The following is a 72,089-nucleotide window of genomic DNA, read 5'->3' as shown; positions in this document are numbered from 1 at the left end:
CCAAATCAAGAATTTAATTAAGTTAATTGAAATCACAAAGTAGCAGAATGAGTAATCAGACCCAGGAAGTGTGCTTACAGAACATTTATGTACAACCACCCTGATAACTAATGGATATCAGCAAAGGACTGTATCATTTGAGTAAATGTTAAATAGAAAAAAAAAAATCAGAGCAGAACTGAGGAGACATTCATATTGAACATGGTATGGTATGGTATGGTAGAGATATAGTTCTGTTTGAAAATCCCTAATTTTTACTTTTTATTAATTTAATTTAATTTTCTTCTGGTTTTATTGATATATATTCAGCAGAGCACTGTGTAAGTTTAAGGTATACAGCATAATGATTTGACTTACATGCATCATGAAATGATTACCACAATAAGTTTAGTGAACATGTATCATGTGATACAGATATAAAGTAAAATAAAAAGAAAAATTATTTTTCCCTGTGATAAGAACTCTTATGATTTTACCCTCTTAACAATTTTTATACATAATATAGAGCAGTGTTAATTATATTAATCATGTTTTGCATTACATCTCTAGTACAAAACAGAAAGAGAATCATAGATGCAGAGAGCAGGTGGTTGTCAGAGTGTAGTGTTGGGGGAAAAGTGAAATAGGTGAGGGAGACTAAGAGGTACAAACTTCTAGCTACAAAATAATTGTCATAGGGATGTAATGCACAGAGTGGAGAATATAGTCAATAATAATATAATATCTTTGTTTGGTTACAAATGGTAACTCGAGTTATTGTGGTGATCAGTTTGTAATGTATAGAAATATCAAATCACTATGCTGTGCACCAGGAGTTATCATAGTGTTGTAGGTCAATTATACTTCAAAAAACCACAAACAAACAAATAAACTCATAGAAAAAGAGATCAGATTTGTGGTTACCAAAAGTGGAGTACGGGAGGGGCAATTATATGAAGGTGGTCAAAAAATGTAAACCTCCAGTTATGATAAAAATTCTGAATTTTTAATACCTCCACAACAGGGTTTGTTGATCTCCATGATGTAAACTGAAAACTATTTGACATTATCATTCCGAGGTCTTGGATTTAGAAAAGTTATGAAGAGTCACGATAGTAACTTGTGACGATTGCTCTTTTCTCAGCTTTGACATTTTAAAAAATTTATGGGGAGGAATGGGAATTTCTTATCCCAGTAAGTCCCACAAAGTTTTTATCTTTCCACCAGTGCTTCCTCTCCCCCAAAATACACCATCTGATCTTGTGGACGCATTTGCTCGTGCACTCATGTGTTAGCCAGAAACACACTGTTCCATCAGAGCCTGGCCATTCTGTAGGTTCTAGAAGTAAAATCAAAGTGTTCCAGCTTAAAAGTCAGTAGAGGCTCTTATGCACACTTCAGATCAATTATTCCCATGATCTTCTTTAGGCTGCTCTCTAGGCTGGTCTCTTCATCATTTTGCAGCATTTACCTTTCAAGCTTCATTGTTGGCAATTTCTCTGGCTCTATTCAAAACTGTAAATCCTCTATGATTTACATGATTCCTTCACCTCTAAAATATCATTACTGAGATCTATATGGATTCTGTAACTTTGGCCTGTGGTGATACATGAGAAGAAGACTCACTTCCAAGCTTTGTAAATTACATTATATAAGAGCTTCATGTTGCCAACATTAATACATAGTACCTCAGTGTGATGGTGTGGTAGGGACCATTTTTTCCCAAAGCTCAAAAATAAACAAAAATTCATCCTTAGTGTTTGCAGTTCAAGTAGCCCATTCACTACCATCTGGACAGCACTCTATAATATTCTCTGAGGCAAAATATTCTTATAAAATATTTGAGCAAAATAGTACAACTCAGCTTTTCTATTATGTAAAGCCTGTCTTAGTAGTAATGTGTTTCTCCAAAAAAAAGTGAGTATAACTAGGTAAAAGTATTTTTGGTTTCTTCCTTTCTCATTTCATATTTATCTCTCTTTCCATTTTTACCTTGGGAAAATATTAATGGCACCTCAAGGTACAACTGTCATGTTATAACCATACAGTGATAATATATACACATTACTATTACTCTCAATGTTCAATTCCCTCTTGTCATGGGTACATGCAAAACTATACTTTTTGTCCCATGTGATTGAATATGGATTGGAATGACAGGTGTCACTTCCAGGTTGAGGAAGTGAAAAACCTCCGTGCTACTTTTTTGTCTCTTTCTTCATTTGTTCCCTCATGGTTGGGGACCATGGAAGCACCGAGCTGACATGGCTGAACCAACAGGTCAATGGCTTGGATTGTTTTGTCATTACCTGGAGGAGACCTGCCAAGGAAGATTCACTTGCATACACAGTGGGCTTTGCATGAGCAAAATACACTTTGATTGCGTTGAACCCCTGTGGTACAGGCATTTGTCAATATCACACCACCTTCTACTTTAGTATAAGTAATAAAAGTGGTAAGCATAAGGATGGAAGTTTATGCACTAAAGACAGTATAGTAAAACTATTAAAATAGCTCTGATTCCAAAAGCATTATTGAACTTCAGTAGCAACCCTGGATGTGGACTACCTTCTTCCAGATGTCTTATTGAGTGCAAAAAAAAAACACAAACAAACAAACAAACAAACAAAAAAACCCAAATAACAAACAAACAAAAAAACAATTAAATGACTTCGTTGTTTTTGTTTCAATTTGTTTTGTTTTTATTTTGTAACTGAAAGCATTTCAAACTAATTTTATACATATAATATGTTACTAAATAAGACAATAAACATATAAATATTTATCTCACTATTTACTTGCTCCTGGACTTCTGATGGCTGTCTTCACACCAGTGATGACCCAGACAAGTAACTTGAGTCTAAATTGCCATTACAGGATACTTTGGACTAGATGACCCTGACCAGGTCACTGAAATTCAAGAAGTTCCTCCTTACTTCACATTGTAGTCTTTCTTGTTTTAAAATTGACTTGCTTTACTTTTTTCACTATGTTGAAAGCACGGAGAGCAAAATCGCACAATATCTGAAAACTCTGCACCTATTTGAATAATACTATTCTGCAATGTGGTAAACATTATCCATATTCTACTCTCTTTTATGCCAGACTGATGTGTGCTTTGTTATTTTCACTAGATAAATGTAATGGCTATCAAAGAACAAAGTTGCAAAACAAAATAAACTGTTCCATTCTTTGTCTCAGATCCAACAGCTTTTCAAATTTAGTTTCAATTTGTTAGAACCGATTGGAATTATGTATTGGAATTTCTTAGCACTCTTGTATAAGCCCAATGAACAGGTGTAATTGTGTTTGGTAGATCAATTCATCCACTGCACCCTGAAAATATGCCAGGATTATCAAATAACAGCAAATAACCTGGTTGTTTAATTATATCAAGTAAATTCATGCATTTTGATAGAAGTAATAAATTCAAAATGAAATAATAAATCTTACAAGTTGGACAATCTATCCAATTAGTTAGATTTTCTTTTCCTAAATTCACATTTCAAATTAAGGGGCATAAATTCACCACCTATACAACCTACTGATAGAATCTTATCAACATAATGCATGTTAGCATCCACATTATTAAAATTCGACCAAAGTCTAAAATGGAGAGGACAGGCATGAATAATCATTTAACATTAATTCTAATGACAAAAGTTTCCACTGCAATAGGGAAATTTTCCTATTATTTTATTTTCACTTCTACAGAGAAGAAGTACTTTGAACTATTCTAATCAATCATGTGTGCTTCAGTGCAATACTTCAAAATGTCCTCATTATTGAGATGCAAGAGTGTACATTTATCTTTCTCCTATCACATTTTATACTAAAAAACACTACACAAAATACAAAACATACTATCCAATTCAACAGATATATATTGAAAACAAATTAGTGACTACTAGTACTGGCATTTTTAGTGCTCCCCAGGTAATCTTGATATTGTTATCACATATTCAGGTCCATTGAACTTTTCAATTTAATTAAATCAATTAAATCTCTTTTACGAGAATATATTCTACTTCTTCACTACTGCTAGTCTGAACTTTACAAGAACAGTAATGTTTTCTTTATAGACATGATGTCTTATCAAGTTCCTTTTATTCAGTAAGAGTCTCAAAAATATTCATTGAAATAATAATGAATTGATGTCTTTTTATGTTAATATCAAAAAGATGAGGAGGAAATTTAAAAGAGGAACATGGGAAGTGACTAATGATCCCAACTGCATGGGATACTTCTTTACACTGAGGGAGTAAATATCAAAAGATACAAGTAAGGAAATATTTTTAACATGATTCTTTAAGAATGCTATGGGTTTGGCATTAATTCCTACCATTGCCTATTGTGTTGAGCAAACTCTCTAGCCAGGAATTTTTAAATATTCCTCCATGCAAACAACAGGCTTTAAAACATGAGTTAATATTCATTCATTTTCACTAAGTAGAGATGAAAGCGTCATCAGACAACGGGATCATATGTTCATTTTGTTTATTAGGGTTAATTTTTGGTGGCATAAATAAAATTAAAGGAAAAAAACCGAAGTCCATCAATAGATGAATGGATAAGGAAAATGTGATATACATATAATCAAATATTATTCAGCCACAAAAAAGAAGGAAACCCTGCCATTGAAACAACATGGGTAGAACTTGAAAGCATTATGCTAAGTGAAATGTCAGACAGAGAAAGAAAGATCCTCTGACTTCTGATTAAATATTATTTTTCTTAGTAAGCCTTTCCTGACTTAATATAGTTAGTGAGATTTTCATATTAGATTCTCAAAGAGCATTTTACACTTTCACTCAGCAAAAATCATCACATAATTATAACTGCAATTCATTCTTTCATTCACTCACAAAATATTTTTGAGTGCTCATTATGTACTGGGAACTATTCTAGAAGAAGACAGCAAAATTATAAATATATATATATAACTATATATATTATATGTATATAATAAATGTATTGAGATTAAGAAAAGTAAAGCGTGTTTATATCAGTAATGCTGAGTTGGATAAAGTGACTTGGACCACAGGTTGTGGAGTTAAATAAAGTGGCAAGGGGTTTTAAAGTTCGGCTTCACTGAACAAGTGAGAGTTTAGCTTAAAGGAGGTGAAAATATCACATACATATCTATAAAAAGAGCCATCAGATAAAGAAGAAAATTTGAAAACTTGCTATAAGGTGTGGACATGATTACTATGTTTAAAGGACAGTAAGGAAGTCTTCAGGGCTGTAATGGAGTAAACCATACACAGGATACATAACTATGATTTACAATAGGAATAAAAGTTGTAATACTGGACAAGATCAAATAAGGTCTTAAAGTACTTCTATTTTTACTGAGTGAAAAGAGGTGTCATTGGTGGAGTTTAAAAAGAATATCTATGTAACCTTGTGTTTAAATGTTTCTCTTTTGTAGTTATTGGAATAGACCATCAGAAGTCAAGGATAAGAACAGGGCAATGTGTTTTGAGGCTATTGTACTAATCCAGATGAGAGACAATGATGGCCAGGACCATGGTGGCTACAGTGGAGATGGGGGGAAAATGAACAGATACTGTAGCTGTATTAGAGGCACAATCAGCTAGATTTTTTGACAGTTCAGATTTGGGTGCATATAAAGGAGGATAGTTAAAAAATATCCCAGGTTTTAATCATCTGAGCAACTGGATGGATGGAATTCCCAATAAAATTGGAGAAGACTGTGGGTGCCTGGCAGGAGTAAGTTCAGGACCTCATTGAAAACCATATTGCTAAATGACATCTACAGTGGGAAATGGATGTGTGGTTTTCAAAAAAGCACACAAATGCAGTATATGTGGCTAAAATACAGATGCAATTGCACCCTCGGGTAATGCTATCAACCATGTCCCCCAACAACAACAGCAAAGCTATTTTATGGTTCAACCATTTTATTCTCACTAACCATGCAAAAGGTGCCATAGAGAATGGTAGGAGTTGAACATGTTTGATCAAGAAAGGAATTGATAAAATATATAAGGAAGGGAATGGTATTTTCCATTATGTGATTTGCCATTATACACATTTTAAAGAGTGGTCTAGGCATATTCCATGGTGATACATTTTTAACTGTAGAATTTATGATGTCAGAATAGATATGCTATAGGAACATATATCCTCCACCTATAATTGAGATCATCAGCACCTTCTGAAACAAGAGTAGTGGAAGAAAAGTTTTATTACATACCAAGAACAGTGCAAATTTTTTCTGTTTGTTTTTATTTTTGTTGCTTTGGATTTGTTTTTATTTTTGTTGTTTTTAAGATTTGTTTTTAGATGGTCTCTTTATCTCTTTTTAGCCTCCCATTTGGAAAATACTGATTTTCTTCAATTTCCAGACTGGGAAGCTGTGTGATAGGGAAATTAAGAAAATCACTAGTTCACACAACTACAAATTGATAGAGCTGTAATTTGTATGTAAATTTGAATCTGTGCTCTTGGCCACCAGGAAATAAGACATTGACTGGAGACCTCCAAAATATAATGCCAGCTTTGCAACTTCCGAGTTTGGTAAGCTATCTGGTTGTAATCATATCCAATTCACTTCTGTTGAGAAACAGCTCTCTTAGCTGAAATATCTTTTCTCCCTCTTAAAACAACCTAAATTATGGCCAATTACAATACTCAATCCATGAATAAAGACTTTCTGTCCTTTCTAGCTTTCGTATTTTTCCTCTCTGACCTCTAATACTTACCATGTGAAGTAAACCGTTTAGCTGTACATTACTGACTGTTCTAATATATTACTAGTTTTAGATTATTTCTTTCACACATTGGCACTAATTCAGAGCTTAATAAATTGACTATTGATTGAATATCTCTGGAGTAAGCTAAAGTTGAGAAAAATGAGTATTTAAAATGTTAAATAAACTAGAGAATTTTCTGAATTGAAAATTCCCCTTTACCTACCACTTGTCCAAAGGTAAGCTTTCTCATAATTTTAATCAGAAAGGATTATAATGGTGGAAGGCTTGGGCTTAATATTCCATGATAGGAAGCAATCACATGCAACAGGTATGAGATTATTTTGTGGGTCTTTTTCTAACTTGAGTTTACATTATCCCATACCTAGAAATTATAGGACACCAGGAACCTCAATATTTTTCAACTTTCTTTTAAATTTAGTTTTTCAGATGAAATCATTCACTGTAATTTTAATCTTTCAAAATTAAACAGATAGACTGAATAATCTTCAACAGGAAGAAAATATGGATTAATTAATTAAGAATGAAACTGAATATTAACCCCAAATTTATTATTCCATTGACAGACTCATGCATGAAGACTTACCCCCAACCATGAGAATAGGAAAATACAATTTTTCTTTTTAACTATAACTCTAGAGCTTCAGTCTCTATCTTCTACTCACATCCTCTCCTATGGATACATGGTGGTCTCTAAGTATGTAGCATCATTGAGGTCTGAATCTTGCACAGTGATTTTCTTATTTTATTGGAGTGTTCTCTCAAGTGTCAAAAATCTACCACTTTAATAATTTTTATGAAATATATCATATTTTGTGTATAAAATGAAATGCACATAATTAAGTAGGTCCTTTCAGTTTCAAGGGAAATGCTATGATTTTATGTACAGATTTCATTTGATGAATATGAATTGATGATTATTCAAAATAGAATTTATGGTGAGCAAACCTAGTGGTTTCTTTGTGTCATGAAACCCCTTTATGATATTCTTTGGTTTGATGTTCGGAGTAAAAAATAATAATGATAATACAAGAGTTTTAATGGACAGTAGTCTCATTATTTAAGAAAAAAACACTTTGAAGATTTTCAGTCATCCTGTTGTTTAGCTCAACATGTGAAATTCCAAGATCATGGAACATAGGAGAGAACGATCTAATGTTAGAGTGGAAGAATAATTTATAAAGAATGAAGGGCCAGTAGAGCCAAAGGGCTCTTTGAGGTCATTGTGAGCCTAAGGGGTTGGGAAATCTGACAAAAGCTGTAGGAAGACATCATATTTAAACATTCTGAGTTTTCAGTTATGTGGAGAGTCGGTCCTGTGCTTAGGGCTTTCTACATTCAAGTTTAGCCACTGAACTGTTTACCATTATGTAAGGGCTCCAGAAATAGTTATTTAAACTGTGGTCTTGCCCAAACCACAAAGTGGCAGCTCTAATTTACAACAGCAACTTACAAATGCCTGCATCACATGCTACCATTCTGAAGATCTTCCAGATATAAGCAGGAATGCCATTTCTAGAGGAAGAGAGGAGCTAAATTATTAGGCAAATTGATCAGAATTAATATTAGCCCGATTAAGTCTGAACTTAATCTACTTTTGACATTCTCATTTTGGTTCTTTTCAAAATCCAATTAACTTATACAGCTGATTAACATTTGGTAGTTCTGATTTTACAGCCTGTAAATTTCTCTCACCATTGCCTTTTCTTTCATTTTCATGACTTTAATCCAAATATTAAAAAGAGGTCTGATGAAGTATGTCCATATTAGCCAGTTTAGAGCCTGAAAATTTCATGTATAGCTATCATGTTTTCAGAAGCCAATATCATGCTTAAAAACAGACAAGCAGAAGGAGCCATGAAAGCAAACAGGGGTGCCAAGCCTGATGACATAAATTATATAAAAACAGTATGTGTACAATATCTAAATGCTTCCTTTTTATTTTCTCATGATAAGCAAATAAACAACCAACACTACTGTATAATTATGCTTCTCCCAGGAGAGAACCAAGAAAGTACACCATGTATTAGGAAATTGACCTTATTTTTTGAAAACCTTTACAAGATTAAATCTTCTTTTTATCTGACACGTCCAAAGTAATGCCAAGCTCATAGTACGTACAGTAAATGATGATGCCATGTACTTCCTATGAAGCTACTATGGGAATATGAGATGCCCTTTTAAAAATTACATTAAATGGTTTCCAGTTTAGGGTTAAATCCATGGCCTGAAATTTCTTTTTCTACTAGTTTGACAGACTGAGGACCCTGAACAAACTTCTAAGTGGAAACTAGACAAGTAAGGAAACTGCAGAGCTCCCAAACTTAGTGAAACTAGTAATTTTCAGAGGTAAGTGAAGGACAGTCACCTCTAAGCCTGTGAGTTTCTCTGTATCTCCTGAGTTTATGTTTTCTCAACTGCATGAGACATGAGGAACAAGAGACACCTCCCTGAGTTTGTCAAAGCGGGATCACAAAGGAAGACTCCAGAAAAAAACCCTAGGAAACTAAAGAATGCATCCCTTTTCCAAGAAAGCATACTTCTCTTGACTCTTGCAGGCAGTGGAAGGAAAAAATAATTTCTGCTGAGAATTTCTACTCACCAGACTGCCATCATGTGTGTTTTCAGTCCAAATCCTTGCTGCTTTGTTGCCTAAGAAACCTTGGTTATTTCAGGACTTTTCACTGACACAAAGTACAAATTAGTACAATTCAAGAAGAAAAATAGCAGTTTATTCATAGTCATAGAGCTATAAGAGAACTGTGGTGAACCTGTAATTCCCTTTGTTTATGCTGCTCTGTGTGTATCAGCCCACATAACCCCTGGACCTTTGATTGACCAGGTCACACTTGATTGGACCAAGGCTAGATATCTGGGTTGGAACTGAGTCAAAACTTATTTCTTTCCTGGGAATTTGTACTTAGAATACAAAGGTTCTTGGTGGTCTCTATAGATATTTCAACTGGAAGATTATACAGAACTAGAACCAGAGATACTTGATAGAAGCACAGCAGAAATGTGGAGGAATGCACAAGGAGAGAAAGCATATGTGAGGAAAAAGAAGACGAGAGGAGCTATAGGTGAGTTTTCATTTCCTACTTTTAGTCCCTCATGAGAAACTTGCATCCTTCAAACAAATTCCTCTTTACTAATTAAAGCAAGTTTGAATGGGTTTCTAATCCCTGAAGCTAAATGAACCCAATTGTAATAAGACCTTGATGTTAATTAGGCTCAGGCCTCTTATTTTATAGATGGAGAAACTGAGACCTAAGAGAGTAAAGGAAATCTTCCAGGGTAACACAATGACTTATCCTTAACTGAGTTTCAGGACCCCTAGTTCCCCAGATATTTTATCTACTGACTCTTTGCTTTTGTTATTTAACAGTTAAAGACAAGTTGCTGTTCCATTCTTATTCTATCACTGGTAAAGATATTGAGTCCACTTCCTAATCAATATTGAATAAGCTAACTACTCATTTACGCAATCATCAGAAGCTGCCTAAAGAATGCATTTTTCATAACAGAATGTGAAGAAAGCAAGAGATAGAATATTGAGCACTTAGAAAGCACTATTAATAACACAGTGACTAAGAATGAATATGTCCCTCGTCAATGAACAATAACTCTCTGTTATAGCCAATATATGGTTATGTGGATGTACCTCACTGAATTCACTCATTTCATTTATCTTCACAATGAATTGAGCAGTGGGTTGTAGCAACTGGCAAGAAATACAGTCTATCAGCTGTAGCCCATTTGTTTTCCAAGACAGGATATGGACAAAGAATTGTTGACCTCACTGGACCCAATTTCATAGAAAATGCAGTGATTCCTACTTCACACAAAGAAGTACCTACCTCAGGCTTCTCAATTGGATGCTCTTATATATTTCATCAATTCAATGACCTTGAATGAACTGACTGTTACATAATGTATTTCTTTTCTGAATTGACAAAGTATTTACTACAGTGATCAAATAATTATTAATATTTTTATCATTAGATGGATATAAATAAATCTAGAGAATTATATCTACCCTCCCATGATGAGAGTTTGTTTTCTTCGGTAGATTTTTAGAATTGAGATCTTAGAGAGTACAAACAAAACCAAGAATCTACAAGACTTCAATAGCAAATGAAATTATTTGATGCTTATCATGATTACCATTACTATTAATAATAAGAATCACTGGCAGGAAGAATCAGATGATTCATTCACCTAGAAAACATTGTCTCAACTTTCACCCCACCCAAGAACTAGCAGACAGAACTTTATGTGCTTTTTCAGTCCATAAACATTAATTGAGAACATATTCCATATCAGACAACGTTTGAGAGGTTGGGAAATATCCGTAAGCAAAGCAGATCCTTGTTCTCATGGAGCTTAAACTAAGAAGTTTATGTCTTCCATTTGATTAATGCCTGCCTTGGTTTCCCATCCTACCCAGGTGAAGTCCAAACTCCTTACCATGGTCTGTAAGGTCTGAGGTGATATGACCCTTGCCTGCATCTACTATTTATTCACCCAAATCAGTGACACCGCCCTTGGTCTTCCTGAGATGAACTGAGCCTTCCTCCTTTCCTTTATACTTAACTTTCCTGTGCCAGGAACTCCTTGCTCACATCTTTGAAGGGCTGGCTCCTAATGCTTTTACAGCTTAAATATCACTGCTTCAAAGATCACTTTTCTAATCACACCATTAGAAACAAAAACAAAAAAAACCACCCATCCTCAAGTCTTTCTATCACGAGATTTTTTTCCCTTAATACAGCTAAAATTACCTTGTTTGTTAAATTATTTGGTTGTTTATCCTATCTCGTCTCCCTTCATAGATTTAAGTTCTGTAAGAGCAAGTGTATATACTTTCTTTCTTCTTCACTGTCTTACTTCCAGCCCTTAAAATAGAGGTTGGAATTTATTAAGCTGTCATAAAACATACTGTAGAATATAAATAAATAATACTGAATTCATATATATATATTTTTTCTTAGTTTAAAATATCAAACTAATTTTTTGCAATAATTTAATTACTCATCTAACATTAATGCATTGCTAATAGTAATACCAGATGGGAACAAACTTAATTTCTCTAATTGACAGACTAATAAAATGGTGAAAAATGAGGGAAAAGGCTCATTCTGAGTGGCTTGAAGTCATCTAATCTTTTCCTTTTTTTGCTTATAAATTGCATGATTATTAGAATTATGCCAACACATACAATAGACATTTTTGCATGTGGATATTTTCAGATATATTTAACTCAGGATTATAAATCACTTAGGGAAATTATTTATGTAAATTTAGAATTCATTAGCATGTATTACATTATTTTCCTTACAATTCAAGCAAATGGAAGAAGTCAAATGGATCAAGTTGGTAAGAAAACAAAAAAAGACAGAGGAAAGAAAAGCAATTTGCTAATAATCTCTTTACTGTGTTGATAAATAACGAGAAATGGATAAGTTCCAGGTACAGAAATCTTGCTACCTTCATTGTAATTCAAATTGAGTACAGGAAACCAGTCTTTCCTTGTTAGCAATAAATAGCTGATTTTATGCCTCAGCTTATAGGCATCTTTCCGATGACCCTGGGCAAAATGACTTTGATCAACATAAAAACAAGTTTCATTAACTACTCTAAAAATACTACTGCCATTTAATTATTCTAATTATTGGAAATATCAAGTAACCTGTTGATAGAAATGAGGTGCAAGTTGGATAGTAAAGAGTCAAATTAGTTTCAAATCCTGATTCTGCCACTTAGTGGCTTTAAGATATTGTCCAGTTTATCTAGACTCTTGGAAGGTTGGTTTTCTCATACATAAAATGGAATAAAGAATTCCATATGACATGGTTGTAATGAAATTCAAGATAATGTCTATATTTTTCATCTTTTCCATATATATGCCCAGGAGTGGGATTGCTGGATCATATGGTAGCTCTATTTTTCATTTTTAAGGAACCTCCATACTGTTCTCCATAGTGGCTGCACCAATTTACATTCCCACCAACAATGTAGGAGGGTTCCCTTTTCTTCACACCCTCTCCATCATTTATTGTTTGAAGATATTTTGATGATGACCACTCTGACCAATGTGAGGTAATACCTCATTATGGTTTTGAGGTATTAAAACCACAATGTGTATTTGCATTTCTCTAATAATTAGCAATGTTGAGCATCTTTTCATGTGCCTGTTGGCCATCTGTATGTTTTCTTTGGAGAAATGTCTATTTAGGTCTTCTGTCCATTTTTTGATTGAGTTGTTTGTTTTTCTGGTATTGAGTCATATGAGCTATTTGTATATTTTGGATATTAACCTGTTGTTGGTTGCATTGCTTGCAAACATTTTCTCTCATTTCGTAGGTTGCCTTTTTGTTTTGTTGATGGTTTCCTTTGTTGTGTTAAACAACTAAACATAGAGCTACTATATGATCCAGCAATCCTATTTCTGGGCATATATCCAGGAAAGATGCAAATTCTAATTCAAAAAGATTCATGCACCCCAATGTTAATAGCAGCACTATTTACAATAGCCAAAACATGGAAACAACTTAAGTTCCCATAAACAGATGACTGGCTTAAGAAGATGTGGTAATATAATGGAATATTACTCAGCCATAAAAGAGAAAGAAATACTGCCATTTGCAGCAACATGGATGGACTTAGATAATATCATATTAAGTGAAAAAAGTCAGGCAGAAAAGACAAATATTACATGATATCACTAATATGTGAAATCTAAAAAATAATACAAAAGTATCTATATAAAAAATAGAAACAGGCTCACATCAGAAACAAACTTGGGCTTCCCTGGTGGCACAGAGGTTGACAGTCTGCTTGTTGATGCAGGGGACACGGGTTCATGCACCGGTTTGGGAATATCTCACATGCCATGGAGTGGCTAGTCCTGTGAGCCATGGTCACTGAGCCTGCATGTCCGGAGCCTGTGCTCTGCAATGGGAGAGGCCACAACAGTGAGAGGCCTGCATACTGCAAAATAAACAAAAAAACCCAAAAAACAAAAAAACCTTAATTGTTACCACAGGGGAAAGCGATGTGGGGAGAGAAAAATAAGGAGTATGGGATTAACAGATTCAAACTGCTATACATAAAATACATACGCAACAAGGATTTACCATATAAATATATTCAATAACTTGTAATAACATATAATGGAAAATAATATGAAAAATATGTATATATCTGAATCACTTTGCTGTTCACCTGAAACTAACACAACATTGTAAATCAACTATATTTCAATTTAAAAAAAGGGTAATGCGCATAGTATGTTTTATACATTATGAGCACTGAATGTATATTATTTTTATTCCTTGTCCAAATCTCTCAGCATGTGAGGGACAAAGTAGACCTTTAAATTTTATATAATCCAACTTCCTTACCTGCACTGAAATGTTTGTCCTAAAATGCATTTTTAATCTATTAATTCTGCTGGCCAAAGATCTACATTTTCTCCTTTGTATATAGGATGAGCTCACATTCTTTACAATATTTGAGCTTTTCATGTTGTGACCTCATCATTTATTTTCAGCCTCACACATCACTGTCAAGTTTAAAGGTGAACGATTTCCGTTTTTCAAACATGACTGTCATTGGCACATCTGCTATTTTCTTTCAGGACTTGTTCATCTTCTACCCATTAGTTCCCAATAATGGATCAGAGATCCAAATTCTAAAGTTAGTGTTCAAATCTCTTTGGCCTAGAGACTTGGGACCATTCAAAACCACTGTTTGATGCCACAGTCTTCTTGTAATATCTCTGTGGGATAACAGAGGGATTTTTCTCTTGTAACTGTTATTTGCCTCCTTTACACACTTACAAATTTCCTCTGAATGGTGGGTTTGTTCTCAATTTCTTTTCTCTGGTCAATAACTTTAAAAAATAATTTTCTTTAAGGTGGAGTAGAAAAGCATAAGAATTGGAATTGCAGTTAACAAATCTGAATTTGGATATAATAAAGTCTGCAATTTATACTGTATGTTGACTTGGGGAGGCTAGCATTTTTATATGTTTCATAATTTACAAACTAAAATTAGTCTAACAAATAAACTGGAGTGTGTAAGTACATAGAAAGCACCTGTCAGTATATTTTCCAGTTAAACCAATATGTCATTCCTCTAATTTTATATATTGAAGCTAAAATTTATTCTACTGTCTAATCTTTCTTATATTTTTATAGCTGGCTTAAGTCTATATTACAAATATGTGTATATCAGATCATCCTTTCTTCTTTTATTAACTTCATGTTAATATGATACTGTCCTCTCTAAGTTATTATCAGATTAAAAAATATTTTATGCGGTAGTATCATTGATTAAAAATGTTGTGTTAGTTTCAGGCGTAGAGCAAAGTGATTCAGTTATACATATACATATATCCATTCTTTTTCAAATTCTTTCTTATTTAGGTTATTACAGAATATTGAGCAGAGTTCCCTGTGCTATATAGTAGGTCCTTGGAGGTTATCTACTTTAAATATATCAATGTATACGTGTCAGTCTCCAACTACCAATCTATCCATCCCCCCACCATTCCCCCCAGTAAACATAAGTTCATTCTCTAAGTTTGTGAGACTGTTTTTATTTTCCACTCCACGGCATGTGGGATCTTCCCTGACCAGGGCACGAACCTGCATCCCCTGCTTCGTCAGGTGGGCTCTCAACCACTGCGCCACCAGGGAAGCCCGAGGCTGGTTTTTTTTTTGTAAATAAGTTCATTTCTTTCATTTTTTTTTTTGTAGCTTCTGCATATAAGTGATATCACAAAATACTTGTCTTTCTCTGTGTGACTTACTTCACTTAGTATGATAACCTCCAGGTTCATCCATGTTGCTGCAAATGGAGGCATTTGGATGCATTTGCTGTAAATGGATGCATTATTTCATTCTTTTTAAATGACTGAGTAATATTCCATTGTATATATTTTCCACATCTTCTTTATCCATTCATCTATAGATGGACATTTAGGTTGCTCCCATGTCTGGGCTATTGTAAACAGCATTGCACTGGTAATTGGGGTGCATGCATCCTTTTGAACCATGTTCTTCTCCATATATTGCCTAGGACTGGGATCACTGGATCATATAGTAATTCTATTTTTAATATTCTGAGGAGCCTCCATACTGTTTTCCATAGTGGCCGCACCAATGTACATTCCAATTAACAGTGCAAGAGGGTTCCCTTCTCTCCACAACCTCTCTGGCATTTATTGTTTGTAGACATTTTGATGATGGCCACTCTGACTGGTGTGAGGTGATATCTCATTGTAGTTTTGATTTGCATTTCTCTAATAATTAGCAATGTTGGGAATGTTTTCCTGTGCCTCTTGGCCATCTATATATCTCCTTTGGAGAGATGTCTATTTAAGCCTTCTGACCATTTTTTGATTGACTTGTTTTTGTTTTTTTGGTTTTTTTTTTTTTTGATATTGAGCTGAATGAGCTGTTTGTAAACAATTCCTATTAAATTACCAATGGCACTTTTCACAGAACAAGAAAAAAATTTTAAAATTTTCATGGAGACATAAAAGAACCCGAATAACCAAAGCAAACTTGAGAGAGAAAAACAGAGCTGGAGGAGCAGCCTCCCTGACTTCAGATTATACTACAAAGCTACAGTTATCAAAACAATATCTTACTGGCACAAAACAGAGAAATAGATCCATGGAACAGGATAAAAAGCCCAAAAATAAACCCATATACTTATGGTCAATTAATCTATGACAAAGGATGAAAGACTATACAATGGAGAAAAGACAGTCTATTCAATAAGTGCAATAAGTGGTGCTAGGAAAACTGGACAGCTACATGTAAAAGGGTGAGATTAGAACATTTCCTCACACCATATACAAAAATAAACTGAAAATAGATTATAGACCTAAATGTAAGACCAGAAATTTTAAAACTCCTGGAAAAGAACATAAACATAACACTCTCTAACATAAATCATAGCAATATTTTTTTTCTGGATCTGTCTCTTAAGGCAAAAGAAATAAAAATAAACTAGTGGGACCTAATTAAGCTTAAAAACTTTTGCACAGCAAAGGAAACCATTGGCAAAACAAAAAGACAGCCTATGGAATTGGAGAAAATATTTGTAAATGATATGAATGACAAATGATTTATATCTGAATTATATAAACAGCTCATACAATTCCATATCAAGAAAAAAAAAAAAAAAAAAAAAAACAAAAAACAGGCCCAAAATGGGCAGAAAATCTAAATAGCCATTTTTCCAAAGAAGATATACAGATGGCTAACAGGCACATGAAAAATGCTCAACATCACTAATTATTACAGAAAAGCAAATCAAAACAATAATGAGATGTCACCTCAAACCTGACACTATGACTGTCATCAAAAATCTACAAATAATAAATGTTGGTGAGGATGTGGAAGAAAGGGAATCCTAGAACACTAATAATGGGAGTGTAAACTTGGTGCAGCCACTATGAAAAACAGTATGGAGGTTCCTCAAAAACTAAAAAGAGAGCTACCATATGATCTACCAACTCCACTCCTGGGTATATACCCCATAAAAACGAAACCATGAAAATTGAAAACTTATCATCAGAAGATAAATTTCCTCTATATTCTCATATAGAATGTTCTCAACAATTGCATATGTTGTCTTTAATTTACTTCGTATTCTCTCACTGTAGAATACATTGAAAAGGAGGTTGAAATATACCAAATAAAAAATATCAAAAATCACATAAAATCTCACCTGAATTCTATTTAGCTTTTAAAGAGAGAAAGAAGTGGAAAGTAATTTAATATTTTGTATCATTGAAAAAAAATGAAAAGCCTTCTAATATATTCTATAAGAACAGTAGAAACTTAAATCTAACACTTGATTAAAATAATAATACCAAAATAAATATTTCTCCTATTCAAAAATGAGGCCAAGTACCTAAGCAGACAAATTAAAAGAATTAAGCTCTAAAAAGGCATCTAACCTAATTTGAAATGTCCCTTTCAGGATAAATTCCACCATGGTCTTTCCTTCACTAACAGAGAAAGGAGTTGGGGAGGATAGAACTTTGGAAATATCCTTGTGGAAAGAAAGCTAAAACATTCTCTTAGTAAGTAAATTGGAATCTAGTCTGTATAAAAGGCCTTAAAGTCATTTTGTTTAATCGTACTTTTTCACAACTTGTTCTAATAAAGTGTGTTCTGATAAAATATATTACATTATATGTCAACAAATAGATATTCATTTTTGTACAATGAGACTCTATCAGATATCCAAATAACTGGAGTCTCCTTACAAACAAGCAAACGAACAAATAAAACATATACTTTTTCCTCTGTAAATTATCATCATTATTATCATCATCATCATCATCATTTTAAATGTAGAGTAATCATTGCTCTAATTTTCAATCTGATATTTCTTTTTTAAACATACAAAAGCAGTTGTATGCCTTTCTCCTTTGATCGTCATGCAAATGGTTCCCATTAAGAGACCCTCAAATTGTGAATTGTGGACAGATTCTGGGCGTAAGGAGATGGAATCAAAACAGTGTCAAAAAGAGACACTTTGAAAAGGTACCAAGGAAATAATCTAATGTAAATTTTTCCTATTTGACATATTACTCTAACCAAGCTTTGAACATCAACAATCAATGCTTATCATTTCAATGGGTTTCTATGGTTTCTCAACATATAGAATTAATTGCTACCATTACAACAACTTTGCAGATTTTACTCTTTTCAGCATTATGAATCATATAGTGAGTTTCTGGTCCTTTTTTTTAGAACCAGAAAGTGGGCAAATTTGTGAATGCTATTACATACTTATGTTTTTTGTGTGTGTATTATCCAGTCTCAATTCTGAGAAAGTGTACCATTCTGAAAATATTCTCTACTGCCATTAGTGTTTTCAACATTTTATGTATCTAAATAATATGCCAGTTTCCTCTCTTTTTTAGTAATAATTCTGTAGGTGACATTTCACACATAAAGTTTAATGCTTTGTGTGGTCAAAATTCCTCTCCAGATGCCACTACTCAATGCAAACAGAAAGCAACACTTTACATAGGTTAAGGCTCTCGGTCCTCCTTCCTATCAATAAGTGTAAAGAGGAAAAAGTTGACAAGTGTTATTACAGTGGAATGTTGCATTAAGTATGAAAATAAATGTTTATATGGTCATAGAATTCAGCAGATGCCTAACCACATAAGAGAGAATAGGAGAAAAAAAATCTACTGAGGCAAATAATACCATAAGAACCTTTTTTTTTTTCTACAGCTTATCTCTTAACACTGCAGCATATTTTAAAAGATATGAAAGGCTGCATTTTAGGATTGAAATTGAGAGTGCAGAAAACCAATACATCTATAATGTATGTTTATTTTTTCCCTACCTGTGTAGCCACAGATTGTAGCCAGCTGGAGAACAAATATGAATGGACTTACGTACACCTTCTTGACTTGAGATGGAATAATGCAGAACTGAGTTACTGAACAGTAATAAAAGAGCAGATTAGAACAAACTAGAGTCTAGAGTACTGGGTGTTTTGATATTATTCTAGTTGATTCAGCATTGTATGCATTAATGCATTTCCCATTGGGTGCAAAGGGAAATACATAATGAACCAAAGCACATTTTTACTTTATGACTGAACTTCACATTAACAGTATTTTTTAAATATCTTAGTGCATTTAATTCTGTTAGCTATCTTGATTATCCTCTGGGCATTCAAGAGTGGCAATGGCATTGTGTCATAAGGTAGAACATAGGAAATAGAGATGACTGAGACATGAGGCCCATAAACAGAGAGATGAAGAGGCTGTGGTTGCTGGAGATAAAAAGAAATTCAGGAGTCAAGAAACTAGAATGTCAGGAGGGAAACTGGAAAGGACAGAAACTAGAAATGAAATATATGTCATATAGATCAGTTCATCACCACTATTTTTGAAGATTGTCACAATTTCAAGATGAATGGGTCTGTAATGTCAATATCCCAGTGTCAAGGGCCCAAACCATGAAAAATTCAGGCAGAGACATCATCCTAAGAATTGAGATTTGTTGTGTCTTACTCACTTACTTCTTACTTGTTACAAGGGGAGAAAGTTTATATATATATATATATATATATATATATATATATATATAGCTTTTTATTTATTTTTTTAACATCTTTATTGGAGTATAATTGCTTTACAATGGTGTGTTCGTTTCTGCTTTATAACAAAGTGAATTAGTTATACATATACATATATCCCCATATCTCCTCCCTCTTGCATCTTCCTCCCACCCTCCTTATCCCACCCTCCTTCTCCTACCATTCTAGGTGGTCACAAAGCACTGAGGTGATCTCCTGCGCTATGTGGCTGCTTTCCACTAGTTATCTATTTTACATTTGGTAGTATATATAAGTCCATGTCACTCTGTCACTTTGTCCCAGCTTACCTTTCCCCCTCCCTGTGTCCTCAAGTCCATTCTAAATGTCTGTGTCTTTATTCCTTGTGCTATAGAGTAGGTCCTTATTAGTTATTTATTTTATATATAGTAGTATATATATATTATATATAGTAGTATGTATATGTCAATTCCAATCTCCAAATTTATCACCCCCTCCTTTCCAACCCTGGTAACCATAAGTTTGTTTTTTATATCTGTGACTCTATTTCTGTTTTGTAAATAAGTTTATTTGTAGCATTTTTTAAGATTCCACATATAAGCTATATCATATGATATTTGTCTTTCACTGACTGACTTACTTCACTCACCATATTTACTATTTAAGAAACCACATTATACATCGTGATTCTCCCAGGAAGTTTTGATTACATCTTAATTTAAATTCAGATAGATGATTTAAAAGTTTGGGGAGTAGATGGGGAAAGGATCATGGAAGAACTTCAGCTGGGTTTTGGAAATGGCTAGGTTACAAATTGGCAAAGAAAAGAATACATAAATGTGTCTTTCCCCAGCCTACTAACTGGTAAGACTTATATTAGGAGAAAATGGAAAAATAGGTTTAACAGGTAGAGTAGCTCTCATAAACCTACATATGATTTTTCACTTTCTGGCAGTTTATTTGAAGGCTCCATTCTCAGAAGTTGCCTTTATTTGATCTGTCTCAGATCTTAGTCTGTACAAACAGCATTCTTCACAGGCCATTTGTTGAAAATAATCAGTGGCAACTGTTAAACAGCTCAGCTGCTTGAGGCAGCACAATTAATTATAGCTAACAAAAGTCTGAACAAAACCTAAAGAAAACAAAAAGTGAAGAATAAGTTGTCCATAAGGGACTTTAAAAAGTGTTGACATATTCCTAGGAACCTAGAAAGCCATGATGTACAGTGTTGTGTTTCATATTCAGGGTTGTGTGCCAATCCAGAAAGACAAGAAAAAGCCCTGAGCTATCATTTGGGCCAATATAGTAGGGTTCTGTGCAAGCCAAGTAAAACTACAGTAGAGTTGAAAACTCCCTGTTACAGTATCAATACTTTATGTCCACAAATCATACACAGAGCCCTTTGAGAAAGGCTGAGAGACTAATTGTTCCAAGACATTTAATTTTTTGATTCAATCATTAGCTGAACACTACACTAAACAAGTAAACTTCAGTGATTACAAATGACAAAGAATACAACCTTTATAGAATTAGTTCAAGAAAGGCACTAAACAAAGAAAAAACAGGAAACAATAATAATAACGAATTCTGGAGGAGCATCTGATTTCCAAAATCATCACATTATGTTATTGCAATGCCTGGTTTCAACAACAAAAAATATGAGACATTCAAAGTAATAGGACAGTATGACCCATACACAGAACACAAACAAAGCAGTCAGTAGAAACTGTTCCTGAGGAATGTCAAATATTGGACTTACTAAACAAAGACTAAATCAGGTATTATACACATATGTTCCAAAATTTTACATTAGTGTCTAGACACTAATGTATTCTAGATGGGAAGCTGTAACAGGAAAAGGACATTAGATGAAAACAAAGTAAAATTATATAAACTATGGATATCCTTTAATAATGTTATTAATATTTATTCATTAATTGTAGCAAATATACTAACTTAAGATGTTAATGATAGGGGTAACTGGGTGTGGGGTATGTAAGAACTCTCCTCTCAAATTTTTAGTAAATGTAAAACTTTTCTAAGGAATAAAAAAATCTACTTAAAAGGAAAAAAAGTGAAAAAAAAACAATAGAAGGAATGAAGTACTGATACATGCTACAACCCAGAAGAAACTTGAAAAAGCACTGAACAAGTCAGTCACAAAAAGCCATTTATGATATGATTCCATTTATATGAAATGTCAAGTATAGGCACATCCATGCAGACAAAAAATAGATTAGTAATTGCCAAAGTTTGGGGATGGGGAGAATGCAGACTGCTGATGTGTGGGGCATTGCTAATGGCATGGGGTTTATTTGTGGGAGATTTAAACATTCTGAGATTAGATAATAATGATCAATGCACAACTTTATAAATATTTTTAAAACCACTGGATTTTACACTTTAAAAAGATGAACCTTATATGTGAATTATACCTTGTGAAAGCTGTTATTTAAAAAATCACTGCAAAGGTTTGTGTCTCTAAAATCGGTTTGATGCTGTGTCCAGATTGCACTCTTGGTACTGCCAAAAATCTAATGACCAATTAAATTACTTGAAAACTACAAGCCAGGAAAATATTTTTTCTATCATTAACTCTTATAAGAAAATTAAATATATGAAAGCATGTGTATGTATATGAAGTTGTGTAACTATATGCTATATTTTATTAACAAGAAAACTGAGACCTGAAGAAGTAAAATAACTTGTCTAAGATCTTGAAACTTATAATTAAGACCATCAAATCCAGACCACTTGCCTTTTGAGTAATCCCCAATTTCTCCTTGACCATGGTATTCATCTCTCCTGATTTTGCTTCTTGTCCTTTTACATGAAGGAATCCTTTGACAAAACTGTCCCCTTGCTTGTGTGTGCCCTGTACTATGTGGTACAGAGTTGATACTCACTGGTTTGCCTTCTTTAAGGAACTAAGCTGCCTATATATGTTTGGTCAAATTCTCTGCTGATTTCACTTTAAAAGTCAAAGAAAGATTTCTGTAAAGTGAGTGTCTCCTATGGACATTAATTATATTATTAATTATCAATATATTATTTATGCTATAATAATGAATTAATGTCAAATAAAATACTGATAATAAAAATAGGAATCTTACTGACTATATGTGAAATGAAAATGAGAACTGATATTTACTTATCAAGTTGGATTTGGCAAAGATATAGAGGTTCAGTGACTAAATGTACCTACTTCACAACTTTGCATAGTAATTACATATCCTGATGTGTTTTAATAGAGATAAATAATGCAAATCATTCCACATTCTAAATTTTTCATTAAAAATGTTTTCTTGTTCATTTCTTAAAAAATTAATAATGATAACAATTACTTCAGTAATATGACCTTAAAATTTGATTGCATACTGATAGATTAACCTATAGATACTATAATACTGTATCTGTGTGTATGTGTATGAAATGAGAAAACAACTTTCTAATAATTCCAAAAATAAATAAATTATCAAAATGTACAGATATTTTACTAGGAACTGAGTAATATATATTCAGTTAAATGATTAAGAAATTTAAAATTAATGAAAAAATATTCAACAAAAAGGAATCAAATTGTCTTAATGTATCTGAACCATTAAAATAGATTACACTGTATAAACCAGGTTAAAATTTAAATCCAGCATAAAACAACAAAAAATGAAGTCTTAAAAGGAGATACAGTAAAATCAATGTTGTTCCTTTGGAGTGGAAGTATTCTCTTGGACTGACCAGTAAAGCCAGGTATCAGGACAAAAAATTTCAAGTAAAGCTCTAATAAGTTTCCAGAGTTTAATTACTGATGAATTACTAGAATATGCTACTCTTAATTCTGAGATCTTCCCAACCAATTTGGGAAGTAGATTAATGGAGAAAAATATCTCTATGTCAATGACTATTCAAAACATATATGTGTAACTTAGGCCACCAGGACAAAAAAAAAAAAAAAAAAAAGTGTACCTAAGTTATTTTCACCTGGAAACAATTACAGCAGAGCAGGTTTGTCAGCCTAATGGAGGCTTGGTTCTTATTCACCATTCAGGCTAGTAGGACCCCATTGCCTTTTAGCCGTGTATCAGTATAAGCAAAATTATTTTAATTAAAAGTAAAATAATAAGTAAGTGGATCAATTTGAGGAGATAGTTTTTAAAAGTATAGTTGAGTTTTCTGAATCCACAGATGGAGAGTCAGTGTATATCAGACTTATGAACATGAGAGGTCACAGAATTTAATTATCTTCTGGGTGTATCCTATCATACAACATACAACATGGGTAAAGATCTAACTCTAAATTTTTATTTCTGTCTTAGAAAATGTTTTTCATGGTGTCCATCTCTAACTAAACTTGTATTGGATTGACCAAAAAATTCGCTCGGGATTTTCCATAACATCTTAAGGAAAAATCCAAGAGAACTTTTTGGCCAATCCATAAATTGCTTTTGTAGCTAGATAAAATTATTAGGTTAACTAGAAGTCTCTGATCATTATTTATCCTTTATTTATTAAACAAGAAAATACAGTAGTGAAAGTTTGAATGGATGGCTATTATGAGTAAACATTGGGAAGTTGTTATGGGTACAACCATTGTGTTTAAGTCCTGTCTTTACAAATTAGCAGCTATTGGACTGTGGGCTAGTCAACTTTTGTATGATTCACTGTCCTCCCCTGGAAAATGGGGATGATGGTGGTAATGATGAAGCACATAACAATTATAATAACTGTTATTAAGCTTGTTATGAAGATCAAATAATACTTCAAGCTGCTTATCAAAGTGACAAACTGAACAGGATAAATTTATCCCCTTCACCACACTTATAGAAAATATTATTAATTTAATAAGGTATGCATTGTTGCAGTCTGCACTAGTTAACTGATAAGAATTAGCCCACAGAATGAAACACGCTAACAATTCCTTTACTAGGATGTGTGGATACTTGAAAATGTCTATACACATCTTGCAAACTTTATGTTTATGTGTAAAACTGAAATGATTTCTGATGGTATGATAGGAAACTATGCACTTTATTTCTAGGCAGTGATAAAAAAAAAATTGGTTGCAAATGCTAAGAGGCATAGAGTGACAGGGACATCTTTATGAGTCCCTCTATAGCAACTCAGACTTCACGAAGGACATTTGTTTGAGGGTTATACTCACATCTCAAAGCCTTTGAGGCTGACTCACAGTTCTATTTGCCACGAGAGACCGTAGATTCATTTAATCCAGGCCCATAACCAATCTTTATAAGATGATTGGCTTTTGACCTCTGGCCACTATTTCAATGATATTTTGTTCAATTCTCTAGGGAAAAGAAATCTGCCTTTACATGTTCGCTTCTCAGAATCATAACGTGGCTTCAAAAGAAGAAAGAATTAGAGTCTCAAAGACCTCAGACAAACCAGAAATAACAAAATAAACTTCTATATGGCATATTTTCAAAGATTTCAGGTGGACCACCATCTTCTGAATAATTCCTGGCATTTTGTTTTAGAAAAGAAAAAAGTTGGGGTCAGGGAAAAAAGGCCACAGAAGAATTTGATTATATTACAACCTGACAAATATATTTGGAGAATTTGTAATGTATGAAAATAAAAAAGTTGAATTGTTCCAGTCAAGAAACTTACAACCTTGACCACTTAACCTCAAGACCACATATAGTGGAGAGTCCTAAGTCATTGCCACAAAATACATGTTTCCTGATAAACATGAGTCTAAGATTCTCTTTAGTTCTAACATTTGATATTTCTGAATTTTTGATTTGTAAAGAATCTTAGAGATCATCTAGCTCCATTTTAAGACGTATTTTAATGAGAATGATTGAGATTATCAGTGGTTTTTGAACCAACTGATCATCATATACTCTTGGGAGCTTTTTAAATAAACAAATTACACAAACATCACTCTTCTTTTCATACAGTCAGCCTGGTTTTAGGAAGCAGAAACTGAATGTTTTTAAACATATCAAGGGAGCCTAAAACTCACCAAAATGTGAGAGAAACAACAAAAAAAGACAGAAAAAAAAAAAAAAGCTCCCTCCATTGTCAGTACTAAAAGATACTAAAGTATAAATGACTGTTTGACTCTTTAAGAGAAAGTTATACAGAAACCAACTATATATAAAAAAAATTAAAATTAAAAAAAAGAATATCTGTTGGCAGAAGGAGAAAGGAAAGGAGAAAATAAAATATGTAGAAAAATCAGATGGACTACATGCTTTTTTTACTTTTCACTCAATTGTTGCCGTGGTATAGTGCAGTATAGCTTAAAACTCCCAATTATCATCTTTATAAATTATGGGAAAATTTTGGCTCCACTGATTCTTTGTTTATAATTAAACAAATGATCTTTAACAATTAATCTCTTGAGTTTATCTCTAAGATGGGAGCAATAATAGACTCATATGTAAGTGTTTTGTAAAATGTTAAACAGGAAATGGATATTTCTAAATAATTGGGAGAAAAAGACCTGGAATAAAGTACTTAGGCTAAGTAATATTTTAGATTTAATCTAATTTTATTTTTGTTACTACAAATGAGTTTTCCATATGGAAAAGCTGAAGCTTAGAGAAGTTCAATGAGTCATCAGGGTCAATAAACTAAGAAATGGTAGTTAGAATTTGAACCCGGGTTTTTGTATTTCCCTAATGCAGGCTTTTACAATCTGTTGTGCTTTATAATTTAGCAGTGTTTTCAAGAATATACAAGAAATAGATTTTCCCCCCAACTTCATAAAATTTGCATTCACTACTGTGGGTCAACAAATAGAATATCAATAAGCCCCCAAACCACTCTGAGAGTCTTCACAGAATATATTTATCTGGCTAAAATACTAACTCTGTCCACAGAAAGCTTATTAAAACACTGGGACAAGGGAAAATCATGCCCTTGATGTATTTATGATATTGATTTCATGTTGTTTAATGTAACAATAGTGACTGAACCTCTATTCATGGTTTAGATTTTCAAGTTTTGTGAAACTAACAACTGACCGGTTTTGTTTTGTTTTTTTTCTTTTGAGTATTTAAATGTGTGTACTTTAAATACTTTGTCTTTGGTGCACATTAGTCTCTAAGAGGTGGCATTAATTACAACCCCTATATTATATAAGGTCATGACCATCAAACTTTTTCCTTTATTTACCTATTATTGGGCCCTCCTTTCAGCTTTCATGAATCCCTCTGAATATCATGCATATTACCTGTGTAAAATATGGTGTGTATTCTTACTTGATGTTCACATTATATATTACATGGGCTTTCAGGATCTTTCTCTGACTCTTCTCTACAAGGCATATGATTAATAGGTAGACATAAATTTCTGGCTCTTTGTTTTTTGTTAAGTTTTCTGTACATTAACTTTTGCCCTCAAGACAAAAAAATGTATACTGGCATATCTTTATACTCTAAATTTGAAAAAATTTCTTTCACAATTGTATATAACTTGTTTGCTAGTTGTAGGTTTGAGCAAAAATGGTGTCTGATTGAGTCTACAGGTTTAAATTAGGAGATGATTCTAAAGTTCTACAAATAGAGAGGAAAAGTAGCATTTCATTGCCATTTCTGGAACAAAGTATTCCTTTCATCTTTCTCTAATGGAAATACTTTATACTCATTTATTTTTAATCTGATTGACCTGTAAATTTATGGAAAACATAAAATATCTAACTGATACTAGATGCCAACTGATTTTTATTACTTTATTTTATATACATATTATATAAATATATATATATATTTAGAAACCTTATTGTTAGATGCATAAAATTTTATATTTATGTCTGTATGATGGTTTATTCCTTTTATTTTCATGATGTGTCCTTTGTGTCTTAAATTATATATTGCTTTCTTAATATTTTTAACTATAACATTTTTCATGCATTTCAAATTTCCTGTTATTTTGGTTTTGGTATAGCTCTTTTAAGACCAAAAAAGTGTACTTAATTTAAATCCAATTTAAATTTTTGCTGTGAGCTTAGTAAATTTAATTGTTTAAAGTATTTTAATACTAATACATTTTTAAGTTATAACTGTGATTTTATTTTGTGTTTTTTGTTAACCAAGTGCTTTTCCTTCCTATTATTTCATATATATTGTAAAGTTGACAGATAGTTTTCAACATTTCTGTTTTTCAGCTTTATTCAGATATAATTGACATATAAAATTGTATAAGTTTAAGGTATTCAATGTGAGGAAATATTATTAAACCATAAAAAAGAAGGAAATCTTGACATCTGTTAAATATTTCTTTTCTCCTCTTTATTGGTTTGAACGCTATAAATTATTTTATATACTTTTTGTTACATTGAATTGATTTAAAAACATATAACTATAACTCTTTGTAATCTAGTATAAAATTCTTAGTAAGTTTTAATTATCAATTCCACAGTGCTCTCAGCCCTTCTTCCTTGTAATTTTTGTCTAGAATATTAAATCAACTATTTATAAAACACTACTTATTTGTAGTTATATATGTATATATGTATGTCAAAAACGATATTGAAGGCATTTGATTCTAATCACACAGTTTCCCAGTCCCTGTGCTCACCACTCATTCATCCATCCTCATTTACTCCTCTTTCTGCTAAAGTATTTACTTCAGTACCTCTTTCAGGAGAGAGTGGACCTCAACAGAAATTCTGTCATCTAATATATCTTACCCATACTATTTTACTCATTTAGATTATGAGTATACATAATATTTATATTATATACACAGGCTTCCCTAGTTGTGTATTTCACTTATTCTAAGATACACTGTTCACATTTTCACATTTTAACATTTCTTAAATTGAGATGCATTTTACATTTGATGCAGTCTTATCATTGAATCATAATTTAATAAGTGATATTTTAGTGGTAAGTTAAAATAATTGTGTTTCTGGTTTAAGTTCCACAAAATATGGTGTTAACATTTACTGGGGCCTTTCTTTATACCAGGCATTATTTTAAAGCTTTAAATAAAGTCTCTTTGAATTAGCCCCAAATTCTAATAACTGATGAGTGAGCAATGTTGGGATTCAATACTGGTCTGATTCCCAGGACCATTATTTTAACAACCATAAAACAACAGGAGTTTGTGAGCCTCTTTCCAAATCTTATATAATAAAATACCTTATTCCTTAATTTTCCAAACTCCCTGATGATTAGCATCACCTGGAATAAATAATACAAATGCCAACTCTTGCCTTTGATGATTAATCAATCAGAATATCCAGAAGAAGGGCTATGTTTGCTGTGCTTTATCATATGTTTACAGGTGATTTATATATTCAGGCAAGTTAAGAAAACCCTGCCTTGGCCTAGTTCTGGGCTACTTCTTTTTTAGTGTCTAAAGCTCCTCACCAACAAGCAAAGTCTCAAAATGCAAGTTACACTGGACAGTTGCTGTTTACCCTGGGAAGAAATAAAAGTTTTTAATATTAGTCAGTTGTCTCCCTGAGATCTAAGCCAGACCCTACTTTGGGAGCTTGACCTTTACCATCAGGAAGGAACATTTCCATTTCAACATCTTTGGGGACATCAGAACATCTCAAACTTATTCTTCACTTGGATCCCTGGTGAGGACTACTGACTTACTAAAAAGGATCAAAGAATGCTGCCTCTAATCCACTTGAGTTTTTAGTCTTTGTATTTGGAGGTGATCTGTTTGTAAAAGTGTCATACAATTCTAAAAACTATCTGATAAATATTGATCTTCAAATATTCTCTCAGTCCCTCTCCCCCCCACTCCCGTCTCTCTCCTTCTCCATTCTGTCCCTCTGTGTGTGTGTGTGTGTGTGTGTGTGTGTGTGTGTGTGTGTTTCTGTGTTATGATCCTGGGGCTAAGGGAGACAAAACAGATTTTATATTTTGTGAGTTATTTTCAGACCAATCAATAATACTGATGGAAAGACTCTCAGGTCATTGCATTTTATTCTGTACAATGGAATATTTCTCATTTTAGTGTATTTCTTAAATAAATACATGATAGCTTCCCCATTCAATTCCATGCAGTATATTGGGCAAAATTAATGTGAAAGTCTCTATCAGGTGGAACTCAGCTGAACTCTTAGGTTCAAATCAAATCAATTTGAAAGAAATCAAGTTTAGAGTTTGATCTGACCTTGATGTCAAGCAAGATTCTCTCAATTTGGCTGGGAAATTGTGCTTTCCAGAGCCAAATTCATTTTCAAGCTTTATTTCATTTCCCTCTTTCAACTGTATTTCCCTGAAGTCAAAATGAATCAAACCTAGAAGTGTCTTTATTACTTTAATTGGGTAATTTCAAATGACAGATTGTATTTCAAAATTCTAGTTCTAATCTCTTATATTGGAAACGTTAGAGAACTTCTTGGAGAAAGTGGTCTTATAGAAAAGATTATTATTCCTTGAGAATAGTGAAAAAGGTTTTGGAGAGGGTGCTACAGATTTGACAGGATTAGAAGTAAATACAAATACAACAAAATAACTCACCTAATAATTAAGTGTCAAGGTCACAAATGTACCCTGGCACTTCAAGAACTCTGATAACCTATATGTAAAATTAACTCAGTAGTCAACATAATCTCCTCTTTAATAGACTTTAGAAAGAAAAGATTAGAAAAATGGGCCTTCAAGTATAAAGGTAAATTAAAATATGTACCTTTCATTCCTAATAATGACCATAATTTTTATATCAAACTGGGTTAATTACACTAAGTCTGTGAGGAAATTTGAAGTCATGATTTCCAGTTATTTATCAGGGTAGCTGGTGACCTGGATCTGAATTATGATAATGAAGAAAGATTCAATTTTGTTATATCTCTAGTATGCTTACTTTGTTTCTCTCACTTTAAAATCTCAAATTATATTTTTATATATCTCTAGTAAAAGCATTAATATTCAATTTTCTTATAAGTTTTCTAACTCTTAAACATATGCAAAGTTACTTGGGCCACATATTGGCTGAACTTTTCATGTACATTAAAAATAAACTTTGTACATGTCATTATGTTTGTGTTGTTTTCCTCTTGATTCAATATTATTATTTACCTACATTATTATCATTTACCTACATTTCACTTATAAATCAAAATAATGACAACTTTAAGACATCAGAGATAAATTTGAGTCTTTATATGGTACATTGATGCAAACAACCCCTAGTGAAGACAACTGATCATATCTTCAATTTTTAATACACATGCTTTACTTTTTTGTTTCTTTTTTAAGATTTTGACTATTTTGTATTTGAGTACATTACCTTTATCCATTTTAATTTTTATTAAATCTATTTGATTTTTTAAACAGATCCCTGGCTATGACCCACTATTCTCCTGAATTTGATATTATGACTATTATTTCAGAGAATACCAAGCCTCATTTTTTGATAGTTATTATCCTCTGTGTTCACTGTTTAATCATGTCTGGGTATTATTTCCTTGGATCTACTGATCTGCACTAATGTTCTTTTCAGTAATAGTGGCTCTGCTTTTATGGACACACTTTAGCAATTTTTTAAAATGTTCCTTTACCATGCTGGGTAACTGGGCTATATTTATACTTTTTTTGAGTCATAGATTGTTTATTCCTTTTTTAGAAATTTGTCAGCTAACTAAAGTATTTTTCAATGGCACATTCACATAAGGCTAGGCAAACTACAAAGTTAAAGGGCACCATGCTCCAAAGCACACTTTTTTTAAAAAAAACATCTTTATTGGAGTATAATTACTTTACAATGGTGTGTTAGTTTCTGCCTTATACCAAAGTGAATCAGTTATACATACACATATGTCCCCATATCTCTTCCCTCTTGCATCTCCCTCCCTCCCAGCCTCCCTATCTTACCCCTCTAGGTGGTCACAAAGCACCCAGCTGATCTCCCTGTGCTATGCGGCCGCTTCCCACTAGCTATCTATTTTATGTTTGGTAGTGTATATATGTCCATGACACTCTCACTTTGTCCCAGCACACTCATTTTTGACAACAACTGCAAGTTTGGGGGAAGAGGGAGGAAGAGGACCAAACCACTCTCAGGTTTCATCATTTGTTAGAATGACACAGAGAACTCATTGAAGACAATTACATTCATAGTTATGATTTATCACAGGGTAAGCCCACAGATTAAAATCAGGCAAGGGAAGAAGAGCATAGGTAGAGTCCAGGAGATCTACCAAATGCAGAGTTTCTATTGTCCTCTTCCATCATACATGTATGACAATATGCATGGAATATCAACAACCAGGGAAGCTTACCTGAACCTTGGTATTCAGAGTTTTACTAGGACTCCATTATGAAGATATGATTGATTGTTCATATGGTTGACCTCAGTCTCCTGGTTGACTGATACTACATGATCCAATGCCCTGACCCTAAATCATATTCTTGGTCTTTATGTCATAGATAGTCCCTACCCTAAGTCACACTCTTATTATCTGTCTAGGCCAGGGACCCCAAGCAAACAAAAATTACCTTGTGGAAACAGAAAAAAGGCTAGATCTCTTTTAATGCAAGGTTAAAGTTTTTAAAATCAGTATTATAATCTTATTAACCATGCTAGCATTAGACCAATACCAGTATGGCAATAGAAATAACCTGAAACGCAAGAGGCAAAAGACATGCACATGTTAGAATCTCAATGAGTCATTAATAATTAGTCTAGTCCTTCATTATATTGTATGACTAAAGTATCTCTCAGAGTGGTGTTACTCACGTTTGTTGGCTTCCATTTTATTTTGCTAGGTCCCAAAAGCAGAAGTGGTCTCAGCAACATATGAATTTACCCTTTCAAGAATCTAGTATAATTGAGCTAAAAGACAATATTAACTCTTGCTCTGAACCTCTTTTGGGGAATCACTGTAAAATTGGATTACTCTCACTGCATAACCCATTTATTTGTTCCTTTAACTTCAGCTACACTTCCTCTTTCTCTCCATTTGTATCCAAAATTTTGTACCTTTGGAAGGTACATTAGGTTCAGTCATTATGCTGGTCCAGAGTTCCAGGAGAAATACTAGTCTAGCAAGTGCCTCGTCTTCCATTCACTCTCATTTACATAGGTTAGGATTACATATGAGGTAGGGTTACTTAGATTTCCATAGTGAGCTATATCAATCACTGGACAATGTGGCCACATTCACTATATACTACAACATTGACAGATGGGATGAAGGAAAAACTTACTCTATCAGACCCTTAGGAATTATGACAAAAAATTTAAGGTATAGTTACAGTTTCTTGCATAAGAATTATCGATGCTTCTGGCACCCACAGTTACAGCCTGGGATTTTGGACTACTGCCTGAAGTAGGAAAAACAAAAGTTGAGGTAATCTTGTGAAAATAGAAAAATAGTATAGTCATACCTGCATCCTAACTTACCTCTTCATCCCCCAGTTCCCCTAGAGAAATGGAGGAATCTATCTAATAGGAACCATCCTTGGCCCCCATCTCATGTTGAGTGTGAGAATGCACTTGTGAAATTGTGGAAACCAGCCCTTCATGCCTTCATCTCCCTTGGTTTTAGACAACAAATACTTTAATTGCTCATTCCAGTTCTCTCCATCTACTACGCAAAGGATGAAAGTGTGTTCCTGGCTCTGAGGAAATGTGACTCAGCTGTCCAAGTTGGTAAGGTATCTTTTGTTTCAGTCATTTGATAGCATTCAGAACATCTACCATAGGGTAAGGAAAGCACCATCCTAAATGTCTATTCCTATCAGAACTCATTTGTAGCCTCCTAGGGCTACCTGTATGATTTCAACTAGCCAGCCATGTGTGGTAGCTTCCCCTTTCCTCAGGGTTATCTGTCTCAAAAGTTATCTGCAGTCTTGGTCTCTCTTGTTGATTGACAGAACTGTTCTTATTGGCATTTAATGTCTCAGATGGTTGAAGAAGAGTATGACTAATTTCAGGCAATCTCTGCACTGTTGCATTCTCTTAATGTGCCCTTATTGCATGGACCCCGGTGGCCACCTCAAGTGAGAACACAACAATTTTCACTCACCAGTTCAAATCATCTTCCAGTCCTGGAAGGGGTCCTTCATCAACATGCTCTATGTTAATCCAGTCCTCAAAATTTCATGGTGATTTTCATAGGGCTGTGCCCCATATGAGCATCCCTTTGATAGGCCTGTTTTTTCATTGCCCTTCAGCCTCACCATATGGCCAGACCATCAGCACTGCCCATGAGTCAGTAAAAACCCAAATATAAAGGTAAAACATACGAAATTCAGCCCACTGAACTGATCCATTTATACCTCCCCACTAACAAAGACAACTCACAGGAGAGTTTCTGCTGTCATTTATACCTAAGTATCAATATCAGTCACTAAACCTCATTTTCCAGGTGAGTTTCACACACACACACATATATACCCACCCTTAATTTCTAGAATGTTTACCAGATTTGATGTTTATGTAAAAGAGGACTTTCATTGTATTCATGTTTTCATAATATTTAAATACCTTTATGTGTCATTCTCAATTTAAGCCTGTGAGTGGGGGCAGAGAATAATGCTGGAATCAGTGGCATACTAGTGAACATTTAACAGTCTTTGAGAAAAGAAGCTTATACTGTAGCATTTTCCAATGTCCATGGTGTAAATATCCCCACCATCGCCAATTTCAACCTACAAATGTGATTTAGCAAAAGGGAAAAAAGAAATTTTACTAACATTTCTAATAGTAAAATATTAAATACTTTTCCTCTAAATATATATATATATATATATATATATATATATATATATATACATCGTATTGGAAAACCTAGCCAATGACATAAGGCAAGAAGAATATTAAAAAATAACAAATCTAGGGCTTCCCTGGTGGTGCAGTGGTTGAGAGTCTGCCTGCCAATGCAGGGGACATGGGTTCATGCTCCGGTCCGGGAAGATCCCACATGCAGTGGAGTGGCTGGGCCCATGAGCCTGCACATCCAGAGCCTGTGCTCTGCAATGGGAGAGACCACAACAGTGAAAGGCCCATGTACTGCAAAAATAAAAAAAAAAGTTTAAATAATAAATCTAGTAACTTGATAAAGAACACACTATCACCCTGTGATATTCCTGCTGTAATCTATCAAACAAACCCAAGTTTATGTTCATTCTAGAAAACAAAAAGACTGCATTCTTAAAGATTGACAAAGTCCAGAAAAAGACAAGAAATTTAATGAATATTTCTAGATTAATGGAGTCTAAATTAACTAAATTTTATGACTAATATTAAATTGGATTTTAGACTAAAGAAAAAACTTAACAAAACATTATATGGAACATAATGATAACAATTAATGAAACTGAAATATGAATTTAGGATTTTATAATAGTACTGAATCATGTTATTTTTTTCATTTTAACTCTGTGTGTAATATAATAATAATGTATTCTTAGGAAATAAAAAAGTGAAAAATTTAAACATAAGGTAAATTGATATCTCCAACTTACTCTTAAATCGTTCAGAAAAAAAATCTATCATTCAACCAATAAATGATAAAATAATATATTTAATAAATATTCAGATACATACATATATAGTCAAATATCATAAAGTGAAATTGAACAGAGAATAAATGAATACACATACATATATGACAAATTCACAAATAAAGAAAAAAATATAAACAATTGATGAATTTTGTTAAAAAGTAATGAGACTTCCTTGAAACATTTTTGTACTTTTTCACTGTTTGAAATTATATCAAAACATAATGTTATACATTTAAAAATAAACACAAATATAACAAAAAACGTGCCTATACATGGCCAGCATTTGCATGTAGCAATAATTATCTGGCTTCTTGTAGAAGTGAGTCTCTTCATATGAACAGAAATACTAATATCATTATCTATCATGTTTTATGAACTTTAAACTTGGTGTTAGTTTTAACTACACTTGGCTTAACTAGCTGGACTTGCCAAACTATCCCAGATTGCTAAGGTTCAGATGGGCCTTAAGAAAGTGTGATTGGGCAAGAGAGATTACATTGTCAGCATTGGGTGGAACAGTAGCTATAACATTGTTAGGGGAATTTCTAAGATATGCTCATATTGGGTACACATAGACTACAGAAGAAAGCTTAGGACATCAATTTTAGAGGAATTAGGACTATAAGCCTTCTAGTTTGAAGTATACTTTTCCTTTCCTGAATTGTTATTCATTTGAATCATCGAATCATTTTTTTCTCAACTCACTATTTCAATACACTATTATCTGGAATGCATTTTCCCTTTTGCTTTCTCATTTACAAAATTAGTTCTATTGCTATCAAATAATTAAGTGGGACTAAGGGGTAATCTGTTGTTTTTATTAATTCTCTCCAGTCTATTGAAAACAAAGAAATTAGAGGACCTTCAAGATGGCAGAGAAGCAAGATGTGAAGATCAACTTCCTCCCTACAAATACCTAAAAAATACATCCGCACATGGAACAACTACTACAGAACACCTACTGAAAGCTGTCAGAAAACCTCAGATTTCCTAAAAGGCAAGAAACTCCCCACATGCATAGTCGTGTGGCTGACAGGGTCTTGGTGCCCTGGAAGGGTGTCAGGCCTGAGCCTCTGAGGTAGGAGAGTTGAGTTCAAGATATTGGACCACTAGAGACCTCCCAGGCCCATGTAAAATCAATTGGCAAGAGTTCTCCCAGAGATTTCCAACTCAACATTAAGACGCAGCTCCACTCAACGACCAACAAGTTCCAGTGCTGGACACACCATGCCAAACAACTAGCAAGACTAGAACGCAGCTACACTCATTAGCAGAGAGGCTGCCTAAATCATAATAAGTTCACAGACACCCCTAAACACACCATTGGATGCAGTCCTGTCCACCAGAAAAACAAGATCTAGCCTCATTCACCAGAACACAGAGACAAGTCCCCTCCACCAGGAAGCCAATAAACACACTGATCCAACCTTAGCCCCTGGGGACAGACACCAAAAACAACAGGAACTATGAATCAGCAGCTTGTGAAAAGGAGACCCCAAACACAGTAAGTTAAGCAAAATGAGAAGACAGAGAAATAGAAAACAGATGAAGGAGCAAGATAAAAGCCCATTAGACCAAACAAATAAAGAGGAAATAGGCAGTCTACCTGAAAAAGAATTCAGGGTAATGATAGTAAATATGATCTAAAATATTGGAAATAGAATGGAGAAAACACAAGACACATTTAACAAGGACCTAGAAGAACTAAAGGGTAAACAAACAATGATGAACAACAGAATAAGTGAAATTAAAAATTCTCTAGAAGGAATCAGTAGCAGAATAACTGAGGTAGAAGAAAGAATAAGTGACCTGAAAGACAAAATAGTAGAAATAACTACCACAGAACAGAATAAAGGAAAAAGAATGAAAAAAATTGAGGACAGTCTCAGAGACATCACGGACAATAATAAACACACAATATTCGAATAGAAGTGGTCCCAGGAAAATAAGGGAGAAAAAAAGGGCCTGAGAAAATATTTGAAGCAATTATAGTTGAAAACTTCCCTAATATGGGAAAGGAAATTTTCAAACAAGTCCAGAAAGCACAGAGAGGCCCATACAAGATAAATCCAAGGAGAAACACATCAAGAAACATTAATCAAACTATCAAAAATTAAATAGAAAGAAAAAATATTAAAAACAAGAGAAAAGCAACAAATAACATACAAGGGAATCCCAATAAGGTTAACAACTGAACTTTAAGCAGAAACTCTACAAGCCAGAAGGGAATAGCAGGACATATTTAAGGTGATGAAAGGGAAAAACATACATCCATGATTACTCTACCCAGTAAAGATCTCATTCAGATTTGATGAAGAAATTAAAACCTTTACAGATGAGCAAAATCTAAGAGAATTCAGCACCACCAAACTAGCTTTACAACAAATTCTAAAGGAATTTCTCTAGGCAGGAAATACAAGAGAAGGTAAAGACCTACAAAAACAAACCCAAAACAATTAAGAAAATGGCAATAGGAATATACATATTGATAATTACTTTAATTGTATATAGATTAAATGCACTAACCAAAAGACATAGACTGGCTAAATGGATACAAAAACAGGACCCGTATATATGCTGTCTACAAGAGGCCCATTTCAGACCTAGGGACACATACAGACTGAAAGTAAAGATATGGAAAAAGAAATTCCATGCCAATGGAAATAAAAAGAAAGCCAGAAAAGCAATTCCCATATCAGAAAAGATAGACTTTAAAATAAAGACTATAACAAGAGGCAAAGAAGGACACTACATAATGATCAAGGGGTCAATCCAAGAAGAAGAAATAACAATTGTAAATATTTATGCACCCAACATAGGAGCACCTCAATACATAAGGCAAATGCTAACAACCTTAAAAGGGGAAATTGACAGTAACACAATCATAGTAGGGGACTTTAACACCCCATTTTCACCAATGGACATATCAACTAAAATGAAAATAAACAATGAAACAGAAGCTTTAAATGACACATTAGATAAGATGGACTTAATTGATATTTATAGAACATTCCACCCAAAAACAACAGAATACACTTTCTTCTCAAGTGCCCATGAACAGTCTCCATGATAGATCATATCTTGTGTCACAAAGAAAACCTGGGCAAATTTAAGAAAGTTGAAATCATATCAAGTATCTTTCCCTACCAGAATGAGATGAGACTAGATATCAATCACTGGAAAAAACTGTAAAAAATACAAATACATGCAGGCTAAACAATACACTACTAAACAATCAAGAGATCACTGAACAAATCAAAGAGGAAATCATAAAATATCTAGAAACAAATGACAATGAAAACATGACGACCCAAAACCACTGGGATGCAGCAAAAACATTTCTAAGAAGGAAGTTTATAGTAACATAATCCTACCTCACGAAACAAGAAAAATCTCAAATAAACAATCTAAACTTACACATATAGCAATTAGAGAAAGAAGAACAAAAAAAGACCAAAGTTAGCTGAACTAAATAAATCATAAAGATCAGATAAGAAATAAATTAAAAAAGAAATGATGGAAACAATAACAAAGATCAATAAAAGGAAAAGCTGGTTATTTGAGAAGATTAACATAATTGTTAAACCATTAACCAGATTCATCAAGAAAAAAAGGGAGATGACTCAAATCAATAGAATTAGAAATGAAAACGGAGAAGTAACAACTAACACTGCAGAAGTACAAAGGATCATGAGAGATTACTACAAGCAACGGTATGCCAATAATATAACCTGGAAGAAATGGACAAATTCATAGAAAAGCACAACCATCTGAGACTGAACCAGGAAGAAATATAAAATATAAACAGACAGATCACAAGCACTGATATTGAAACTGTGATTAAAAATCTTCCAATAAACAAAAGTCCAGGATTGGATGGATTCACACAGGTGAATTCTAGCAAACATTTAGAGAAGTGGTAACACCTATCCTTCTCAGTCTTCCAAAATACAGCAGAGTGAGGAACATGCCCAAACTCATTCTACGAGGCAACCATCACCCTGATACCAAAATCAGACAAAGATGTCACAAAGAAAGAAAACTACAGGCCAATGTCCCTGATGAATACAGATGCAAAAATCCTCAACAAAATATAAGCAAACAGAATCTAGCAGCACATTAAAAGGATCACACACCATGATCAAGTGGAGTTTATCCCAGAAATGCAAGGATTCTTCAATATAAAAATTCAATCAGTGTGATACACCACTTTAAAAAAGTGAAGGATAAAAACCATATGATAATCTCAATAGAAGCAGTAAAACCTTTCAACAAAATTAAACACGGTTTTATCATAAAAGCTCTCCAGAAAATAGGAATAGAGATAACTTACCTCATCATAATAAAGGCCATATATGACAAACCCACAGCCAACACTGTTCTCAGTAGTGAAAACCTGAAACCATTTCCACTAAGATGAGGAACAAGACAAGTTTGCCCACTCTTACCACTATTATTCAACATAGTTTTGGAAGTTGTAGCCATAGCAATCAGAGAAGAATAATAAATAAAAGGAATACAAATAGGAAAAGAAGTAAAGCTATCACTGTTTGCAGATGAGATGATACTATACATAGAGAATCCTAAAGATGCTACCAGAAAACTAATAGAGCTAATCAATGAATTTGATAAACTTGCAGGATACAAAATTAATGAACAGAAATATCTTGCATTCTTATATACTAATGATGAAAAATCTGAAAGAGAAATTAAGGAAACACTTCCATTCACCCTTGCAAAAAAAGAATAAAATACCTAGGAATAAACCTACCTAAGGAGACTAAATACCTGTATGCAGAGAACTATATGAAACTGATGAGATAAATTAAAGATGATACAAACAGATGGAGAGATATATCACATACTTGGATTGGAAGAATCAACATTGCGAAAATGATTGTACTACCCAAAGCAACCTACAGATTCAATGCAATCCCTATCAAACTACTGATGGCATTTTGCACAAAACTAGAACCATAAAATGTCACAATTTGTATGGAAACAAAAAGACCCTGAATAGCAAAAGCAATCTTGAGAAAGAAAAGTGGAGCTGGAGGAATCAGGTTCCCAGACCTCAGAGTATACTACAAGCTACAGTAACAAAGACAGTATGGTATTGGGATAAAAACAGAAATATAGATCAATGGAAAAGGATAGAAAGTCCAGAGATAAACCCACACATGTATGGTCAACTTATCTTCAATAAAGGAGGCAAGAATATATAATGGAGAAAATACAGCCTCTTCAATAAGTGGTGCTGGGAAAACTGGATAGCTACATGAAAATGAATGAAATTAGAACTTTTCCTAACACCATACACAAAAATAAATTCAAAATGGATTAATGACCTAAATGTAAGGCCAGACACTATCAAACTCTTAGAGGAAAACATAGGCAGAACACTTTATGACATAAATCACAGCAAGATCCATTTTGACTCACCTCCTAGAGAAATGGAAATAAAAACAAAAATAAACAAATGGGACCTAATGAAACGTAAAATCTTTTGCACAGCAAAGGAAACCATGAACAAGAACAAAAGACAACACTCAGAATGGGAGAAAATAGCTTCAAATGAAGCAACTGAGAAAGGATTAATCTTCAAAATTTACAAGCAGCTCTTGCATCTCAATATCAAAAACACAAACAACCCAATCCAAAGATGGGCAGAAGACCTAAATAGTCATTTCTCCAAAGAAGATATACACATTACCAACAAGCACATGAAAGGATGTTCAACATCACTGATCATTAGAGAAATGTAATTCTAAAGTACAATGAGATATCATCTCACACCAGTCAGAATGGCCATCATCAAAAAATCTACAAACAGTAAATTCTGGAGAGAGTGTGGAGGAAAGCAAACCCTCTTGCACTGTTGGTGGGGATATAAATTGATACAGCCACTATGGAGACCAGTATGGAGGTGCCTTAAAAAACTAAAAATAGAACTACAGTATGACCCAGCAATTCCCCTACTGGGCATATACCCTGAGAAAACCATAATTCAAAAAGAGTCATGTACCACTATGTTCATTGTAGCACTATTTACAATAGCTAGGACATGGAAGCAATGTAAGTGTCCATCAACAGAAGAATGGTTAAAGATGTGACACATATATACATTGGAATATTACTCAGCCATAAAAAGGAATGAAATTGAGTTATTTGTAGTTAGGTGGATGGCCCTAGAGTCTGTCATAAAGAATGAAGTAAGTCAGAAAGAGAAAAACAAATACCATATGCTAACACATATATATGGAATCTAAAGAAAAAGTAAAAGCAGTTCTGAAGAACATAGGGTCGGGACAGGAATAAAGATGCAGACGTAGAGAATGGACTTGAGGCCACAGGGAGGGGGAAGGGTAAGCTGGCACAAAATGAGAGAGTGTCATGGACATATATACACTACCAAATGTAAAATAGATAGCTAGTGGGAAGCAGCCACATAGGATAGGGAGATCAGCTCTTTGTTTTGTGACCACTTAGAGGGGTGGGTAGTGAGTGTGTGATGGAGATGCAAGAGGGAGGGGATATGAGGATATATGTACATATAGCTGATTCACTTTGTTATACAGCAGAAACTAACACAACAATGTAAAGCAATTATACTCCAATAAAGACGTGAAAATAAAATAAAATAAAATTTAAAAAATTTAAATAAACTTATAAAAATAAAAGCAAATTACATACTAACCCTCATCTATTTGAATGTCAGGTTTTGGTTGAAGGGACTTAAAGCAATCTACAGACCTGAGCTTATTTTCTCGCTCAGTGGGGCTATAACATTTTTTCCTACATTCAGGGATTAATGAGACACTCTCTAAAAATGGAAAAAAAAAAAAAAAAAAAAAAAAAAGCTTGTCAGAAAATATAGTGGGATTCAAAAAATGCCCTGAAAAAAATTGATACATTCATGTAAATTTGTAGTTGTAATTACATTTTTTAATATATTGAGCTTCTTTGTGTTTACTTTCTCAACCAGATAATTTGTTTCACTGTTACTTAATATGGCATATCAGTCATTTGGCAGATAAATCTCTTAGCTTCCTGTTTTGACCTAAATTACTTCTTTTTGTTTTATAAATTTTGTTATGTTCTGCCTCAGAGTTTCTCATCTTGTGTAATTTCAGAGGTAAAAAGTTAAAAAATTCTGTCACAGATTATAAATGATTTAAATCTTACCCTGTTTGCTAGAGAAATAATTAACTTTCCACAATTTCATGGATGCTGGCAGAAGACATGAGACGTGTGGGTCAGAGACAAGGAGACTTTATTACTCACAGCTTACCATGCATCATGAATTTCTTGTTTACATTGATACTTTCTGCTTCTAAGTCCCAGGAGGGTGACACTGTGGTACAGGTAGAAGTTTCAAATGCAGTGGCTTTGCTTCATAACTGGGGAATCCGGAGATTAAGGGTCCCTAATCTTTTGTAATTGGCTTTAAGCAAAATTTCCTAAACTTTTCTTCAGAGGGAGATATTATATTTATCATATTAGACCATAAAAATCCTCACCTTCTTCTCTAGAAGGAGATATTGTATCTCCCAAAGTTGTTCACTATATATAAGCTTTCTTGAAAAGGCAACTGGGAGCAAAAGTTATCAAAGGTCTCCGCTTACAAGCTCTATAGAAATGAGATACCCAGGGAATATTTTCTCTCAGCATCATATAGTACAAAAATTCCTACCCAGAAAGACTGTCATGAGGATTAAAAATCATAACTAATAATTTGAGATTTAAGGCATTTTGCCCTAGCAAATGTAAAATTTTCCCTATGAATTTAATACATATATCAGTTATTGGTCTTTAACACTGATGTGCAAACATTTATTGGATACATTGACAGTTAAAATACAGTAAGGGATGGATATGATGTGAAGGAACATTTATATCCAAAGTCAATATCACTACAAGATGGGTAAGGGCTCACTGGAAAGCAAGATTCACTTAGTCTTTGTGGGAATTGGAGGAAAGGGATGATTAAAAGTCAAAATTAAAGAAGGGTTTAAACAATTTTAGCCACACTCTTACCACTTTCACTTCAATATGTATAATTTCTACTTGTACATGAGATGATGCATTGAGAGTAATGACCTTTTTTTTCTCTTCATAATAGACGTGCATCAATTTTTTCTTTCTGATTGAACTTTTCCTGGATGTTCAGACAAATTTTGTTTCAATATCTTTCCATTATCAAACCAATATTGTTATTTTTTTCCTAGTATATATTTTCAGATTCCATTTCTCTTTCCCTTCTGCTCTGTTTACCCTCTTCTTGCTAACGTGCATGGAAATACGCATCTTTTCAATTTCTCTGCTGTATTGTTGTGTAACAAATGACCGTTAAGTTACTGGCTTAAAATAACATTCACTTATTATTTCGTAGTTCTGTAGGTCAGAACTCTGTGCATAGCAGAGCTGAGTTGCTGGGTTGTCATATCATTGTCTTCTAATGCTGAAATCAAGTTGTTGGCTGAGTTGAGTTCTCATCTGGATGGTCTGAGGAAGAATCTACTTCTATGTTGTTGGGAAAAGTCAACTCTTTGCAACTTGCAAGGTTAAAATACCCACTTCCTTCCTGACTATCAATTGAAAGACACTCGTATCTCTTGTGAGCCTTTCCTGAGGTATGTGCTGCCCTGCCCCCAAACCAGCATGGGCGATTCCATGCCCAGCCATCACGTTTTGGGTCACAGTCCATGTCAATACATCTTGCCCTCAGCTTGCTGGTACCCTTACACCATGTAGCCCCAAATTCCACCTAACCTTTGACTGAGTCTCCTTGAAGAGTAGACTGAGCCAGAAGCCTTATCACATCTTTGGGTTTGGGGGACAAGGGGATTCCAGCAGGCAGGGCTTCTAGATGTGGCTTATTTATCTGAGGACTCTCCCTGTTTTTGCAAGGAGAGTTCTGAGTTCCCATGGGATTGGGTTTGTTCGTTGGGAATTGTGGCTGGGGCTCTGCCTTGGCCTGCTTCCACTGTCCCCTGAGATCTCTCTTGCTCTTGCCACTACCCACTCCCCTTTCCTTCCTGCCCTACTAGCCAGATTGGGATCACTTTACAATTTAGATCCCTATCACAGGGATCATTTGGTTAGGCAAATCCACTTAGGATAATCTCCCATTTAAGAGACCAGTTGTGCCAAATGAAATAACCTAATCAGAAATGTGATATCGCATCATATTCAAATATCACTTAAACTCACTAGGAAGGATCATACAAGTGTGTAGATCATTTAGGTTTATATTAGAATTCTGCTACCATATCTATTGTATAAGGAATTTTAACTTCTCATCACAATCAAAGTTTCTCATGAAACACCTCAAATTTTACTTATTTTAAACTAAGAATTAAAAGAAAGTAAAGTTTTCTTTTATTATCAAGCTATTTCATCTTTAGCAGCTATTATATATGAAATGGCAATTTATTGCAGAGCCATGTGAATCCTCATTAAAATATAAAACTATGTAGCTCTTCTAGACTTCGTTACCAGTTAATAAGTAGAAGATATAACTGTACTTGTTAAAAATTTACATTGTCTTCTAACAGCAGAGAAATTAATAGATCAGAATTAAACATTGGCATAAGAAAGCTTAATGCATCAATAAATGCCAGTAGATATATTAACTGAAAATTTAGTTGAAATAATAGTATACTCTAATGAAAGTATATTAACTATATATTGCTGAGTAACAATATTGCAATAAACTTAGAAGCTTAAAACAACACACATTTATTATCTCACAGTTTCTGCAACTCAAGGCTTAACTAGGTCCTCTGCCTAATTTCTCAGTGTGTTGCAATCAAAGAATTGTAGCTCTACAGTCTCAATTATTAGCTCCATCTGGGAAAAATCTACTTCCAAGCTCACTCTATTGTTGGCAGGATTCATTTCCTTGCAAGTATGGGACTGAAGGTTTGAGGCTGTCAGCTCTTAGAAACTTCCGAAGTTCCATGCCATGTGGACTTTCCCAACATTAACCCTTACTTCAACTAGCCAGCAAGGAGTCTGTAACATGAGTCTGCAAGCAAGACAGTCTTATTATGAAGTAATGTAATCTCAAGAGAGACACCTCATCACCTCTGCTATATTCTATTAGTTAGAAGCAAGTCATAAGTCCCACTCAAGGTTAAGGGCTTTAGACTATATAAAGGAATTAACACCAGGAAGTGGGGATCATGGTTTGTGTGTTGGGGGGAGATTTTAGAGTCTGTTCATCACTGAACGACAAAGTTGGAGAAATCACTAAGGGATAAATATTTTTCTGTAAGAAAGGAAAGTTATTTGTCTTGAATAATAGGTAATGATTGAAAAGATAGATTTGGAGGATGGAGGGATGAGCAATACTTTAAGCCCTGCAGTAACAGGCAAGTCCAATGGTCTTTGCTATAAAAAATGGTACTGTAGCAACTACATCAAATGAATGACTGAGTAATTTGATGATTGGGAAAACCTGCAAAAAATCAAGATCAGAGCAGTTATGTACATGGGTAAGTGCACTAGAAATCTGTCCTGCTAATGATCCCAACTTCCTCTTCTTGTACACTAAATCAGGCAGGATTCAGAGATTGCAGAAACTAAACCCAAACTGGCTTAAACACAAAAGTTTATTAACATAATTAATGAGGTTGATACATAGTTTGAGTCCACCAGGTTTCAGTGGTAAAACTGACAGTATTATAATATAATATCTTGTTTATCATTTAACAATTTCCTTTCCTTTTTATACCTCTTAGATAATTTCATTACATAGAGTAACAGGGATTATTTGCATGTTCCTCAACTCCCATCACATCAAAATCAAAAGAATAATCTCACACTCCCAGAGTCCAAAACCATCCCTGAAAAATTGCTGATATTTCTTCTTCATAGGTTAAATACCCCTGTATAAAAATTACTTATCTTGTGGTATGGAGAACTATGATTGGTTAGCCTGTATCATGTGCTCTCTGTGGCAGGATGAATTTGCCTTCTGATTATCAACTTCAAAAACTGAAAGAAAATGAGCAAACATTAAAAAAAAAGAAAAAGAAAAACAACAATACCACTTCTAAAAATGTAATAGAGAAATATCACATTACAATAAAAGTAGTAATATTTGTACATATTTGCACTGAATATTGTTGCATATAAAACAAGTTAAATTTAAATATTTGACTGATTAATAATAATCAGGAATACTCACCAGCACATGAAAATACTTCGCAAAGTATAAAGTAGCTTAAATATGTTTGCTATTTTTATTAGATTATATTTAAATTAGTATATTTAAGGATTTGTATTCAACATAATGAAGATGATACAGACTTTTACTATGACTTTAGATATATTTCAATGCAATTGCATGAATAACAGCAATGGATAGATTTCTATATCAAACACCCTCAACTGTCTTGAATTTCACATCATAACCGACCTTAGTTCTCTATAAAGATTTGAACCAGGAATGTTCATTATAATCTCCATTGGAGTGTACCTCCTGCACAATATTGTTGGTTTTATACTGAATCCCAGAAGGAATTATGGGGAATTTCTTACTCCGGGATGATTAAACAACAAGTTAAAAATATGAGGTAGTTACTATAGTAAGCAATTTGTTAAATAAACTAATAAATGAGATCTTATAGCAATAATGGCCTTCTAAGAAAATTACATACTTAATTTTTATTTCTAAGCACAGGTGAATATATTGGATGATGATCAAATAATTAATATAAAATAATATTTCATTTTTTCTCTCATTTTTTTGTTTTCTTTACAGCATTTACCAGAATCTTTTAAAATTTTTTCAATGTGACTTTATTAATGTCCTTGTCATAAATATTCTAATTAAATTCAGACCAATCAATATAAATTTATTCTATTGTATACAAGGTATTATATTTAAGTCTATCCACATGGATATACACTGGGTAGGACCGCCATGCCTCTCATTTTGCTAGAAACATACTACGTTTCTGCATGTTGTCCCAGAAAAATTCCTAAAAGCTCCTCCTTTCACTTTCAAAAATGTTCTGGATTGGATAATAAATTATATGGTCTCACTAGCACTGCTAAACTTCCATGTGTTCTGAGAATACTATGGGATTATTATTTTTAAATCTCAAATGTTATATAATTTTATCTGTAACTATATTTCATAAGGACACTTAAAATAACAACCATACCAATAGCACAACAGAAAATAACAATAACCCTTTAATACCAATACATATCCAACCAATGTTCAAATTATTCCAAATGTTTCATATTTTCACAGCTTGTTTGTTTGATTCAGGATCCAAGTAGATACTCTACCTTGCAATTTGTTTATATGTCCCTTAAATCATTTTAATCTCTCCTTTTCTACTCTCTTTTTTCTTACAGTTATGTTTGGAGAAATTTGATCATTTGTTTTCTAGAGTTTGCCACATTCTGGATATTGTTGATTCTATGTCCCTTCTGTATACATATAAACTGTAATATATATCTATATTTTATTAGATTTACTTCTCTCTTCCCCTCTTTCTTTCCTTCCTTCCTTCCTCTCGCTCTTTTTTTCTTCCTATTTTATTTTTTGTTTGTTTCTTTCTTCTTCCTTTCATTTGTATGAATATTGCATATATTGTGCATTGGAAGGTGCATAATATCTGGCTGTGCTTTTTGTGACTGAGTAAATATAGGTTTAACATTTAGCTGCTCAGCAGTAACCCTAATCTATATTTAAATCCAGGGATGTCTAAAGCCATAATAATGACTATTGTTCAGGATAAGAAGGAAGTGCCCTAGCTAGTTGAAATGCCTTAGCTAGGTAAATAGTCAAACCATTTAATGCCTCAATACTCATCTTGAGGGGCTTTGTGCTAGTGTGCCAGTTTACGTACAGTGATAATTGGTAGTATGTAGATTGATGATCTGTGCATGTTTACCTGGTTACACAGCTCAGTTTTGGTTCTATGACCAAAGTGATATAAAAGTTTCCTCAGTAAACATATGACTTAGCTTCCTTAGACCAAAATATCTCACATATATCTCGGTGGTTCATAACCTAAAGAAGTAAGTCTGGCATAACTGAGAAATGACATTGAAACCTGCACCTGAAATGGATCTGAGCTTTCTTTCTCCAGCTGTTTTGAATCCTTGTCTTTATTAAAACATTAATTAGGTATATCATGCTGGCTGTCGTGAGTTTTGTCATTTATTTGAGATAACGCATAATTAATAGCAACTATTGATGATTATTGCTTAACTCCATTACATAGTTATAATTAAAGAGGGTATTATTAAAAATTTTATATTCCTTATTCATTTACTGGATGATGTACATCTTCAATTAAGAGTCTCTTGATCTATTATTTAGTCACCTTGATGTACAATTGGTAATAAAAATAAATGTTTCACATTTTCCTTTTATTTATCAGTTTTCAAATTTTAAATTATTTCCCTATAATTGTCCAAAAATTATCAAGGATTCTGTATATGTTTATGTGCATACATTTATGTCTGTTTATATTTTAAATATTTAAAAGTAGGTAGTCAGTTTCAAGAATTATTCATAATGTTACTTAAACTGTCTTACACTAAGTAGTGATACTTACAGAGGCCCCATTGTAAGCCTCTTCAGGATTATAGTGTTTTAATAGTGACTTCGATGTTTGACATAGCAAGCCATTGCTCATTGATATAGTAAATTTCTGTCACTGAGTGGATTCCATCATATCACCAAAGAATCTGCTTCCTTCAGTGAAAAAAATGTTTGTTTTACAATTTTTGAAATGGTACTTTAAAAATTAGAATCAACTTATAAGAAAACCTGTTTGTTTCAGACTAGTCTGGGTGACAAAAATAATAACATTAATACTGTTGTTATAATTATTGGTAATAGTACATAATTCTGAGAATGCAGCCTTAAAACTGCCCTTACTCAGTATGAGATTAAAATTTACACTAAACCAGTGCCAATGGAACCAAACAAATTGTTAAAAAGATCCCTTGTAGTTAACACCCTGTTGCTAACAAGAGAAAGCACTGGTATGCAATCTCAATTTAGATTCTTAGGTTTCCTACATATTTTTTTTAATACATTAGGACTCACAATAATTTTAAAAAATCTAAAAGATTCTATTGATGAGTTAGGAGGGAACAAACTGCCAGTTTATATGTCCAAATATTAGAATTATAAAATAAAGAATACCAAATAATTATTTATAAAATGTTTAAATAAATTAAAATATTTTAACAATTAAGGAAGAAATGATACCAATTCTCCAAAATATGTTTTAGAAATAGAAGCAGAAGGAAAACTTCATAACTTATTTTATGATGCCAGCATTATTCTAATACCCCAAAATATAAATACATAATAAGAAAACTACAGTTCAATAGCTTTCATGAATACTGATATAATTATCCTCAACAGAATATTACAAATTGAACTAACAATGTATAACAATAATTCTATACCAAGACCAAGTGACATTTATTCCAGGTATGTAAGAATAGTTATACATTCCATGTTCAATTTAATTTAAAATATCAGCTGCTAAAGGAGAAAAAAAAATTATAGAACTATATCCATTGATATAGAAAAAAAATGTACCAAAATGTAAGAACAATTCATTATAAAATCCCTCAGCAAATTAGTAATTATGGTGATCTTCCTCAGCTTAATAAGGAAAATCTACAAAACCTTTAGGTAACAACACACTTAATGGTGAGAAACTTCTAGATGCCTGAACACTAATATCAGGAACAAGGTATCACCTCTCATTCAACATTATATTGGAAATAATAGTTAATGCTATAAAACAAGAAAAGGATATTAAAAGTATGTAGGCTGGGAAGAAAGAAAACTATGCTTATAGAATACTTGTCTATGTAAAAACACCTAAAGAATCAAGCAAGAAACTCCTGAAACTAACAAGTGATTATATTAAGGTTTTAGAATACAAATAAACAAAAATCAATTTCTTTTCTACATACTAATAAAAAACAATTAGAATTTGAAATTAAAAACACAATACTATTTACATTATCACACCCAAAATTAAATACTTAGGTATAAATCTAACAAAATATGTAGAAAATCTATAAGGAAAACTCTTATAAAATAAAAGAAAATCTAAATAAATGGAGAAATATCCCATGTTCATCAGTAGGAAAATTCAATGTTATTGACATCATTTTTTCCCAGATTGACCTATAGATTCAATGCAATCCCAGACAAAATCACAGAAAGTTATTTTGTGGTATCAACAAACTGATACTAAAGTTTATATGGGGTGGGGGGGAGTCAAGTTGGCAGAATAGGAGGATGCAGAATTCACCTCTCCTCACAAATACATCAAGAATACATCTACAAATGGAACAGTTCTCACAGAGCACCTGCTGAACACTAGTGGAAGACCTCAGACACCAAAAAATACAGGAAAAGTCCCCATGCACCTGGTAGGATGAAAGAAAGAAAAAAAATGAAAAGAAGAAACAGGAAGGGATCAGCACCCTTGATGGGGAACTGTAGGTGAGGAGAGGTTCCTGCACTCAGAAAAGCCCATTCATGGTGGGGAAATCAGCTGGGGAAGAAAGGAGCCTTGGGGGATCAGAAGGGAATGCAGCAACCTATCTGTGGAAAGTGGGACAAAGTAAGAAATTTGCACATGGTCTGTGACACAGCCCTGAGCACCCCAGCCTGAGTTGTGTGTCTCCTGGTGTGGAGGAGGGCTGGGTGCTGGAAAGTGGGGTTTAGAAAATGTACCCAGGGAAGGGACAGCTGTTGGCTGTGAAGAAAGAGACTAAAGTGACAGGAGTAAGGAGCTCCACAACCAGGAATGATTTTGGAAAAAGACTGGGCAACTATAGAAACAAAGACTCATTGTTGAGTGGTGTGCAAGGGGTGGTGCCACCATTGCATTCCCCTTCCCTACCTGTTGTCTCCTGCCTCTGCAATCACAGGGAGGGGCTCCCTACTGAGCAGGCTCACCCACCCCTAAAGCCAAGGTCTCCTTCGCCTGCTCAGGCTCCAGGGTCCTGAGCACAGCCATCAAAAAATCCTCCTTTGACTGTACAGGTCCCAGTAGTCTTGTGTGCACCAACCATTCCAAAGCCTCCTCCAGAATCAGCCCTGCCTGCCCAAGCCTGAGACAGAGAGCTGCAAATGCTGGTGGAGGCTGAGTGCTAAAGCGTGGGGTTAGGAGAGTGGATCTGGATCCAGGGAAAGGACTGCTGTTGGCTGCACAGAGATAATCTGAGAGTAGAGGATTGAGGGGCTCCACAGCTGGGAATGCTCCTAGAGGAAGCATGATCTGCCTTGGAAAAGAGATGCCATTGTTGACTGGTGTGGAAGAGGTGGGGGGCACCATTGTAACACCCTTTCCCACAGGCTGTCCCCTGCCTCCACAGGCACTAGGAGGGACTCCCACTAGAACAAACACATCCCAGTATGTTACAACTTCATGCTGGTTTCTGATGCCGTAAGCACTTTGTGCACACTCCAGTTGTGGCTGCCTTATGGCTCTCCAGCCTGAGCATTAGTGCCCCAATGAGCCGTTGTTTCTGTTCCCTTTTGCTAGGGCAGGGAACAAATGCCTGAAGGTGGTCCACACACAGAGGTGGGGCCAAAACCAAAGCTGAGCCACAGGGGCTGTGTGACTAAGGAAGACTAATGGAAATCTCTTTCTGCAGCTACACAAGCCACAGATTAAATACCTGTGATTTTCTTGGTAAACCCTGCATCTGTGGAATATCTGAATGGACAACAAGTGATCCCTCAACTAACCCTGGTCTAGCTTTAGCAGATGTGGAATTTGGGGACAAGTACATACAGGAGGTGGGCCAGATCAGAGACTGAGCTGCCCCCACAATTCCCACAGTGGATCCAGAGACCTACCTAGAAGTACTGGAGGGCCTCCTGGGGAGGGAGGAGCTGGCTGTAACTCACTGTGGGGATGAGGACAGTGACAGTGGAGGACTCAGGAAAATATTATTATTATCTAATTCCATCCACAAAGTTCCTTTTACCATGTATGGTAATATATTCATGGGCCCTAGGGATTAGAACTTGGACAACTTTGTAGTGATATTCATCTTACTACATGTACATTGTACTTTTCAGTAAAAAATGGTGTTCTTGTAAATTGGAAGAAAAGAATCCTAGACAGTGATCAAACAACTAACAATCACTATTATTGGCCATGATCTTAAAGCAGTGTTTATTAAACACACTTTCACCCTGCTATACCATGTTGACACAGCTGAGTTTAGTAAATCCGTGGGGAACACAAATAGATGTTCTGTGAGTCATAAGAGTGGTTACTTCATTTTATCACCAATTCAAAAAATATTTTGAATTCATAAGTATTAATGTAACTATATGGAAAACCTTCTACCTACTCTAATGCTTTTTAAAAATAATATTTAGAAACCTCAGTATTTTGTAATCAGTGAACAACTTGTGTCAAATATGACAACCACTTTCACATATTTTAGTTAAATGATAATTGGAGTTGCTAAATGTGTCATCCTTACCTAGCCAGCTCTCTGTTTGCATCTTTTCCATGTCTGAGGCATCCAGAACTCATGTGCCATAGAAACAGAAATATGTCAGAAAACATTTTAACGAAAATTTGGAAGGGTTTGAAAACTAAATTGCTAATTTATAGCTTGTATTGGTGCAAACTATGTAATAATCTGATTTTCACTTTCTTCATTGTGAAATTAGGACAATGACATTTTATGCTTACATCTTAACATATTTAAGAGGATCAATATGTCATAATTTACAAATTACAAAGTGCTCTACAAATGTAAATTACTGCTGATATAAAAATTAGCGTTTAGGCACATTCATACCATTGGGGAAACAGGAATATTGGTAAAAACATTCTGAAGGAATGTTAGATATTTTCTTATTTGACCACATAGTTGCAGTTATAATAATTTATTGTAGGGACTTCCCTGGTGGTGCAGTGAATAAGACTCCATGCTACCAATGCAGGGGTCAGGGTTCAATCCCTGGTCAGGGAACTAGATCCCACATGCATGCCGCAACTAAGACTTTGCATACTACAACTAAGGAGCCCTGGAGCTGCAACTAAGGAGCCTGTCTGCTGCAACTAAGACCCCATGAAACTAAATCTTAAAAATGTATATATTGTATAGATATCTCATGACAATGTTAAAAGATTTATGAAAACTATGCTTATCAGAGAAAAAAAGACAATCATATAAAAATAAATTATGGCATACCTATATGATAGAAAATTATACAGTCATTCTAAATCACAATTAGCATAATTTTGACCATGATGCCTATGCTCATGTGATAAAATTAGGTGAGGCTACCATAAACAGTTGAATCCTAACTTAATTGTACACATACACACATAAGCAAACATAATATATTAAACTGATGAATACTTTTATGACTATGTTAGATATGAAAGTTTTAAAGTTTTCTGTATATATTTTAAAAATTTATAATTGTCTCTTCAATAAGTGCTGCTGGGGAAAATGGACAGCTACCTTTAAAAGAATTAAATTAGAACATTTTCTAAAAAGGTATTCAAAAATAAATTCAAATGTATTAAGGACTGAAATGTAAGACCAGAAATCATAAGACTCTTAGAGGAAAGCATAGGCAGGACACTCTTTGAAATAAATTGTAGCAGTATTTTTTTGGATCTGCCTCCTAAAGCAAGGAAATAAAAGCAAAAATAAACAAATGGGACCTAATTAAAGCTTTTGCACAGAAAGGAAAACCATCAACCAAAGAAAAGACAGTGTACTGAATGGGAGAAAAAATTTGCAAGTGATATGATTGATAAGGGGTTAATATCCAACATATATACACAGCTCATACAACTCAATATCAAAAAACAACAACCTGATTAATAAATGGTTGGAAGACCTGAAGAGACATTTTTCCAAAGAAGATATACTGATGACCAATAGGCACAGGAAAAGATGCTAAACATGGCTAATCATCAGAGATATGCAAATCAAAACCACAATGATATCACCTCATACTTGTCAAAATGGCCATCATCAAAAAGCCTGCAAACAAAAAACGTTGACAAGCATGTGGAGAAAAGGAAACCCTGCTACACTGTTCGTGTGAATGTACATTGCTGCAGCCATGATAGATAACAGTATGGAGATTCCTCAAAAAACTAAAACTAGAACTATCAATGATCCACCAGTTCCACTCATGGTATATATACAAAGAAAATGAAAACTTTAATTTGAAAAGATGCATGCACCCCAAAGTCTGTAGCAGTATTATTTACAATAGCCAAGATATGGACGTAACATTAAGTGCCCATCAACATTTGAATAAATAAAGATGTGGTACATATATACATATAATTATATATATGTATATATGTATATATATATATATATATAATGGAATATTACTCACCCATAAAAAAGAATAAACTTCTTCCATTTGCAACAGCATGGATGGACCTGGATGGTATTATCTTATCCTTAGTGAAATAAGTCAGACAGGGAAAGACAAATACTATATGTTATCACTTATATGTGAAATCTAAAAAATAATACAAATGAATGAATATAGCAAATTAGAATCACTCACAGGTGTGACTGGTGAAGAAAGAAAAGACTGGTGGTTACCAGAGGAGAGAGGTAGTGGGGAAACATGTGATGGGAGTAGGGGGTTGAGAGATAAAACTACCATTTTGAAATGGATATGCTACAAGGAAATATATAGCCATTATTTTGTAGTGACTTTAAATGGAGTTTAATTTATAAAAATGTTGAGTTGTTATGTAGTAAACCTGAAACTAATATGATGTTGTAAATCAACTACACTTTAATTAAATACATGTATACATGCAAAGACTCTGGAAAAATTAAATGGAGAAATAGATTATCTAAATCTTAATATTTTCACATTATATGGCAAACTCAAGGTGCATCGTAAAATGGAAAAATTCCTGAACCATATTTGATGATTGTAAAGGTTTACTTTGGCTGATGTCTACCTCAGTGATTTGGAACTTCCTAGGAATTTACAATTTTGTTTCAATGTGTTTTATATGCCAGGAGAGCCCCCATAAAGTCAGCAGAATTCTAACTTTAGTTTTGCCCTGGTAGTTTAAAAATTTCAAATATGAAGGTAATTAAAAGTGTAAGCTGGAATCAACCCCTTTTTGTACTTTCGGATTTCACCAGCTATTGTGTGATCAGCTATTGTGTGTTAAGGCAACAGTGGACAAACACTGGTCCTCAGTGTTTCTAGAGAAAACACCTCACTCTTAACAGGTTTGCTGTGAAGGATAAGAGTGTATAAAAGACTTCCTTATTTACTGGCACAGAGTGAGTATAAGATTCAGCTCTCTTCCAGATCTCTATCTCCATATACAAAATCAGGAAAATAATTACTCTTTTTACTATTGTAAAGGTAAAGATGATATAATCTACATGAAAGCACATTACTAGGTCTGAATGCATTTATAAAGAATAGATCTCAACTGTTAATGACGACCAAATTCACATAGCTTAATAAATGAACCAATAATGCAGTAATGTAGGGGTGGGAGTCTGAAATGGCATTTATTGCTAAATTTTAGTGTTTGGGGAATGACATAAGACACAGACAAAACCTGAGCACTTATACTGATATTTATGACTTGAGGTGATTTTTATACATTTATTCCAAATACACATTGTTGATTTCTCACAAATTCATGTTTTTGAATCTGTGGAGGGATTAGTAGAGCAAGAACTGTATCCTGATCATTTGTGCACTCTTTCTTGTTGATGGGCTCCCTCAGAGGTGCCTCAATCTTCCCTCAGATTCTCTGCTTGTGTCTTATTCTTCCACTCTGTAGTCATGCCCTAACTGCCATTTATGATCACTAACCCCCTTCAGTCAGTCTCTTAGGCACATAGACAACCTCCTCCAATCAATATGTGCATCTGTCTTTCCTTATGCCAACTGCACCACCTTCAGCCAGTCAAAAGCTCCACAGACTACTCACTATACTTGTCTGGATGAAAGTTATTAAGTCAGATCAACTCAGTGAGGTTTCTCTCACCTATTTCTCCAAAAGATTAGTGGGATGGGATAGGGGAAATATTCTTTGATGTTCAATTACCTACTGATTTTTTGTTTCCTCAATTGTTCAGTTTATGACTGAAGAGCAGGGATATCGTATGACATTGAGAAAGTTACTTAACCTCTCTGTGTCTCAGTTTTCTTATATGTAAAATGAGAATAATAATAACGTGTATGTCTTAGGGCTGTTTTAAGTAATAAGTAAGTTTACACTTACAACATTTAAAATTATGCCTAGATTCTGGTAAGCACTATAGAAGTGTAAGTAATTATTTTTATGATCCTCCTTAGCATACTTTCTAAGATGTCCTCTTCCCCAGTTGCAGCCATCTGTCTCTATACACTGTATATGTGTGTGTGTGTGTGTGTGTGTGTGTGTATGTAAAAACCTCTATATAAAAATAGAGAACACACACTTTTCAATTATTTATTTGAGAATGGGATCTTCAACACTGCCCACATGAAGAAAGACATTGACGGCTATTCAAAGTCAATGTGCATGTCAACACACTTAGACAATTGGTCAACCTGCCTTGTGATAAACACAAGGAACAAGTCAATGAAATCCATTAAAAGGTACTTAAAAATAATAAATTTTAAAGAGACAAATAATACTTCAGTAATGGTTTGTCCCTAAGACCTTGAATTGAAGGTGTCAGAATTAGAATCCACCTAGATATTCCCTGTATAACTTATGCCAAAGTATAATATATAAATCATTTTTAAAGGATCAAAATTTATCTGTATGAACAAAGTGTCTTGGTCAGTTTGCATATAAGTATTCCTGCCTGTAAATTCTCCTGAGCTTGCATCAAGAGCACTCTCCTCCCAGACAGTGTGGTCTCTCTCTACCACACCTCCTGTTTATAGTTATAAGTGAGAAAATATTGAGTCAGAAGACCCAAGTCAACATTACCACAGATACATAAGCAATACAGGAAATTGTCCTGACCCACTGGTTGAGAAAAAGCTAATATTGCATTTTAGGATATGTGTTTACTCCTAGTTATTTTCCCATACCCATTATTATTAATGTGCTTATAGTAAAAGATCTGAGTTTAGGGTCAGGACCAGCTACAACTTTAGTTAAGTGGAAAGGACCTCAATAGCCATTTATACTTAACTGGTTAAAACCTCCAGGGAAAGTCCCATTTCAACAAGGGATAAGAATTACATCACAGAAATGAATCTGTAATGTTACAATTTGAGGCATCAGTTGAGTAAGTCAAAGAGGAGTTAGGGTTATAGGAGGCTTGACCACTTTCCATGAAATCACGTATTCTATTCAGGTATCACTTTTCTTCTCTCAGTAAGGCTAGCGTCACCCTGGTTTTTCGGTAAAAATGTTGTCAATCTGCACATAGTCTTCTGGAATTTTGTATCCAATTAAACCATCTGTTGGTGCCCTGGAGCACACGCACCTACAAATTTCTCTGCTAATGAGTTGCTTGGTGGATTGAGTAAGATTTCCTCCTCAAGGGCAATGCCTTATCCCATTAAAAAGCTTGCAAGAAACTGCTAGAGCAAAGAGAAGCACAAGAATATGTAGTTTCTATACTGTAAAAAACTCAATGTCAGAACAAGTGTGAGAAAACTAGATTTGTTCAGTTCAGAAACTGGGTGTCCTCTTCTTGGCATTTTCAAGTTTACCACTTTTTAGAAAAAAATTAACATAGCCCTGAGACGGGATGATCTGTTTATTGTAGAAGCTGTCTTCTCTGACAGTCATGAAGAATATGTAATTCAAAGTCATCCTCAAAAGTGGCCAGGTGCTGCTTACTGATATAAATTTATTTATGATCCACAGGAAGCAAGTGTATGACAGAGGTGTGTATTCCTCAGGTTTTGTGTGTATGAGGGTCCTGAAATAATTATTGGTGAGAGAGAGAAAGACAGAGACAGACAGAGAGAGAGAGACAGAGGGAGAGGGAGAGAAAGATGTGAAGAAAAAGAGAGCAAAAGAGAGAAGGGAAGATAGAATTAAAAAGAGAAAGTAGAAGATACAGGGGGAAAAAGTTAGAAAAAAAATAACCCCTTTATCAAATTACTAATTTAAGCATTTGCTAACCTAAGGGTTTTAATATATTTGTTCAGAAAGCATTCATCTTATCTTTAGCCTTAAGAAATAGTGTGACTTAATAAATATTTACAAGTATACTCTTTCAACACACAATCGTAGGGAATTATCTCTCAAAGACAGCTTTGCTGTAAACCAATTATTTAGTTTTATCTGTTCTTTTTGCCAAAACTAATGATATCTGAGAATCAGTTCATAGGATTAATGATTCACTACTGCCATAGTTAGAGGAAAACTTTGTGACCAAAGAAAAATTTTGTGTATCAGCTAGAAGTTTACATAGATATTGATATAAACTCAAGTTTACAATTAAGTTTCATCTTATATGCCAAATCTCAATAATGGGTAGTAGCTGTCTGGGGGGTTGAGTTAGGGAGACTGAGGCCAAGGACAGGCACAGAAGAAATGAATGACAAGTCTTACATAGGCACAAGATGGGGAATTTTACCATATGTCCCAGGTATTTGTGACCTGTTCTAACACTACACTATCTGAAAAAAGTAGCCATGAACCATATGTGGCTATTGGGTACTTGAAATATGGCTGGTCTGAATTGAAATCAACTATATGAGTAAAATACGCACTGGATTTCAAAATAGTACCTAAAATTTGTGAAATATTTTGTTAACAATTTTTATATTGATTATAGGTTAAAATGGTTTTTAAAAATGTGACTATTAAAAAAGTTAAAACTACATATATATCTCACATTGATTTACACTGGGCAGGGTTGATCTAGAAAATCAGCTCAAATGTCAGTCTTCCTAATCATATTGCGAATGTGTGAAGCCAATATCCTTTCATTTTTTATATGAATCCCACATTATAATACACTTTGTTGACTTTTTAATTCTAAGAAGATCTGAGTACAGAATATAAAAAAGATAATAATAGCTAACATTTGCTATGATTTATGATATCCCACAAAATATACACTATAATCCTATTTATAGATGAGGAAACTGCTTATTGTGTGTGCTTAAGTAACCCACCAAATTTGACAGGCAGGGAAGCAGTGAACATGTGATTTAAATCCTGGCAATTTTACATAATTACTGTGCTATTCTTCCTGTCTTAGGCTCATAAAATGTATAATGCATTCAGTATTACAATTGACACTAGAGAATCTTAATTAAATATTGCAAAATGGCACAACTCAAGTAAATCATGATTCCCATCTTACGGTAGTTGCTTTGTAAAGGATTTAAGATATCATGTAAATGACTTCTTCTTAAAGAACTGTGAGAAATAAATTTATATTGTTTGTATCACCCAGTTTATGGTACTTTGTTATAGTAGTCCAAACTGACTAAGATAATGATTCTGGGTGAATATGGGCCTCTGTGTGTGTATCACTCTATAAGAGGAAATATCACAGACACAGTTGGCATCTCAGCTGTTCAAACTTGTTGAGGATTAAAGATAATATGTAATTTGTGACATAGCCTAAAGAATTAAAACTTTGTAACATGTTTTCCCTAAAACTCAACCTTAACTTTTCCCCTTAAAGCATGAGTCACTGATCATAATCTCTTGATAAGTAGGTTAAAACTTATAAGTATCGTTTAACTGCATTTGCATACAGGTAAGCCTTCAGGATAATTAAAGTATATTAACATTATCACATTTGGGGGAGAGACAGTTTTTTGACAAAAGGCAATGGGATGGAGGTTCAGCAGACAGAATGGACTACGTTTCTAGCTTCTCTCAGTGTAATAAATCACCCCTACATTTCTCTTCTCACCACACACACACACATACACACACACACACACACACACACACACACACACACACACACACACCGGTAGTAATTCATTTTGAATATCCTTCTTCTTGTTCTGGCCTTGGACTTATTAGGAGATGGTAGATATGTGCAGTCAAGCTCATGATTTAATTCTTTTTAGATATTAGTGCCTGTATGACAAAGCTACAGTAGTTTAAAACCCATAGTAAATTGTGTTACATTTTCTCCATTCAGTTTGATGTAATGATGTGGAAATCAACCAGACGTAATCTTTTTTTTTTTTTTTTTTTTTTTTTTTTGTGGTACGCGGGCCTCTCACTGTTGTGGACTCTCCTGTTGTGGAGCACAGGCTCCAGACGCGCAGGCTCAGCGGCCATGGATCACGGGCCCAGCCGCTCCGCGGCATGTGGGATCTTCCCGGACCGGGGAACAAACCCATGTACCCTGCATTGGCAGGCGGATTCCCAACCACTGCGCCACCACGGAAGCCCAAGCATATGTGATCTTTAAAATCACTTATGTACTGCAGATTTATTCAGTACAACAAAATATTGTCCAATATAAAATCTATCTATCTCAAATAACCTTTCTCTAACTAACCTATTAGTTTGAGTTAGGGGAGGAAGTCAACAATACCTTAACCCCAATGTGGGTCACCATGATAGTCATGCAGACATGGATGGTCACTGTCTCCCAGGGAGTATTCTAGACCTTCACTGTAGAGTGGACCCCCTTCTGAGAAAGATCAGACTCTCCCTTCAGAACATTCAGAAAACTGATTGGATATCACTGCAGTAGGAGTAAATGGCATAGAGCTGTAAAAATTCAGATTTTAGACTTGGAAATCTTGAATATGTTTGCCTCAGATTGGTATTGACAAGGTACTTCACCTGGAGTTGGGAGTTAGACTCAAGATTCATATACACAAATGCTCTAAAAAGTCTAAAATTTTAGATCTGTCCACCCTCCCCCCACAAAAGCCTGTCCTCTTCCCTCCTCTCTTTACATTTTGCCATCACTGCTATCTTTTTTTCACCTTTTTCAATAGATCTTACTACATTCTTTGAACCCTTGCCCTCTTTAAAATCTCTAATTTTTCTTGTAGCACCTTCCCTTACCCTATATAATTGTCAATTAGGTTAGACCTAAAAATTTGGTTTGTAAAACAAACCAAAACAAAACATATAGTAAAGCCTAGCATTTCTATAATCCCAGTAGATTGTATAAAAGAAAGTTACTTAAATGCAATGAACGTCTGAAAATGTGGAGATGACTTTTCCCTTATTGATATCTATTCCTTAATCTTTATTGCTAAGGACATTTTTCTGAATTTCTGATGTTACAGATACTTATGTATAACTACTTAAACTTCAATGTCCCAAGTAAATAGGTTGCTTGAGATCTCCATTGTAGGAAAACTAATCTCACTTCCCATGGAGCTAAGCTATAACTGGATGCAGTGTGACTCTTTTGCAAAGGGAGTTTATTTTATCTGGAGTCAACAGTTGTCCATACTGGGCAGTTTAAGAAATACCAGAAAAGAATTATCCACCCAAAAGTGCCACGTGTTTGTCATAATCTGTAGAATTACACCATCAGTGATTCCTGAACTTTGTAATATGTATTGCCTTCTCTGGACTCCAATTTTGAAGTTAAAAAAAAAAATTATCAATTGGTCTGAATTCGCTGTTTTATACAGAAAAATGAGATTCCAAAATGGATGAAGGTATTGTTGCATACCAGGAGAAGGAAAAACAGATTCAATTTATTTGAATCTGGAGACCAGACGGTGTTCTAGGTATTAAGTACAATTTTCTCCATTTTACAGACAAAGTAAATAAGGATGAGTGAGGAGGCAGTTTGTCGTACGTCATGTGTTTGTTATACTACATGCCCAGCATATGCTGCTTTCTTGGGCAAGTCTCTGTTCCTTTACCACCCCAAATCTTAAAAAGACTGTCCAAGTTTGGAATCCTAGTATAAGGACATGGATGTCAACTTCACCACCAGAGCCAGTATTTCTAAAGATCTGTCTCAAATAGAAAATTACAACTAATTGAGAAACTTCACTTTATATTTTCTTCAGTAATTTCTGTTGATAGGTTGCTTCAACTCCCCTTTGAATGAACTGATTTATGCCTAAACTGTGACTACAACCATCTGCTATTTTTCTTTCATATGACATATTTTATCTTCAAAGCACCCATATATTATATTTATCTCCTTGGTAAATATAAAACAACCATCGCCTGTTGGCTACAAACCTGGTACCTTATGCCCTAGTACCTAATGAACGGTTGTTTCTGTTTTCTTCAACTTTCATCTTTGTTGGAAATGAAAGAGTAGAAGGAAGGGAGACAAGACAATGTTTATACGTATGCCCCACTTCAAAAAAGCTCTGATCATAAAAGAAGAGCCTTGCAAGTTGACTTTCTCTTCTTGCATACAATTAGCTTCAAATTAACTAATTTATTCCATAATTACTATGAAACCAGATGGCCTCTAAATCTCAGGACACCCTTAACATGAATGGATACAGTTCAAATTTCTTTCCACTCAAAAAGTCATTTTTGCGTTATACCAGAGATTGGATACTGTAGTGGGAAACAAGATGACAAAAAACAGATTGGATACTGTAGTGGGAAAAGAGATGACAAAAATTTAAAAATCCACTTCCTCCTCTCAGATTTTACTGGCTACTCTGTAGTCCAAATATGCAAAATATTGGGCATACTCTATAGCACGTTGGAGAAGGAAAAAATGCATTTAAAAATTTTTATGGATAGTATTCAGTGGGGCAAGTATAAAGAGGTAAGTATAAAAATGCAAAATTATGCAAAGTCTAAATGTTTTTAAAATGTAATTCATTGTGTATTCTGACCTGGACATTCCTCCTTGCCTGCGATTACTTACCCTCTTTACACAGGACTAATCTGACCATTCTACCACAGGTTAATTAACTTGATAAACTTACTTATGATCCACCAAGTAGCCATTCAATTTCATTGAAATTAAAATACAAATTAGTTATTTACATGAATTGACATTTTCTCCACAGTACTGACTGGCTTGTATGGTTCATGAGAACACCTGTCCTTCCTGCAAAAATGGATGGTAATCAAGGTATCTTGAGCTCATCACACTGAATTCATATTATTTGTGAACTACACATTGAAATAAAATTTGGATTAAATTCATTTGTAGTGTGCTGGGTACACCATAAATGGATGATCTGAGTTTGCAAACAGGTTTTCACTTCCTGATTGTGAGACACTACAAAGAGCATAAAAGGTAGTTGAGAAAGGTATCGAGAGAGATTGTATGCTGTTTCACAATGTGTCTGACTCTGCACAAAGGCACAATCAAATTCTGTGTTCAATGCAGCCCATACAGAATAAAAACTAACTTGTGTGGAGGAGCAGAGAATCCAGTCTCTCTTTGACACAATTAGTTGGAGTAGAGGTTTGGGGGCATATCAGCTCCCAGGATGTCTTAGTCTTCTAGGGCTGCTAAAGCAAAATACCGTGAACTGGGTGGCTTAGAAAACAGACATAGTAGTTTGTATCTGCTAATCCCAAATTCCTAATTTATCCCTCCTCCCCTCCCCCTTTCATAATCATAAGTTTGTTTACTATGTCTGAGTCTGTTTCTGTTTTGTAAATAAGATAAACAACAAGGTCCTACTGTATATCACAGGGAACTATATTCAATATCTTGTAATAAACCATAATAGAAAATAATATGAGAAAGAATATTTATATATGTATAACTGAATCACTTTGCTATACACAAATATTGTAAATCAACTATACTTTAATAAAAAAAATTAAAGACTCAAAAAAATTTTTAAATAATATGTGACCAAATGAAAAAAAAAAAAAAAAAGAAAGAAAACAGATATTTATTTCCTACAATTCTGGAGGCAGCAAAACCCAAGATCAAAGTGCTGGGAGACTCGGGTCTTGATGAATGCCCTCTTCCAGACTTGCAGAAGGTCAACTTCTAACAGTATCCTCACATAGCAGAAAGAGAGAGAGAGAGAGCACTTTTGTCTCTTTCTCTTCTTATAAAAATACAAACCTCATTGTGAGGGTCTCAAGCTTATGACCTCATCTAAACCTAACACTTCCCAAAGGCTCCACCTCCAAATACTATCACAATGGGGCTTAAGGCTTCAACATATAATTGGGGGTGACACAAACTTTCAATCCATAACACAAGGGTCTACCTGCCACAATATAGGACAATCTTTTTGTTGCCACACCACAGTTACATATGGAAAACATTGAGATTCAAAGGCAATTGGGATGATATTAAAAATGAAATTTAAGATGTATGCCTCTTAACTCCCTTATCTATAATGAGGTTGAGGGTATAAAATGAATGATTGAAAGCTGAAAATTTGGAGTGGAATTACCCTGCCCCCTCACTTGAAACTTAGGGAAAGTGAGTTTTAAGCAACTATTGTGTGTAGAGATGCATTAACCATTTCAAGGAAACTGCAACAATATAAAGGAATATTTTTCTGAAGAATGTGTAAAAGCAACAGATGGAAGTGCTGTGGAGGGAACACCGATTTAAATGTCTGCAAAATCCAGAAAGAGCTCCAAAGCAAGATTACTAAAATCAATTTATTAAAAACTTTCTTAAGTAAGAATATTCCTGCTCCTTTGAAGAGGTCATAGCCAGAGTTAGCATGATGTAGGAGGAATAGAGGTTCTAGGTGAGAAAATTAAGAAGCTAAGCACTTGACCACTTGGTGAGCTGAAGCTTTCTGTCTCCTGGTTTATTATCAAAGGATTTTATAAAGGATATAAATGAGTATCCAGATGGAAGAGAAGATTAGGACAAGGTATGTGGGAAGAGGTACAGAGCTTCCATGCCCTTTCTGGGTGCATTACATTCCTAACACCTCCATGTGTATGACAACCTGAAAGCCCCCTGAACACCACACTTTGGGGATTGTTATGGAGCGTTCAGCACATAGGCATAATCAGTCATTAACTCTATTTCTAAGCCCCTATCCCCTCTCTAGAGGATGGGGATGAGGCTGAAAATTTCAAGCTTCTACTCCTGGCTTGGTCTTCTGGTGACCAGTCCCCATTCAGGAGCCCCCCAAGAGTCACCTCATTAGAACAAAAGACATTCCTATCACCTAGGAAATCCAAGGAATTTAGAAGCTCCATGTCAGCAGCTAAGGTCAAAGACCAAGTATTAAAACAAAAGATGCTCCTAGAGCTCTTATCACTTAGGTAATTACCAGGGTTTTAGGAGCTCTGTGCTAGGATCCAGGGGCAGAAATAAATATATACATTCTTCTATTATGACACAGCATCTGATCAAATTTTCAGAGAGGCAATGAGAAAAATCTAGTACCACTGACTCTATTCAAATTCAGAGAAGGAAGTTATAACATATTCATTAAAGATTATATCATAAGTGGAGCTGGTTATATGTAATGGCTACATGTTTATTACTGTATAACTAAGCCTAAAGCAGGCTAACCATAGCATGCCACAATTGGCACAAGTGATTTATTGAAGAGTTGCACCTCTTCACAGGTTTAAATGAGAAACCATTTTATTTTTCTATAATGGATCAACAGTTCTATATAAACCCCCTTTGCATTGATCCCTTTATAATTTGTGACTAGATGCCTTTATGTCAGTCACTTCAGTTAATTCTAACTATCTCATTTCAGTTTCAAATTTTATTCCTACTTATTTTTAAAATCCACTTAAAGTACTTTTCCTCCCTTCCCTGTACTGTAGGCAACACCTCTCTGTGGCTATAGCAACTTTGAGTCTTGAGATGGGACTGAAGTTGGTAAAGTAATCTCTTCTTCACTTTCCTGACCTACTCTTTCTTCTAATCATCCTCTCTGCTATTAGACAAGGAGATAGGAGAGCGAAACACAGGTCTAAATAACTGGGCACAGTTCTTTCTTTGACTAAAAAGAACTGGCTGAACATATTTTGTGTTTGACAGAGTACTTGTTAATTGTCTTGATGGCACTATAATTCCAGGTTTCTGACCTTACACATCTAGTTCATTATCATCCTATTTCTGTATTTCTTTGTCACTTCTCTAAAGATAAATCCAATCCACAACACTGTAACCTGTACCAGTCAGATTCCCAGATTGAATAGATAGACTCAGAAGGAGTGGTTAAAAAAAAGTTTAATTAAACAATTATTTACAGAGTTTTGCATTGGATTCAGTGAACCAAGAAAGTATGCTGATACACCCAGGGATTAGTAATATCTGGAAACTGTTACCACTTCTAGTTCTGAAGAGCAAAATAAAGAAACAGTTACTGAAGTGAGAGTTGGAGTTTTGCAGATGGAATCATCTGGCAGGGCTATGGTCTTAGGCACTGGGAGAGGTCCCCTAACAGAAGCTGTGACTTAGGCAGAATAACACAATCATTGCCAAACCAGGTATGGCAAGCATGGTGCTAGAATAGATAATCCTCCTTTTCTCTCCTTCAACTTTCTTATGCCCTTCAGATGCCTCTCATGGGATGAACCCACCTGGACACCAGAGGGCAAAAGACCTTGAAGACCTTGTATGATGCAGTATGCTATCTCAAAGAGCAAAGAGTAAAAAGTGTATCTAGAGAGGTGAACAGAAAACACGCATCTCAATCCGTTTTTTTTTTTTTTTTTTTTTTTTTGCTTGACTCCTTCATTCAATGAGTAACCAGTGAATAATTCTCTTGGTAATTTAAAGGAAGATGGATCAAGTCCAACTGTTCCAATATTGTCAAATGGACTCTGAGGGAAATCTATATTTAAGCCACATCAAATATTATTTGCACTTTCCTCACTACATCCTTTTAGTTCCTCCATGTCTCAGTACCTCAGGAGTCTCGGGAACTCTGAGGACCCAGAGGTCAATAACATTGAGAGTAGGACATTGTCAGTGTATATTATCACTATACATTGCAAGTGATTCTGTCCTGTTATTGGGGAGGAAAAGCCCTGCCATTCTTTCTCCAAAAAGGGGTATTATAAAAGGAATAAGGTTCTCTGGAAATCTGCACACACACACACACACACACACACACACTATTTGCTTCTTTCTGAGAACTGTCCTTGCATGAATTGAGGGATAATGGTAGAACACATTTTTGTCTCAATTGGAATCACTCAGTAAACATGTCAAAGATACTCTCTATTGCTGGTAATTCTCTGCACTCACAATATAGGGAACAGTATCCTTGTTCTTCAGGTAAAATTTTTAGACATCAGGAAAAAAGAACATTCTGTAAGTTGTCACAGCTCTAGAGAGAAGAAAGAGCGATCTATAGGCTGGTAGATTCAAGGGAGGAAGGTAAGGAAAAGATAAATAGGTGTGTGAACTTAGAGCTTTTGGCATAAGCTAATCTTTTCTGCTGTATACCTTACTGCCCGCTGTGCCTGAGTCCTGATACCATTGCTGGTGACACAATCATACAATGTTACAGTTTGAGTGACCTTAAAGATACTCCAGTCTAAACCATTTTTTTAAGACAGAGAATTTTAGATGGAAGAGAGCTAAACCTTTATGACTACATGGTTTCTCTCATTGATGCAGATTCCCACTCTTACAGTAAATACTTTTTGACTCTTAAAGTAAATACTTTTTGACTATAACCGAGCATGTTATGAAGTCCTTGAGTGGAGAACTTTCTTCTTTTTGTGTATTCCGTCAGCCTTAAACTCATTCTGGGGAGTATAATGAGTGCTTAATAAAAGCTGACTGGTAATATGTAATAGGCAGTGAGTATATTATCATTATTCCAATTTATGGGACATTAGAAATGTTTCTTAATTATCACATGTATCCTTCTTACTAATGGCTCATCTTGCCATACCTGTTTCTAAAATATTTGCTCTTAACTTGGGGTCAGGAAACATACTTATATTATATGTAAAACTTTGCATATTTGTCTAGTTTTGTCCTCCACCCTTTAGATCATGCCAACCACCATTCTACTCTCTGCTTCTATGAATTTAGCTTTTTTAGGGAACACTTACACATTGTTGGCGGGAATGTAAGCTGGTACAGCCATTTTAGAAAATAGCATGGAAGTTCTTAAAAAAATTAAGAGTAGAATTATCATATGATCGAACAGTTCAACTTCTGGATATAGAGTTAACCCTTGTTACTGACCCTCTGCAAAGTCAAAAACCACCATTTAACTTACAGTCAGCACTCCTGTATGTGGTTCCTTAGTACCACCAGTTCCCCATCTGCAATTCAACCAACCTAAAATTGTATAGTACTATAGTACTGGCTACTGAAAAAAAAAAGTTGCATATAAGTGTATCTGCACAGCTCACACCCAACTTTTTCCTTGGTGAGTCTGTTTCTCTGTTTCTCCTGCCCATCTCAATGCTGTTCTTTTACCCTTTGTTGTGGAGACTCTGTTCATCCAGGTTTCCTCTTCATTCAATCACTTATTTATGTCAATATGGACGCATGGATAATTGTTTTATACTTTGAGATTTAATACAATAATATTTATTTTGTTGCTGAAATATTTCTTTAGAGCTCTTTCAGTTTATTTATTTGACATACCCCATCAATGTGTGTTTTGTTTTGTTTTTTAGCACTCCCTCACTTTCTGGCACTGCAAGATATTTTAGGTTCATTGGTATATTATCTGACCCAGTCCTGGAATCATCCATTTCTCTAAGGAATCATGGTTCCTTTTATTGGAGAATGCTATTAAAAACCAAGACCTAGATACTATGTGTGCTCGTTCTCCTGAGAGGTCACTGATTATTTATCATTTCAAGAGACAGAGGAAAGAAGTATATCTGTGTAAAGCAAACTGTGTGTTTACATATATCTATGAATTTCTAAAGGTGTATCTCTGTACATGTATAAAGTTAAAACCAGCTTTACACTGATGTCTCCAACTCTAATCCAGGACCATATGGGTCATTGTAGCCCTCCTACCTTGCGTATCTGTAACTTCACACTCTAGCAATAAGAAACCTGGATCCAACTGTCCAGCTACCATTTGCTTAACACAAAATTCTATATAAATGTATACTGGTTTTAAATTTTATTAAACTGTACCCTAGTGGGTAAAACCTTTATCAACTAAAGTGCTTATGTGTAATACCTTTTGCCATTAGTCTCATAGTCTAAACTCATTTCCAAAATGGCTTAGGTGAGCAACTTTTTCCATAGTGAGGTTGTTTCATAAATCTACCATACAGTTTGAATGCCATGGAGAATCTGAGGTCAGTTGAAATCATATCACTCATGTGTTGCTTTCTTTTCATGCCACTGCTTAATACATACTCTCATCTTTTCAGATCATTATTTTAACCACAATGTGTTTCACTGGTAATTTAGGTATAATTTTTACCTGAGATTCCTCCAAAATTCAGATTACTTAACCCCTTTATTTCAGGGAATTTTATTTTGACAATTATTGTGTAACATGTGCTACACATTTCATTTACCACAATGTATTAAACTTTAGTTATTAACTTAAGGTACTGAAATATTTAACATTTCATTTAAAGAACATTTCTTTTAATTGTGGCATTATTATATTAATTGCACATCTCTGATTTTTGTCTACTGTCTACATCTCTGATTTTATTCTACTTCTCATGATTGAACATACATATTTATGTTGTTTTTTAACCACTCTCTGTACCAAAGTATTAATCTTTTGGTATGATTACCTAATGAAAATGCCAGTCCTTTTCATTCAGCAGTGGCATTCCTGTGCCATTTTATAAAGATTTATTTATCTCATTAGGGATTACATTTTCCCACTTCTTTTCAGGCTAGTTAATATTTGACAAGGTGCCAGGTATTGTGAATTTATCTTTTTGAGTCTTATTTTCATATTCTTATAAAATTATTAAGCTTTGTTTTGTGATGCAGTTACTTAGAAAAAAACTTAATTTTTTTCCCAAGATTTTTTTTTTTAACTTTATACGCTACTTTAATCTAGAGCTGACTTTGTCCTACTACTGGGGGATTTCCCTTCTAACCAATGTCCAGTGGGTTATTTTCTTTAGCTGGTGGGAACATGAACATGAAATAATTCCATTGCTATGTGATCCCTGGGAATTGTTTTATCTGCTCCTTTGGGGTAGGTCTTTTCCAGACCTTAGGTAGTTTCCTAACATGCATGTGTTGATAAATGCTCAGGTTCAACATTAAGAGGAACATTGGCAAGTATCAAAAGCCCCAACTCTTTCTATATTGTTTCCTCTTCTTCTTTAATCTGCCCTATGAGCTGTGACTACTTTGATCTATTGGGACTTCCAGATCTGCCTTCTCAACTTAGGGAGACTGCCAGGCTTCATTTTCACCTTCTTACACTACACTCTAGAAGTTCTCTCCAGTCAGTAGTCAGGTGCAATCATATGGCCACCTCATTCATTTCCTCTTTTTCATTGTTCACTATCACTTATTGCTTGATGTTCACTCTCTGAAATCCATTATTTCATATATTTTGATTTTTTTTTTTTTTATAATTGTTAGGGGCAGGAGAAAATTTAGTTCTGTTATGTCATGTTGGTCACAAGCAGCTGTTTTTAACTGCAGTTTTGATTTCTCCTGCAACATATTTTTTCATAGTTATGTCTATTAACATATCTTTCTTTAGTAATGGGGAAGGCAATATTTTCTTACTTTCTTTTAGTGTGAACAGAGTGATTTTAGAGTCAAAATATATGATAGTTGTCTCAGTTCTATTTTTCCTTTTTCCCAGGGGACAGGAAATCTTTTCTTTTTTCATTTGAGTAATATATCCTTTGACCCAAATATCCAGATCCTCTGAGTCTATAAGCCCCAATAACTTAGCACACTAGGAACCACGTGTGTTTACCTGTTTCATTTTTATTTCCTTCATTTTAACACTTAGAGATCTCCTTACCTTTGAAGTTTATCAATTAAAAAAATGAAATTGTCTTTTTTGTGTGTGTGTGGTACTCAGTCCTCTCATTGTTGTGGTCTTTCCCGTTGCAGAGCACAGGCTCAGTGGCCATGGCTCATGGGCCTAGCCACTCCGCAGCATCTTCCCAGACCAGGGCACGAACCCGTATCCCCTGCATCAGTAGGTGGACTCTCAACCACTGCACCACTTGGGAAACCCCCCAAATTGTCTTTTTTTTAATCCAGTATTATATGGGATTGTAATTGTGGGGGGAAGGAGAATACAAATTAGAACTGACTGTTATATTTGAAAATGTTTCATAGGAGTCAACATGGCGGAGGAGTAAGAGGACATGGAGTTCATCTCACAAATGTGTCAAGAATACATATATAAATGGAAAAATTCTCACAGAGCATCAGCTGAACTCTAGCAGAGGAAATTAGACAACTTTTAGGACAAGAGAGATACCCCATGACCAGGTAGGATAAAAGAAAGAAAAAAGGAAAAGGAAGAGGAAAGGAAGCAGGACAGGATCTGTGCCCCTGCAGGTGGGGGAGCTGAAATAGAGGAGAGGTTTCTGCATTCAGGGAAGCCTCACCAGTGGGGAGATCAGTTGAGAGAGAAGAGGAGCTTTGGGGGCTATCAGAGGAGAATGCAGCAACAAGTTTTTGGCATGCAGGACAGTGTGAGACCTACACAGATGGTCCATGCCACAGCCCTGCATTTCCTAGCCTGAGATGTGTGTCCATTGTGAATGGGGGCTGGGTATTGGGAAGTAGGGTTTGGAGAGCAGACCCAGAGAGAGGACTGCTGTTGGCTGCAGGGAGACAGTCTGAAGGGACAGAAGTGAGGAAATCTAAAACTAGCAATGCTTGTGGACAAAACCCAGACCATCATAGAAGTGAAGCACCATTGTTGAGTGATACACAAGGGGCCAGGGAGCCATTGCAGCTTCTCTCCTCATGCACTGGCACCTGTCTCCTGGACACTAGGAAGGGCCACCATCAGGGCCAGCTCTCTCGTGCCCATGTCTCC

This window comes from Kogia breviceps, chromosome 11 (assembly GCF_026419965.1).
Source record: "Kogia breviceps isolate mKogBre1 chromosome 11, mKogBre1 haplotype 1, whole genome shotgun sequence".
NCBI lineage: Eukaryota > Metazoa > Chordata > Mammalia > Artiodactyla > Physeteridae > Kogia > Kogia breviceps.
This window is presented reverse-complemented; position numbering follows the sequence as displayed.